Genomic DNA, 71,739 nt, shown 5'->3' with positions numbered 1-71,739 from the left:
CCTCCTCTCGGGATATTGATGCTTTGTATGTGTTTATCTTTTTTTAACATGGTGGCTAGTGGTTCTGCTGTAATGCTATACAATAGTGCTGATAAAGGGCAACCCTGCCTCACCGATCTCTCTATACTAAAACTATCTGTCACTACTCCGTTGCACTTTACCCTGCTCTTTGCACTACTATACAATAATCTAATCCATTTCACTAACCTCTCCCCAAAACCAAACCTCTCCAACGCCCTGAACATAAACTCATGTTCTACCCTATCAAAGGCCTTGTTGAAATCTACACTCAGTACTATACCCCCCTCCTCCTTCATATGCCTCACTACATCCCTGACTGACCCTATCGTATCTGCTATATCTCTCCCCGGAATACTGTACGCTTGCGTTGATGAAATGATGGATCCTACTACTGACTTAATTCTATTTGCTAATACTTTCGCTAATATTTTATAATCTGTATTTAGTAAACTTATCCCCCTATAATTCCCTAACTGCAATTTACTGCCCTTGTTCTTATATATTGTTGTGATTAACCCTGTTGACATTGTTTCACTGACCTCCCTTATCTTTTCCATTTCCTTATAGACCTTCAACAAGATTGGACTCAACAAACCACTAAAGCATCTGTAAAACTCACTCGTCAGGCCATCTGAGCCGGGGCTTTTGTCATTCGGTAGACTCCTTATGGCCGCATTTACTTCAAACTCTGACAAATCACAGTCACACACTTCCCTATCAGTATCTGATAACCTAGCTTCGACTGTCCCTAGCACCTCTTCTACACTATCTTTATCTACACTGCCTTTCTTAAATAGATTGCTATAAAACCCCTGCACCGTTTCTAAAACCCCCACGTAGTCCTTTACTACATCCCCTTTCTCATTCTCTATTTCTTCTATATAAGTTCTACCCTGCTTCTGCTTTTCCAGCCCCAAAAAAAATGATGTACATTTTTCCCCTTCTACCGCATACTGTGCCCTACTCCTACATATTGCCCCTTTACATTTTTCTTTTTCATATGCTTCTAGTTCTCCTTTGATTTCCATGTATTCTGCTATGTTTCTATTTGGGTTTTTTTCTATTTGTTTTAGCTCCTCAGCCATTCTCTCTCTTAACACACATTCTTTTCTCCTTCTCGCTTGATTCCTATTTTTACAGTACTTCATACTTAATCTTTTCACCTGTGTTTTCATACATTCCCACCATTCACACACATCCTCCTCATACATCTCACATTTAATTTGTTCACTAATACACCCTTTCACCAGTTCCTTATACTTATCCTCTGCCAACACACTTGCATTCAGACACCATACCCCTCCCCCTTTTCCTTTTTGTCTGTCTCCCAAACGAAATGTGATTGCTGCATGGTCACTGTAGCCAGTAAATTTGTACTGTATATTGCTTATCTCTCTTGTGATATTTTGAAGTGCTAAACATAGATCAATCCTACTTTGTTTTAAAACCCCGTTCACTATCTGCCTCCTTGAAAATTCCCTCTTATTTGCATTACCCACCCTCCATGCATCAATCAAATTATTATCTTCCATCATTTTTAACAAACCCCGCCGTGCTGAATCGTGCCTAAACTTATCCGCCCTATACACATCTAATTTGGTACAAACCACATTGAAATCCCCTACCAAAATACAGTTCTCTGTACAGTGCAATCCCAGTGAAACAAAAAACTCCCTCTTTTCTATTTCCCTATTAGGTGCATACACATTAATTAATCTAAGTGCTACATTATTTATCTCAAACTCTATCACTATCACTCTCCCCTTCTCATCATTAAACACCTCTTTTACATTCTTCACCTTATTTTCCTTTACAAGTATAGCTACCCCACATGATTTTTCAGTTCCACAGTTAACAAATAACATCCCCTTCCACATCTTCCTGATTTCTGGTATTTTAGCTTGTGTCCAGTGTGTTTCTTGAATTACTAAGATGTCTGGTGAAAAATAGACCAACACTTCCTCTAGTTTTGTGATGTTATTGAGACCATTGATGTTTATTGAAGTGAGCGTGACCATTGGAACCAAGTGGGATAGAGTGTATATCGCTATTAGAGTAGTTCCTTCATTTTCCCTTACTTCCTATTTTTTTGCTTTTATAAAGAGCCCGTCGTTTCTCCTGGAGCGCCCTCTTCCTCACACCTGCTACCGACCAACCTTCTTCCTCAGATTCATTACTTTCCATCTCCTTCCCCTTTCCTATCCTCTTCTTTACAGACATGCGGGGCAGGGCAGCAGGTAATTCCCTCTGCTCGCTCGACGCTCTGTCCACAGTTGCACCTGCCTGCTCCTGAGACACCATGGCTGTACTTCTCGCAGCTCCGTGGCGCACAGCTCTCGGAGGCAGGGGCTCCTGCTGAGAGCCCCCCCCTCCGGTCGCCCCAACGCCTTCTTCACCACACCCCGTTGCCAGGTCTGTTCGTGCAAGCATTACTTTGTCCAGACTAGAGCCCATGCCCCCCCCACTTGTCTGTTCAGTCACCAGCATTGCAGTTTCTAGCCCCGACATTATTTGGCCTGTTCTTATTCGTGGCTCTTCTTCATCATCTATGCTTTCCTCCTCAATCTCCCTTCCCTCTCCCTCGTCCTCTTCGCTCCCCCCCTCCTCCGACCCTCTTCCCTCATCCATAATGTGCAAGAGGACGCTTCCTTCCTCCTTCCCCTCCTTGCAACCACAATTTGTGCCCATATTCCCACACTCTTTACACCTGGGTCCATCGTTCACGCACTCTCTTGCATAATGCCCCTGCTCCCCACACTTCCTACATAAAAAATCTGGACACTCACGGACAATGTGTCCTGGCTGTATACACAACCTACACACCTTGACCTGTCGGTCATGTATTACACGAAAATACTCTGTCCCCTTGTCAGTTTCAAAACGTGTCGAATACGGCAGTGATTTGATGGTTTCAGTGAATTTTACCTTGACAAATCTTGTGCCTTCCACGATATTTGTCCCCGGCCACATCCTCCTCTTAATTGGTGAAATTGCCTTCACCCCCCAGTCCCAAAGTTTTTTCAAAATCTCCCCGTCTGTGATATAGACTGGCAGTCCCAAGAATGAAACCACCATCTCATCGCCCGTCAAGTCCTTTGCCATTACCCTTGTGTTCTTTATCTTGAAGCCATCCAGCAATCTCCTCTTCCCGTTGGGGTGATTCATTGTAAGTTCGTATTTATTTGTCCCAATGAGGCGACATCCGACCACCAGTCCACATATGTCTTTAGTTACTTTTAACAGCTCCATCATAGTTATTTTGTCCTCTCCCACTAATTCCACCGACACCGTCAACTCCTTGCTGTAGCTTGGCCCATCAGCTGCCTTCTCCTTCTCATTCTCTTTATTGTTTTCCTCCGAATTCTCTGGTTTCTCCGTTTGCTTCTTCTCTTTACTTATTTTCTCCTTATCTGTCCTTATTTTCTCGACTTTGTCTGGGATCTCCAGCCTCTCGCCCTCTTTTGGCATGCCTATTTCCATTGTTTGTTCCACGTCAGCCATTTCCTTGTTCACCACCATGTGGTCCATCCAAGGAGAGAAAAAAAGAAAAAAGGAAAAAAGGGCAAAAAGAAACTCCCCCAAACAGCAAAAGCTGCCAGGGGAAGTGAGCCAAAAACAACAAACACTCACTTAACAAAAACCAAAAGAAAAGGTAGAAATATGCACATGAATTATATTTATCTGGAGTAGTCAACCTGCTTCCTCACACTACCGTGTTCAGGGTGGTATGGCCGTAAGCTAAAGAAGCACGCGGAGAAAAGCCCTTTATAGATGTCGATCGTCACCACCATTAAAGCCTGGGGGCACTTATCGCCAGGAAACTTGATCTTTTCTCACATGTGAAAAGTACAGTGCTGAAGAACATAACTTTTCAGTATATTCATCCGATGTCGCTGTGGGGGAGCGGCAGCGCCTTCTGCTGTTCGTCGAGATAAATGAAAAAGCTTACAGCACCTGGTATTCCCAGGCGGTCTCCCATCCAAGTACTGACCAGGCCCTACCCTGCTTAGCTTCCGAGATCAGACGAGATCGGGCGTGTTCAGGGTGGTATGGCCGTAAGCGAAAGAAGCACGCGGAGAAAAGCCCTTTATAGATGTCGATCGTCACCACCATTAACGCCTGGGCTGCACCTATCGTCTGGAAATTTGAGTAACTTCAGAGAAGTCCGTTTTGAGCATTTTGTCGTACTGTACATCAAGGACTTTAAATGTCCCCATTCTTCTTCTCAGCCACACAGCTCTTGATAATATACTTGATATACAAACTTGATCTTTTCTCACATGTGAAAAGTACAGTGCTGAAGAACATAACTTTTCAGTATATTCATCCGATGTCGCTGTGGGGGAGCGGCAGCGCCTTCTGCTGTTCGTCGAGATAAATGAAAAAGCTTACAGCACCTGGTATTCCCAGGCGGTCTCCCATCCAAGTACTGACCAGGCCCTACCCTGCTTAGCTTCCGAGATCAGACGAGATCGGGCGTGTTCAGGGTGGTATGGCCGTAAGCTAAAGAAGCACGCGGAGAAAAGCCCTTTATAGATGTCGATCGTCACCACCATTAACGCCTGGGCTGCACCTATCGTCTGGAAATTTGAGTAACTTCAGAGAAGTCCGTTTTGAGCATTTTGTCGTACTGTACATCAAGGACTTTGAATGTCCCCATTCTTCTTCTCAGCCACACAGCTCTTGATAATATACTTGATATACAAACACAGATGTCGACAACATCAATTAAAGCAATATTATCTATTTCACCTTTATTTTCATTTTTGACAAGTAGAGGGGGTGCACCGCTCCTGGAGGTACTGCAATACCAGGTTGATGCGTGGAGTGGACGGAGCAAGCCCCTATTCCATCTCCCTATTCCGAAAATCAATTTAATATATGGTCCCCGGATAGGGGACGTATTAGATATTAAACTGATAAGAACAGGTACTACACTTGATCTTAGCCAAAAGGCCGAGAAGCGATGCCCCCAATTGGTCCGCGGTAACTCTATGATCCACGGCACAGTTACTCTCACTCACGGTGCAAACAAACAAACACTCATTTCTACAAGCGAAAAAACCTTCAAAAATATATGCTGACGAATTCAAAACGCTGAGTTTGGCATGACATGACTATACGATACCAAAAATAAATATAACATCGCACTCTTTTGTGGAAGAACGTTATGCGAGTGAATGCGACTTCTGGTCACGTGATGTGCTTCCGCCCAATAAGCTACAGTTACGAAAGGAGTAGCGTTTCCTTCAAATCCTATCCATGGTTTCAATGGATTCGTTGTTCAGGGTGGTATGGCCGTAAGCTAAAGAAGCACGCGGAGAAAAGCCCTTTATAGATGTCGATCGACACCACCATTAAAGCCTGGGGGCACTTATCGCCAGGAAACTTGATCTTTTCTCACATGTGAAAAGTACAGTGCTGAAGAACATAACTTTTCAGTGTATTCATCCGATGTCGCTGTGGGGGAGCGGCAGCGCCTTCTGCTGTTTGTCGAGATAAATGAAAAAGCTTACAGCACCTGGTATTCCCAGGCGGTCTCCCATCCAAGTACTGACCAGGCCCTACCCTGCTTAGCTTCCGAGATCGGGCGTGTTTTTTTTTTTTATCTTTTATTATGAAAATATACTTTACAATTTGAAAACACTATTCATTTAAAACCACAAACAACACAGAACAGACCGTACAAAAATGAAATCAAACTGTAAATCAAACACAAATGCAAATAAAGTCAACTGAAAAACGAAACCATGTAACACATAATGAAACAACAGACAGAAAATACTCTAGACAGACATGAATGGAACTGAAAATACGACAAGGAACAAATGAAAAGAACTGAAAAAACAAATACATAACATCCATACTCACTCAAAAGAAAAACACAAATCACCCAACTCATCTACAAAACAAAGAGAACTGCCCGCCACCAGTGCGTCCAGTTGTTTTGCGTGGTGCAGTGTCCTGAAATGTGCCTGTATAAGTGTCCTCCAGATGCGTGTAACAGATGTGTGCCTGTGCTCGTGAAGTGCGATATTGCGACGTGTCCAAGTGGCCTGCCGTGCCAGTGCCAGTGCTGTGTTGATGAGGGAGTGTTTGTGAGCCAGTCCAAATAGCAGAGTCCAGGGGGTGAGTGTCGTGTGTGTGTAATTGCAATGAGTGCGCAGAACAGACAATAAAAAGACATGAAAACCCACCAACTCAGGGCAGTGCACAAACAAATGAACATCGTCTTCGTCCCCTTACTCACAAACAGCACAGGTCCTGGAGAAGAGCTCCCTGTGGACCTGGTGCAGGACGACCCCGGTGAAGACCCTCCTGTGCCTGACCCGGAAGTCCAGGTCGAACGCCGCATGCGATATATGTGGGACGCTGCAGTTTTTCCAGATCTCCCTCACGTCCGAGCCGGGGAAGAGCCTCCCCCACGCTGCCTCGGAGGAAGGCCGCCTCCCCAGCTCGGACGCAAGGAGCCTGTACAGCGTCCCGGTGTTACACTCAACAAGGGGTACGACCTGGCTCGGGGCCAGGCACAGGAGGAACGCCAACCGAGGGTCCCGCACCGGTCCGGTGGTGCAGAGAGCCCTCCTCCAGGACTCTGGCATGGCCCTATCTACTCTAGCACCGGTGCTTCTAACGTGCCCCGGCATAAAGCTAATCCCTCCCCTGATCAGTGAAGTTTTGGCCCTTTTTTTTTTGCCCAGTTACTGCGTGAGGCCCTATCCCCACCTATGCCCACATATATACCTAATACTTTTACTTGCTGTTGAATGTTAAAACCCCACCTGTCTAAACCCCCCCCCGTTCGCTGCCAACAGGCAGGTTTTGGCTCTGTTCAGCCTTGCCCCCGAGGCTGCCTCGAAGGCCGCGATGTGCTCAAGCACATAGTCAATTTCCTCTGGCGCCGAGGCCAGGATGGTCACGTCGTCCGCAAAGGGGACGACGGTGACCCTCCTGAGCCCCGGCGCCACGGCCAGCCCCGGCATGCGGCCGTCCGCTTCGACGGCGGCCGCCAAGGACTCCATCATAATGGAGAAGAGCAACGGCGATAGCGGGCAGCCCTGCCTCACCGACCTACCCACATTGAACGCCCTGCTCAACCTCCCATTAATTTTTAGTTTGGACTGGGCTCCCGTATACAGGAGTCCCACCAGCCCCCTTAGCCCTGGGCCGAAGCCCATGGCGGTCAAGGAGCCAAAAAGGAAATCGTGGTCCACTCGGTCGAATGCCTTTTCTAGGTCCAGGTTCAGGAGGAGCCCCTTATTGGACTCCTCCATCCCCCGGACCGCTCCTTGCACCGCCATGATGGAATCTGCTATGTCCCTGCCGGGGACGCCGTAGGCCTGTAAGCTGGTCACGACGTCCCCGGCCACCTCCTTCACCCTGTTGGCTACAATTTTAGCCAGGATTTTATAATCCACGTTTAGTAGGCTAATCGGCCTGTAGTTCTTAATCTCCCTCCTATCCCCTTTCTTGAATAGGAGGGAGATTACTCCCGCCGAAAAGCCTTCAGGCACCCCGTTCTTTTCCCTCATCTCATTATAGAGCTGTGTGAGGAGCGGTACAAAATACTCCTCACACAGCACATAGAGCTCGGCGGTGAGGCCGTCCTCTCCAGGGCTTTTGGCCCTGGATAGGCCAGCTACGGCCCTGGCCACCTCATCCACCGTGATTCTGCCCTCCAATGCCACCCGATCCAGCTCACTTAACCTCCCTGCTATTCTGCTAAGCAGCTGTTCCCCCCTCCCCATATCCACTTCCTCCCTGCGAAACAGCTGTTCATAAAACGCGACGGCTACCTCCTCTACCCCATCCCGTCCCGTAGCTAAGTTCCCCGCCTCGTCCTGGAGCTGCTCTATCATTTGCCTCTGTTGTTTACATTTCTCCAGGCCGAGAAAGTACGCAGAGTACTTCTCGCCCTGGAGAAGGTCGACGGCTCTGGCGCGCAGAGCTGCAGCAGCACACTTGGCTCTGTGCAGCTCAGCCAGCCTCGCCTTTGCGGCTTCCATGCTGGCCAGCTGCGCTCCAGTCGCCGTGTCAATGTCTGTAATGACATTTTTAATGATGTTCCCCAAACTCTGCTCCTCCCTCCTTTCCAGCCAATTTTTTTGTTTAGCGTGATTGATTGCTAGTTTTTTAATTCTCTGTTTGAATTCAAACACCGAAAAAACACACCGCACACACGCACTCACACGACGAACAAACAATTCGGACAGACAAACAATTGCTCTCTGCACACTCACTCACTCTCACTCTGCTGCTGCAATCTCCGCTCTCACACCGACTCGCCAACTCACACACACCAACTGCGCTCCTAGGGGTTCAGGGTGGTATGGCCGTAAGCGAAAGAAGCACGCGGAGAAAAGCCCTTTATAGATGTCGATCGTCACCACCATTAACGCCTGGGCTGCACCTATCGTCTGGAAATTTGAGTAACTTCAGAGAAGTCCGTTTTGAGCATTTTGTCGTACTGTACATCAAGGACTTTAAATGTCCCCATTCTTCTTCTCAGCCACACAGCTCTTGATAATATACTTGATATACAAACACAGATGGCTACAACATCAATTAAAGCAATATTATCTATGTCACCTTTATTTTCATTTTTGACAAGTAGAGGGGGTGCACCGCTCCTGGAGGTACTGCAATACCAGGTCGATGCGTGGAGTGGACGGAGCAAGCCCCTATTTCATCTCCCTACTCCAAAAATCAATTTAATATATGGTCCCCGGGTAGGGGACGTATCAGATATTAAACTGATAAGAACAGATACTACACTTGATCTTACCCAAAAGGTCGAGAAGCGATGCCCCCAATTGGTCCGCGGTAACTCTATGATCCACGGCACAGTTACTCTCACTCACGGTGCAAACAAACAAACACTCATTTCTACAAGCGAAAAAACCTTCAAAAATATATGCTGACGAATTCAAAACGCTGAGTTTGGCATGACATGACTATACGATACCAAAAATAAATATAACATCGCACTCTTTTGTGGAAGAACGTTATGCGAGTGAATGCGACTTCTGGTCACGTGATGTGCTTCCGCCCAATAAGCTACAGTTACGAAAGGAGTAGCGTTTCCATCAAATCCTATCCATGGTTTCAATGGATTCGTTGTTCAGGGTGGTATGGCCGTAAGCCAAAGAAAGATGCGGAGAAAAGCCCTTTATAGATGTCGATCGTCACCACCATTAAAGCCTGGGGGCATTTATCGCCAGGAAACTTGATCTTTTCTCACATGTGAAAAGTACAGTGCTGAAGAACATAACTTTTCAGTATATTCATCCGATGTCGCTGTGGGGGAGCGGCAGCGCCTTCTGCTGTTCGTCGAGATAAATGAAAAAGCTTACAGCACCTGGTATTCCCAGGCGGTCTCCCATCCAAGTACTGACCAGGCCCTACCCTGCTTAGCTTCCGAGATCAGACGAGATCGGGCGTGTTCAGGGTGGTATGGCTGTAAGCGAAAGAAGCACGCGGAGAAAAGCCCTTTATAGATGTCGATCGTCACCACCATTAACGCCTGGGCTGCACCTATCGTCTGGAAATTTGAGTAACTTCAGAGAAGTCCGTTTTGAGCATTTTGTCGTACTGTACATCAAGGACTTTAAATGTCCCCATTCTTCTTCTCAGCCACACAGCTCTTGATAATATACTTGATATACAAACACAGATGTCGACAACATCAATTAAAGCAATATTATCTATGTCACCTTTATTTTCATTTTTGACAAGTAGAGGGGGTGCACCGCTCCTGGAGGTACTGCAATACCAGGTCGATGCGTGAAGTGGACGGAGCAAGCCCCTATTTCATCTCCCTACTCCAAAAATCAATTTAATATATGGTCCCCGGGTAGGGGACGTATCAGATATTAAACTGATGAGAACAGATACTACACTTGATCTTAGCCAAAAGGCCGAGAAGCGATGCCCCCAATTGGTCCGCGGTAACTCTATGATCCACGGCACAGTTACTCTCACTCACGGTGCAAACAAACAAACACTCATTTCTACAAGCGAAAAAACCTTCAAAAATATATGCTGACGAATTCAAAACGCTGAGTTTGGCATGACATGACTATACGATACCAAAAATAAATATAACATCGCACTCTTTTGTGGAAGAACGTTATGCGAGTGAATGCGACTTCTGGTCACGTGATGTGCTTCCGCCCAATAAGCTACAGTTACGAAAGGAGTAACGTCAAATCCTATCCATGGTTTCAATGGATTCGTTGTTCAGGGTGGTATGGCCGTAAGCCAAAGAAAGATGCGGAGAAAAGCCCTTTATAGACCTCTTCAGGGTAACTGCATACTCACATTAATATCACATATTTTGCTAATTTGTGATACAGCGGTTCTAAAAAGGCACTGACATTGATCATCTCGTACAGGAGAACCTGGGAAAGCTAGTGACAAATCTCAAGAGCACCCATCCTCACTTTGTGAGATGTCTGATTCCAAATGAAAGTAAAACTCCAGATATTTCAGTGGATGATACAAACACTTTAATCAGAGTATTAAAATAGTAGCTCAATTCTAATGGTACTGGTTGACTTTTAGGGATTATGCAACACCATTTGGTCATCCATCAGCTGCGATGTAACGGAGTGCTGGAAGGAATCAGGATCTGCAGGAAGGGCTACCCTAGTAGGATCCAGTATGGGGATTTCAAGCAAAGGTAAGGGGCACAAGACTAGATTTATGTGAAATATATCTTTTTAAATCTGCATTTTTATATGGAATACCATTCTTGTAGGTACAAAATACTGAATGCCAGTGTTATACCTGAGGGACAATTCATTGACAACAAAAAAGCTGGGGAGAAGCTGTTGGGGTTTATCGATGTGGATCACACACAGTACAAGTTTGGGCACACCAAAGTAATCCAGTTGTTTTTGGACTTCCAGACAGCTCGAAAGGTAGGGAACGCTGTGTTTGCTTTTGATGTGTCTCCGTGATCCTAAAACGGCTTGCTTTGTTCGATTCATGAGATTCTCAGCTTTCAAATGATGAATAATATGACGCAGACGCATTGAAAATAATATGCGATTAAACGGAATGAATGCAAAACTAGTGCAAAACGGCCCGCGGACGGCCCGTGGCCATGCAACAGGTTCTAATTATCTATAAAGCACACGACAGCTCTGGATGCTAATAATCTCCAAAATTATTGATATTGGAATAAGTTTGATCACACAATAGCTTAACGTGAACATCTGCTGACAAAAATTGGAGCCCTTGACAACAAACACTCTCCCTCTCGGTTGAGACGCAGTTGCCGGATATACACCACCGGTTTTGTCCCACTCTCGCCTCATCCAGTCTTTCTTGCTCTTCATTTTGATGCTCGTGTTGTGAAATATTGTCAGTGCTGTCCTCCTCATTAATGTTTCGCTCGGGTTCAAATTGAAAAGGCTGAACCCAATGTTTATGTCACTGAACAGCCACAAAAGGGTCCCGAAGCCGGCTAGTGCAACAATTTGATGTCACTACCCAGAGTGCATTGCGACGTAAACAACAATGGCGACCTACGAGTTTAACTATTTTTACAAATTTTATAAAAACGAAGACATCAAGAAGGTTTTTTATATCACATTATTATCACCGATACTAACATTTATCTTTTAAGAACTACATGTCTTCATAGCCGGGGTTCCTTTTAAGTGTCTCAGAGTTTTTAACCGACAATTCCACTTCCAGAGGTCGGCATCTCTTTTCTCCGTTTTTTTTCCCGCCCTCAGTTTTGACGTCAAACTATTTTTTATTTTCCTTCATCGGTCGTAGCCCTTCTCCCGATACAACATCCACTGAAGAAGTAACAGCATCCCATGCATCTTGTTGGAGTGTTTTATATCTAGATACCAGGAGACTTTGAAGCGGGAGAAGTTTGACAAAACGGCCTGAGGCGAGTGTTTCATGGGGCTGTGGGGAGGCAGCTTCTCCCCGAGTTGCACCAACACGGAGGGGGTAACACAGCTTTCACACGGGAAGGGCATCGGCAAAACTTTCTGGAGGACAAGAATGCCGGCACTGCTAGTGTAACCCAGAGGTAACTACAGTTACTTGCTGCATGTAATCGCTTCAGGTCTGTTTTTGGGTGCGTTGCCCTTTAAGCACCGCGTTACGGCAGTTTTTACGACAGCCACCTGGTTTCCGCCCCATGTGGGAATTGCGGGCTCAGAGGGATGTAGTGAAGCTGCAGCCGAACACGTTGCTTCTCCGATATAGACTCTTATTACTGTAGTGTTTCCATTAGCGACGGTCGTCACCCCCTTGACCATTCTTCAGGCAAACACATATTAAACATTCATACATCAACATAAATAAAAAGAGAGCTCTCTATTTTTTTTTTGCTGGCCAGCCATTTATTTTTATTTTGAAAGGACAATTGAAAGACTCTTTTATAAAACACCTGATTGGTGATTATTTTTATTTTATTTTATATATTTATGGGGTAAATACTCCCTGAACCGAAGGACTATTAACTCAGACAGAGCATTCAAGTGTTTTTTCCTTTTCTATCAAAGGGAATATTTTAACTTAATTTATTTTTATATATAAAGTGAATGTTCTTATAACTGCCACGTCGCTTCTTCTTCTTCTTCTTCTTCTTCTTCTTCTTCTTCTTCTTATGCTGCGCCCGGCCGCGCTCCGTGGCAAGACGGCCACCAGGCACTCGCTGACGGGCCCTCCCTCTGGGCCTGGCTCCAGACGGGAGCTCCGGGCTTCCTCCAGGCCGGGTCACTCCTCTTCTTCCTAGGTTATTCATGGGAGTCTTTTGAACCATTCTTAGTCTGGCCCCTCACCTGAGACCAATTTGCCATGGGAAACCCCACCAGGAGCACAAAGCTCCAGACAACACAGGCCTCAGGGTCATAGGGACACGCAAACCTCTCCACCGCGTTAAGGTGATGGTTCCCGGAAAGGTTTTTTTTTTTGGTTGTGGGAAACCGGAGCACCCGGAGTAAAACCCACAGGGGAGGGGATAATATGGGAGGGGTTGAGGAGATATTTAATTTGGCCGCCTTTTTTTTTATAATTATATATAGCTGTATTTTTTTTACAGCATATATTATTTTCTGAATTATAAATTTAGGGCCAAATTAGGACACAGCACCAGTTCAACGTCTTTTGCGCAGACCGATGCTGTGTCGGAACCTCTTGAAGAGAGATTTATTCTTCTTGGGGGGCTGCACCTCCTCTGGCAGCTCCACCCAAGGAAGACTCTGCTCGAGGCTTTCGACCTGGAGCTCAGTCACCAGTTGGTCGGGTGAGGTCTGGTGCAGCTCCTCAGCTCCCTGAAGAGCACCACCATTCACAACCTCGATGTCTTCTGGTTCCTTCGCCAGCTCCTGGTCCAGGGTCCTCTGCTGGAGTTCTGCCTTTAGCTGAGATAATTCAGCTCGGAGGTCCTTGTTGTCCTCCTCGGCAGTCTGGAGGTCATCTGAGAGCTGCTGGTTGGTGGAGACCTGTTTTCTCAGGGCCTCCATCGCCTGCTCCACGTTTGAGCTCCTCAGTGAGGTTCACCCTAATGCTGTTCTCTTCAGCATTGATTCGCTGCTGCTCAAGCAGCAAAGGTTTTTTTTTTTGGTTGTGGGAAACCGGAGCACCCACAGGGGAGGGGGTAATATGGGAGGGGATGAGGAGATATTTAATTTGGGGCCAAATTGTTTTTTTTCTAGTGGGGGGAAACCGGCGCTCCCGGAGAAAACCCACACGACACAGTACAATTCACTGTGCCGCCCTTTTTTTTACAATAATATATAGCTGTATTTTTTTACAGCATATATTATTTTCCGAATTATAAATTTAGGGCCAAATTAGGACACAGCACCAGTTCAACGCCTTTTGCGCAGACCGATGCTGTGTCGGAACCTCTTGAAAAGAGATTTCTTCTTCTTGGGGGGCTGCACCTCCTCTGGCAGCTCCACACAAGGAAGACTCTACCAGGTGCTGTAAGCTTTTTCATTTATCTCGACGAACAGCAGAAGGCGCTGCCGCTCCCCCACAGCGACATCGGATGAATATACTGAAAAGTTATGTTCTTCAGCACTGTACTTTTCACATGTGAGAAAAGATCAAGTTTCCTGGCGATAAGTGCCCCCAGGCTTTAATGGTGGTGACGATCGACATCTATAAAGGGCTTTTCTCCGCGTGCTTCTTTGGCTTACGGCCATACCACCCTGAACAACGAATCCATTGAAACCATGGATAGGATTTCATGGAAACGTTACTCCTTTCGTAACTGTAGCTTATTGGGCGGAAGCACATCACGTGACCAGAAGTCGCATTCACTCGCATAACGTTCTTCCACAAAAGAGTGCGATGTTATATTTATTTTTGGTATCGTATAGTCATGTCATGCCAAACTCAGCGTTTTGAATTCGTCAGCATATATTTTTGAAGGTTTTTTCGCTTGTAGAAATGAGTGTTTGTTTGTTTGCACCGTGAGTGAGAGTAACTGTGCCGTGGATCATAGAGTTACCGCGGACCAATTGGGGGCATCGCTTCTCGGCCTTTTGGCTAAGGTCAAGTGTAGTATCTGTTCTTATCAGTTTAATATCTGATAAGTCCCCTACCCGGGGACCATATATTAAATTGATTTTTAGAATAGGGAGATGGAATAGGGGCTTGCTCCGTCCACTCCACGCATCGACCTGGTATTGCAGTACCTCCAGGAGCGGTGCACCCCCTCTACTTGTCAAAAATGAAAATAAAGGTGACATAGATAATACTGCTTTAATTGATGTTGTCGACATCTGTGTTTGTATATCAAGTATATTATCAAGAGCTGTGTGGCTGAGAAGAAGAATGGGGACATTTAAAGTCCTTGATGTACAGTAAGACAAAATGCTCAAAACGGACTTCTCTGAAGTTACTCAAATTTCCAGACGATAGGTGCAGCCCAGGCGTTAATGGTGGTGACGATCGACATCTATAAAGGGCTTTTCTCCGCCTGCTTCTTTCGCTTACGGCCATACCACCCTGAACACGCCCGATCTCGTCTGATCTCGGAAGCTAAGCAGGGTAGGGCCTGGTCAGTACTTGGATGGGAGACCGCCTGGGAATGGCTCATGACCCCCCCCAAGTCCCTATCCCTCAACCCTGGGATCGATTAAAAATGATCGAAACGGATGGCGCCATCTGGTGGTGATTCTCCTGAAATGTTATTTACAGAAATGGTCATGTACAAGGCCTAGTTTATTGAAATCCACTGCTGAATGTTGTTTGTATTATTTGCATAGTTTGAGTTGATATAGATTGATGAGATTTATATATTAAGTTAGAAAAGTGTACAATTATTACATTTTTGTCCTGAACTATAAAGGGGAAACTGATCATACAAACAACAATATTTCTAAATGCTTGCACCTCCTGTTATGATGTGTGACATGAGATCTGCCCCATCCAGCACAGTGGGGGTGTATTCATACCTCTGGTAGCAGAGGAGAAGACGCAAGGACTTCTAATTGCTTTGGTGTGTTTTTTCTAATCCACTATCCCACCCCTGGGGAAACCCAAGAACACAGAGACTCCAAAATACTTTTACAACTTTTATTTTTCACCCAGAATGTGTTTCATTTAAAAGGCAATGCATATAAAACACAAGTAAACAAGATCTGTTTAGTTTAAAGCTTGCTCACCACGACAAGGTACAGATCTACGAGCGAGAACACGAGACAAGACGAGAGACAAACATTTACTACCATTTGCAAACATTAAGTTAAACATGGAGCTGACAGACAGACATACACACATCACAAGGACAGGCACATATAAATAACACAATAATAATAAATACAAAACAAACAAAAGAACTTTAACACTGTAAAGTGCATTTTTTTGAACTATACAAATAAACAGATTGTGTCTGTTTTAAAGTGCTTCAGCAAGCACAAAGAAAGAGACAAACACACACAAACAAGCCTCTTTCTCTCTCCTACAGATGGCACAGGAACAGTGGCATCACAGAGGTAAGTTATTCACACACACACACACACACACACACACACACACACACACACACACACACACACACATATTTATATTTACAGGTATTTACACAGTCCTCCTTTCCAACTCTGCATCCACGACACTCTTAAAGTGTTCAAAGTTGTCATACACCACATTGTCGAAGCCAGAGGTGGTGGACTTCCTAGTGGATGGACAGTAGGTAAATATTTTCTGCATGCTTCCAGCCACTTTGTCCTTGGAAGGGGTGTACCTCTTCCGCTGCAGGAGGGACAAAGCTCTGGCTGCAGGATGGCCCACGAAAGAGGACGGAGGGGGCCTGTGGCTGTGCGGGGAGGACCAGCAGTATGGGTGCTGTCTTCACAGGGGGTGGACGCAGCAGGGGGCCTCGGCTGGAGGTGGGTAGGCTCAAGAGGCCTCGGCAGAATGGGGGTGAGCGCAGCAGGCTTCCGCTGGGTGGAAGACGACAACGCAGAGGGCTGAACGGGCCGGTTCGCGGGAGTCACAGGCTCTGACTCATCAACAAATAATCTGGAAATATAAAATACACATGTGATCAGTATTGATATGACGTGTGTGCTCTTTGCTTTCCACAGCCAACAGGTGAAACAAAGTGCTCATGACAACTTACCTCCGCTTCTCACCATGTCTCTTTCCAGCCTTGTGATGGATGTGCTGGCAGGCGACTGTCCTCGGTCACCTGTGCCACCTGAGCATACCTCATCCAGCCAAACTTTGTCTTCTGGGCTGCTCTGGTCTCAGGAGAGTCCGCCCCAAGACACCAACCGAACAAGGTGTAGCCCCACCTTGACTCTTGTCATCATTGTTTAAGTGTCTGCTTTAACTACTGTACCTTTCTGCACGTAGTAGTCCCTGGCAGTGAAGCTGGTGGACTGGCACATGGCGTACTCCACACCAAGGAGCTCCTCCTCGTCGGGGTGCTCGTACGCTTCGGGTATGGCATCGGTGCAGCAAAGTTGGGCTCCAGGACGTGCTTCTTGCCGAAGAGAACCACGGCCTGCTGGTTAATGCGCTGGAGTGCCGCGGGTCCAAGCAAGATGTCTGCTGGCCTTGACCACCAGCGACACGGAGCGATGCCATGCGGTGGTTCCACTGCACGGCAAAAGACACCAAGTATACCTGAAACACACATTTCCATTTGACTGTTATTGTGTAATGCTTACAAGTGATGACTGAAGCTGTGAAATAAAATGTATCATTGAAGCGATTATTGACACTTTTCTTTTTAAATTATACCATAACATGTGTCTGCAATAAAGCTTTATATATATATTTTATATATATATATTTATATAATTATTATTATTTCAACGACCCTTGGGTGAATATAGTCATGCCATACACCGTTGGAAAGCTTAGATTGCCATGATTAAAACGAGACCACGAGTAATATGGTTGCTCACAGACAAAACAGCGTTAGGTTGACTAAAGTCCTCTCCTCTCCTCTCCTATTGTTGATCGTTACACAACACAAATTAATCAGCTTATTATTTCAACGATATATATATATATATATATAGTCATGCCATACACCGTTGGAAAGCTTAGATTGCCACGATTAAAACGAGACCACGAGTAATATGGTTGCTCACAGACAAAACGGCGTTAGGTTGACTAAAGTCTACACAGCAGCTAAAAACATACCTTCAACGTCTTCCCTTTATACACAACGACCTACAAACTCGATACAGCTTAATACATACATTAAAAATGTCTAATTATTAACTAGCAAAGGCAAAGGATGAAGAGGATAACATTTACCTGAGTGAATCCTCCGTTGAAAGTAGCGCTTCACCGATCCCTGATCGTCAATAGGCTATTTATGAGTCGTGAATAAACTAGCGGATGTATTCCGATCCTCGCTCAATAATTGGTCTGTTGAGCGCTGAACTCTGCTCAACCATTGGCTGATCGCTGCTCAACTCTGCTCAACATAGCTCAACCATTGGCTGATCGCTGCTCAACTCTGCTCAACATAGCTCAACCATTGGCTGATCGCTCTCAACTCTGCTCAACATAGCTCAACCATAGGCTGATCGCTGCTCAACTCTGCTCAACCATTGGTCGGCTGACGGGACCTTAGGGACTTGGCTGAGAAAGTGCCTGGTCATGGCTACCAGGTGCTGTAAGCTTTTTCATTTATCTCGATGAACAGCAGAAGGCGCTGCTGCTCCCCCACTATGGAGGACTAAACATGACTTTTTTAAAGGAAAACACCACCGCATTTCCATACTGAACTATGTTCTGCTCTGATGTTAGACGAGGTGATACATACCTCCCTCTCCTCTGTGCGTGCACTCAATGGCTCTTGCGCGCACTCCGCGCAGCGCTAATTTGCTAGCATGTAGCTTGTCCTTAGGATCCAAAGGGGGGTGAAGTTAGAAGCGACCAAGCACTTCCACGTTGTCCCTATTTAAATACGGTTACGTGAGTAGTTACACGACCCAAGTTTGGTTACACAAAATGGAACATGCCAATTTTTCTAAGCGGATAACAAGGATAACTATATAGTATGGCGGAATAACAACTGGAAGCACATCGACGTCGGCGCAGTAATATCATCACTCAAAACATGACGGGACTATATACCTTCTGCTTGTTTTCACAACCCTGTACGATGCACGTTATAACCATGATGTTTGATTGTTCACAAACTATCTTACTACAACCTGATGCTTCCTCAACTGTGCACAAACTACTACAGCTGGTGCAGGCGGCGGCGTGCAGGTCACGTAGGTTCTATTGACGGAAGTAAGAGGGGGAGCGGAGTGATGATATTACTGCGCCGACGTCGAAGTGCTTCCAGTTGTTATTCCGCCATACTATATAGTTATCCTTGTTATCCGCTTAGAAAAATTGGCATGTTTCATTTTGTGTAACCAAACTTGGGTCGTGTAACTACTCACGTAACCGTATTTAAATAGGGACAACGTGGAAGTGCTTGGTCACTTCTAACTTCACCCCCCTTTGGATCCTAAGGAATATACCGGGACAAGCTACATGCTAGCAAATTAGCACTGCGCGGAGTGCGCGCAAGAGCCATTGAGTGCACGCACAGAGGAGAGGGAGGTATGTATCACCTCGTCTAAGATCAGAGCAGAACATAGTTCAGTATGGAAATGCGGTGGTGTTTTCCTTTAAGAAAATATTAAGTAAAGGGGGGGGGGGGGGCATTTTAAGGCTAATAAAAGACGACGGGTGCACAGCAAATACAACACAAGAATTAATAGAGACTGTTGAACATTTTTATGAAAATCTATATCAGGAGAAAGTAGAGACAAACAAGTGCTTGAAAAGTTTTAAGGTGCGGAAGTCCCCAGTGGAAGATGGGCTTCCCTTGGAATTTTATCGGCCCTTTTGGGATATTTTAGCACCTGACTTGCTCACTGTTTTTATGGACTTTGAAAAACTTGACCGACTACCTGATAGTTTTAGAGTAGGGATAGTGACACTGCTTCACAAGGACAAAGACAAGACCGACTTGAAGAACTGGAGACCCATCACACTTTTAAATTTTGACTGTAAACTTTTCAGTAAAATTTTAGCATCACGAATGACTTTGTTTTTAGAAGGGCTGATTCACCCGGACCAAGCCTGTGCCATCCCGGGGAGGAAGATCACCGACAGCCTCGTACTGATCCGGGACACCATCTGTTATGCGAGAGACAGAAATATCCGGCTAATAGTCTTAAATTTAGATTTTGAGAAAGCATTTGATCGGGTCTCGCACCAGTACCTTTTCCAGGTACTGCAAAAAATGGGATTCCCGAGTAGGTTCATAGACTGGGTGGGATTGCTGTACCGGGGCATTACCAGCAAATTCACTGTTAATGCGCATCTAACAAAAGCAGTCAATATAAACTGCAGTGTCCGTCAGGGTTGTCCGTTATCCGCCCTCCTCCACATCGCCTGCATAGAACCACTGGCACAGATCTTGAGAAGGGACAAACGAATCAATGGGGTGGGAGTGCCAGGGAGTGGGGGGCTTGCAACAAAATGCATTTTATACATGGACGACATTAACATTTTATGCACGGACGTTTTATCTGTCAACAGGACGCTGGACTTGACTGACTGGTTTGGGCGGGCCTCTGGGTCAAAACTAAATAGAAATAAGACCCAAGCCCAATTTTATGGACCATGGACACTGAAAAGACAGGACTTCCCCTGACTGTGACTCAGACTGACCACAAGATACTCGGGGTCAAATTCGATAGGGAGGGGGAAGGGACAACAAATTGGCCAGACTTGGTAGGGAAAGTTAGACAGAGACTAGGGTACTGGACACTTAGAGGACTGACTTTAGAAGGAAAGGTTTTAATCATCAAAGCAGTGATTTTACTCATCAGTTCTGTTTTTATGCCACCTAGGAAAGTGATTTTAGACCTGGTACGAGCCATTTTTTATTTCCTGTGGAGGTCCAAATGGGAGAGACTTACAAGAAACGTAATGAAGAAGACAAAGGACAAAGGAGGAAAAGGAGTCCCAGACCTCCACCTGTTTTTAGGAAGTAGATATACGGCGCTCCAGGTCACAGCCGCAACCACCCCATCCAGAAACCCAAACACTGCAGCAATTACACGGTTCTGGATGGGGTCATACCTCAGAAGACTAAAGATTTTACCCTGGGATCTTAGAGTACCTGTGTCTTTTAACCTACCTCCAGCATATGCTTTTATTCAGACCTTTTTAAAACGTTTTAACCTGGAGCAAGAGGAGTTGCATGTTTTAACCAACCACCGTTCTCTGATTTCTCTTGTGCAGGAGCGGGAACCATGGTTCACTGCAGTGAGTCCAGTGCGCGGGCTCGCACTCGGCGAGCCTCAAACAGTTTGGCGAAACATCAGCAACCCTGCTCTCCCAAACAGACTCCGGGACCTGTCATGGATGGTGGCTCATGAGATCCTCCCGGTCAGGTCCGTAATGCACTCCCGGGGCATGTCAGCGATTTCATCTTGCCCCCGACCAGGTTGTGGCGCGCCTGAGACGGTGAGGCATCTGCTCTGGGAGTGCAGCGCTGCCGTAGACCAGTGGTGGGCAACGGCCAACTCCTTGCAATTCCCGTACTTACCAGCAAGAGGGGTCCTCACAGCACAGTTGGTGCTGTATGGGGTGAGCCAGAACAGTCAAGTACCACCATGTGACTGTGCGAAACAACTGCTCACCCTCGCCGCCATCAAAGACGCCATATGGACCTCCAGGAACTTGCTGGTAAGAAAGCACATGCAGATCCCCCCCGTGGCTGTGATCCGGATGGCCGCAGCAACGGCCCAAATGGCCGGAGCTGCAGGCGGCAGGCCAAGGACACAGCCACAGAGAAGAATCGCCTCTGTGCCCATTCGGACGAAGGAGTTGGAGCCACACGAGTAAAGGTCAAAGCAGCGGCGGCCTGACTCTCCGGGTGAGGCAGGTGGGAAGGAGCAAAGGGGAGAGATCTCCTCTGAGCATCACGACAGGATCCCGAGAGACCAATTCTGTCTGGGGGTGCAGGTTTAGTCCCCTTGTTTATAGACTCACTGCGCTCCTGCACAAGAAGGGACTTTGGAAAAAAGAGTTTGTTTTCTCTTTTACCAATGCACTCCTTTTTAACTTTTAACATGAACACTCAACATGTATGCCACACAAATATATCTTATGTACACCTTTTAACAGATGACAAATTTTATCTGTATTGCCTCTTTTAAATAATTGTTTTATTGTTTGGATATGGTTTTACAGATGTCTTTGTTGTATTTTAAAAGGTTACTTGTGTTCATGTATGCTTGACGTTTCAATAAACATTTTCGAAAGAAAAAATCTGTTCTTATCAGTTTAATATCTGATACGTCCCCTACCCGTGGACCATATATTAAATTGATTTTTGGAATAGGGAGATGGAATAGGGGCTTGCTCCGTCCACTCCACGCATCGACCTGTTATTGCAGTATCTCCAGGAACGGTGCACCCCCTACCGGTGTTCAATATAAAGTTATCTCAACTATATGTCCAGCACATTGTATTGCCCATTTCCTGTTGAAATTTGAGCCAATGAACGTTGTTTTTTTCTACGTTAACTTCGAATTGCATTTCCTGTATTAACATGGATATTGGTGCTATTCTACTTAGTTGGTTTATTAATCATGAATGAAGTTCCCTAGCCGTACTAAGGCTGGGCTCGACTTTCAGTTTTAAAATGCTGACAACTCTGAAAGTGGGAGAGAAAGAAGCATTTACTGATCAGCGTATATTCTGTGAAGTTTTGGATTGATAACCAATCAATCTGCTTCCTGTTGCTGCTGCATTATAAAACTATCAGTCTTTACCCCACATACAGTAATCAGACCTCATCCTACTCACCAGTAATATGTATTTCTAAAACAACAGACAATCCTACAAGTGAACTAGTAAACGGCCATCACCTCTCAACCACCAGCATGACCAGCATCAGTTTCAAAAATCAACGTGTTAAGAAATTATACACCGCTATGAAAAAATGGCATAAAAGTTCTTAAACATACAATAATGTAAGGAGGACATCTTTCCACAGTGTGACGATATGTTACTATACATATATACCGGTAGTGCAAGAGGCTCTAAATGCTAGATTTAAACACAGACAATCAAGTGATGCATGAGATGATTTTTACCTGAGATTCCCAAACAGGCATGTTTGAGTCCAGGTTGAGACATCCAAACATTGGAAAAAAAGACAGTCTAGGAAAAATTGTTCATACTAAAGCCCCCAAACTCCCAGTGATGTGCTATTACAGACATTTTGGAAAAATATGTTAAACCTTGAGCAATGAGCGTGTACCATTTTTGTTGGAAAAATACATAAATGTAGCATTAAAACAACTTATATGGATAATTAAAAGACAGAGAACTGTTCTTAAATAAACTGTACCAGAGAGCTTAACACCCAAGACCGTGCTGGGACATATTGAGTGGTATTCCCCTTTGTCTTGAAATGTAATTGGAAATCTCAGAAAAAGTACATTCTCCCATGAAGACAGTGCAAAATAAACACCTCCTTTTCGTTTTGAAGAGAACATGACTCCAATTTCAACAATGTCATACTGTAACTTGGATTTAAAGTTGAAATTGTCATTTAGTGTCCGTTTTAGGCCACTTTCTCCCCTTTTTATTTTGACAGTTAGACAAAAAAAAATCTGCTTCTCGGACCATAAAAAAAAACATACACACTATTCAAAGTAAGGGACTAAAACATTTGTTTGGTGAACGCCTAGAAGCTGAGATGGATTGTCGATGATGATCGTGCTTTAATCTCCATTCCCATATTTCCATCTCTCCATCGGGACAGGAAGGTCATGAATTTGTGGATGCACCACGAGATGGCGATAGCCACGGAAACCCCTTTTAGCTCTCCATTGCCGTGGCAGCAGCCGATCACACCGCTCGCTGTCGGAGAGTCTCCCCCGCACTGCTTTTGCTGCCCGTGACGTCGCTGTATCAATAATCCCAAAGTAACATTGGGAAACATCTGACTAAACAGTGAAGCTGGATCTGAATAAGAAGTAAAAGAAAAATTGGAAAGGGTCATTTTTTTAGCACCCAACAGATTTCTGCTTCTAAAACAGAAGTTGATGGTTGGATTATCTGCCACTGTTTGCTGCCTGCTTGCTTCAGAATTTGGGTGGAGAGATTGACCGATAAAATCAGAAAGTCTTTTGTGGATGATCCTGCCTGTATCCTTCTCACGACTGAACATTTCAAAACACGTTTAGAAGTTTCCACAAACCAGCCATATGAACCTCATTCTGCAGCAAGCTGATCTATAAGTGACCACTCCACATTAGCTGCCTAGTTAACTCACAAATCTTCTATTGTTGTTTCCATGTGCAGCCTTTCCTAATACCACATGTTTTGTTTAAAACTGCAGTTAATGATATGCAACAATGTGCAGCTATAATGAGCCTCAGCCTATAAATCCAAAAAGTACACATAAGCAAATGTTTTTCTTGAGCCCTTCTTTAAATTTTGTAGGATTTAATGAGAGAAACCAGGATAGTCACATGGAGAAGATGAGACAAACTTTAAACCCTGTTATTGACATAATTTTCTCTTTCTATTTGATCACCAATATAATGGAAAAAGATAAACTGTCATTCTACTGACATGTGACTTTTGTCTGTCAGGAAATCTGCCAGGAAATCTTACAGTTTTTCTCAATTGTTTACACACAAATACTGGTACTTGAGACACAATGACCACAACATGTAACTCATGCACCAACACCCTGAACTAACTCTGCTAAACTGCAAGCACAATTCCTGCTTTAAACTCTAATTGCAGTTTTAAAACACACTTTTTTCTAAACACTACACACAATTCTCTGCATTTGGCACAATTTTCATGAAGAAAATCTCTTGTTTTCACAAGGAACACACTGCCATTCAAAATTTTAAAGTTAATTTCCCCACCATGCACACTGACTCATCACATGGCCAAACACCTGCAACACAGTTTTACAATTTGCAATCAGAGCATTAGCATAAAAGGGCAACAGGTGAGCTCTTCTGTTTTGGAGCAATGGATGCCAACATTGGCAACAGAGGCAGAGCCAGAGGAGTGAGAGTACGAGGAGGAGCCTAGCATGGATTTGCCATGCTAGGCGATATTTCTCCCGCTGCTCGGCCATCGCTTGCATTGCCTGTGATGTGGATGAGGTGCTGTGGCCAGACCGAAACAGAAGAGAGGATGCGCGATAGTTGTTGTTGTTTTTTGTAACTGTATACAGTAAATTCTTCTGGTTTTGTATGTAGACCACTGTATATGCAACTTTGTGTTGGTTGGGATGAACACTGTGTACATTACAGTATTCTTGTGGGATAAATAAAATATATAAAAACAATATTCTAAAATATTTTACAACACATTTATGTATGTACTGTCTGTAGTGAGTGTAACACTGAACAAAAAAAGGCCTAAGTCATTATGGTAAATGGAGAAGAAGTGTTCATCGTGTTTTACATTGAGCACATCAGTGTTCAACTGGTTCTTATAAATGTCTATTCATATGATGGTTTGTGTGTCATTTGAAAACAAAATACCATTTTGAGAAGAAATAACATTGTTTTGAATGTAAAGTGTCATTTTGCAGGAGAATTGAGGGGTTTTGCCCATTGTGTGTGTTTTTTGATTTGTGTGTAGAGTTCTGAGAGTATGAGGCATGCTTTCAGAAAATGTGTGTAAACAACTGAGAAAAACTGTAATATGCAGAAAACAAAACTAAATCTTACTGGTTCATTGCATTTAAAACGGCTTGAGATGGGTCTAGTAAAAAGGTAAAGGCATTTATATTTCCCAACTCAATTACCCACTTATGCTTATGGTTAATGAACAACCTGCTCTCTCCTGAGCCACATTTTGGCAGTCTCTCAGTCTGAAAAGGTCAAAACTCCAGCAAAACCTGCAGAACACTAACTTTATTACAGTTTTTTCACGATTGTTTACACACTTAAAATAAAAATGTCCACACAATTTGCGAAATTCTACTCCAAGGAGCAAAACACCTCCACAGATTTGCACAACATTACACACAGGGATTTGTAAAGCGCTACACACATTTTCACACCTTAAGGATTGTGAGGTTACTTCCTTGTCATTACAAAGCCCTGGATTGCCAATGACCACACTAATGAACAAATTGGATAATCACATCCACCAAGTGTGGAAGCACACATGTGCTTATTTGAAAACGCAGCACTCAGGTGTGCTATAAAAGGCAGCCGGTGAGTTCACCTGTCTTCAACAAAAATGGAAGGAGCTAGAAGAAGAAGAAGAAGAAGAAGAAGAAGAAGAAGAAGAAGAAGAAGAAGAGTGAGAATGAGAGGGGGAGCTCAAAGAGGAGATGAAGGAGGTAGAGGAAGAGGAAAAGGAGGTAGGAGGAGGCCCAGGTAGAGGAAGAGGAGAAGAAGGAGATAGAGGAAGAGGCCTAGGTAGAGGAAGAGGTAGATAAAATAAATACTTACAATACAGCTTGTGACCTTTTGCAGGGTCATCATGAAACGCCTGTCATGTCTGGCACCACAATCCCCAGGATGACCTTATGGGGCCTTGAAGTCATTTTTCAAATAAACGGAAGGCCATTTAAGTGGGCCTGATGATAATTTCAAAGCTATGTTTTACATAGCTTTGAAATTATGCTACAGTGCTCTCTCCCTCTCGTTCATTGGTGCTATGAAACATGTAGAAACAGCGTAATAAACATGCTGATGGCCCACACAACGTGTGCGTTAATGTAATCGTTTGTCCATAAATGGATTCTGATTCATCTGGATCAATAACTTGCAGCGTATAAATAAGCCTCTGTCGCTCTGCAAGCATCGAGGATTAGTAAGGCTTTATATACTGTGCTTAATTACTGATTACTTGCTGAAGCCGCAGAAGTGTGTAACTTACAGCAGATGAATATTAGTCAGCTGCAAACGCAGAAAACGATCCGCCGCCAGTTATGCGGGTCTGGAGCAGACTGGGAGCTATTCTTGAACTGGCAGCAGACTGGTTCCCTCCAAACAACGCGAGACTCTCAGTCCAGATACGTCGTCGCAGAAACAAACCTCGGCGTCTTAAAAATGTTGTTTACTCCTTAAACTAGATGATGACGCAGCGCTATTCCTCCTGTAGTTAAAGGAGAACTCTTCTGCATCACACTCCCACCATCAGACTAGCGGGTCTGACTTCTTCTGGTCACTCAACTAACTCATTCCCCAAAAGTGGATATATTTTATTTTAAATATTCCATTCTGCATAATTTCTGACAAACTGTAAAGCCCACTTAGTCTGGTTTTCACCATACTAAGGTCAATCTTTTAAGATTGAACATTAGTCTGGGGAAGCTGCGCTTTGTTTCTACTGCTCAAGAGGCGGGATCAATGGGCATCGTTCAAATGACTCCGTACGCAATTGGATAGTCCTACAACCAATCAGAGCGTGCCAGGAGAGAATGGCCGTTTCTGATTGGAGCCAAAGATTCTGGCAATGTAACAGCGAAAGTAAGCCTGAGGGTGTCCAGCCTAAAGCCCACTGATACATGTTAAACAACCAGCGTTGTTCACATATCAGACCACTAGGTGGCAGTAGGCCAGATCCCCACTAGCAGGAAACAAAGAAACCGGAAGTGGTTGTAATGTGAGAAAACGTGTGATTTTAATATTTCCCCTGAATTTAAAATGCTGATCAAACAACTTAAGCTACAGTAGGATATATTGTTTAACTCAGTGATGAGCCGTGACTCATTTGCTGGAGTTAAATAGGTACAACTAGCGATCTGGGGTTGACTTTTGATATGGATCCACCGCATTGCATGACGGGAAATAAAACAGTTATTACTAAAGTTAAATGTTAATCGTCTTTTTCAGGCTCATTTTGAAAAATGTTGTTTTGTATGAAGGTGCTGTAGCTCCTCAGAGCCCTTCCAGTGTGTGGTTTTGGCGATGAGTCTATTGTCGGCACCGTCAGTCAGCGGGGTCTGTCGGTGAATCAGTCCGCGGTCTCGGACGTGTTCAACTCATACTTACCTGGCAGGGGAGATACCATGATCAAGAAGGTGGTTCACCCAGGGCGAGGCTTAGCCATTGCACTCCGGCTGAGCTGTAACTCTGCGAATTCCCCAAATGTGGGAATCTCGACTGCATAATTTCTGGTAGTGGGGGACTGCGTTCGCGCTCTCCCCTGATCAAATGTTGAATGATAATCGAATCACGCAGGCTTTTATAATTATAATACCTGCTTTTGACATGTCTGATTTTTCTTTTATTAAAACAAATATATTTGTGTTTTATACACTGCGTAGCTTTTAATGTGTTAAGCTTGATTTTATATCCTATTTTACATATGAAAATAAGTGAAGACATGTTTTAAAGACGTGAGAAATAATGTGTGAAAGAAAAATGTGTCAATAAATAAATCTCGAAAGAAAACTCAGTTCTTACTAGTTTAATATCTGACACGTCCCCTACCCGGGGATCATATATTGAATTGATTTTTGGAATAGGGAGATGGAATAGCTCGGTGCATCGACCTGGTATTGCAGTACCTCCAGGACCGGGGCGCCCCCTACTGGTGTTCAAAAATAACAAAGTAGTGTCCAAACGTGCTTCACGTTATTGTTCACAGTTACCAAATATAAGTTACGGAAGAGCATCACAGTCAACAAATGTCACACAGACATTTACATTTAGGGCATTTAGCAGACACTTTTATCCCAAGCAACTTACAATAAGTAAATGTGTTGGAAGAAAGTGCAACAGTAATATCTCTAGTACAACCATAATCAAGCTAATTGCTAAACTAACCTGTAGCTAGTAGGCCTATACGTGTTTTTCTGGACTTAAATGTGTCTTGGCTTCCGATTCGCCAGCCTCCGATTCGGCGACTGTTTGTCCACTGATTGACTGTTTTTTGTGACACTTCTTGATGTGAAAACTTTTAGACATTTAAGGTAAGACATCAGCTTTGCCTGACACCTACTATTGTATCAGTGAAACTTTTATTTTATTTGTGAAAATGCTAAAGGTGAGATTTCGCCGTTTTTGTTTTATACCAAGACCTCATTAGACCAGGTCCAGATCCAAAACCACTGTACCTAGACCTCTAAAAGAGGACTGGATTAATGTACAGACCCTGAAGATTCATAAAAACACAGTCTCTGATTTGTGAAACCGTTATTCTATTTGTGAAAATGCAATAAAGGCATATTATACTGTTTTTCCAGCATGTAGACCACATTAGACCAGGTCCAGATCAAAAACCCCTGTACCTAGACCTCTAAAACAGGACTGGATTAATGTACAGACCCTGAAGATTCATAAAAACACAGTCTCTGATTTGTGAAACCTTTATTGAAAATAAAAGGACAAAAATGGGACATTTCTATTTTTTGAACATCTTTCCTTGCATGTCAAACCCCATCTCTCCATCTCATTTTCAAATGGACATGAAAAAGTCTTCTTTCTCACTACATATACATATCACTTAAAGTGATATATATATATAATCAACAGCGTTGTTGACCTTCCAGACCACTAGGTGGCAGTGTGTCCTAAGCGTCAGCAGTACACAAAGAAACCGGAAGTTGTTGTAATATGAGAAAACCCAAGTTATTTTATATTTTTCCTCTGAAATTCAAATTTGGATCAAACTACTTTTGATTTAAGTGAATACTCTTCGTGTCGTTTGAACTTGGTGTCGGGTTTATTACAGACGTGTTAGTTCTGTGTTATACTCGTGTGTCTCCTCGGAGCCCCGGTGGTCCCGCGTATGGTCGATCTTGTAGCGTCTCTATTGTCGGCACCGTCAGTCAGCGGGGTCTGTCGGTGAATCAGTCCGCGGTCTCGGACGTACCGAGCAGGGGAGATACCATGATTAAGAAGGTGGTTCACCCAGGGCGAGGCTTAGCCATTGCACTCCGGCTGAGCTGTAACTCTGCGAATTCCCCAAATGTGGGAATCTCGACTGCATAATTTCTGGTAGTGGGGGACTGCGTTCGCGCTCTCCCCTGATATCTTGTTGAAAGATAACCAAATAAACATAATACGATAATAATTCTTTGATAATAGGAGTAGTTTTTTTTATCGATTGTAAGAAAACATAGGGAAATAGAAGAGCAACAACACGGCATGACGTGGAATAATATTATTATTATTATCATCATGATCATCAGGTGAAACTAAAAAAATTATATCGTGTAAAAGTTAATTTGTTTCAGTAATTCAACTTAAAAGGTCAAACTAATACATTATGTAGACTCATTACATGCAAAGTGAGATATTCCAGGCCTTTATTTGTTATCATTTTGAAGATTATGGTTTACAGTTTATGAAAACCCCAAATTCTAAATCTCAGAAAATTAGAATATGACATGAAATCAATAAAAAAAAAGGATTTTAAATGAAGAAATGTTGGCCCTATGAATTGTATAATCATGCATATGTACTCAGTACTTGGTTCGGGCCCCTTTTGCATGAATTACTGCCTTAATGCGGTGTGGCATGGATGCTATCAGCCTGTGGCACTGCTGAGGTGTTATGGATGACCAGGATGCTTCAATAGCGGCCTTCAACTCTTTGGCATTGTTCCGTCTCATGTCTCTCATCTTTCTCTTGGCAATGCCCCATAGGTTCTCTATGGGGTTCAGGTCAGGCAGGTTTGCTGGCCAATCAAGGACAGTAATCCCATGGTCATTGAACCAGGTTTTTGTAGTTTTGGCAGTGTGGGCAGGTGCCAAGTCCTGCTGGAAAATGAAGTCAGCATCCCCAAAAAGATTGTCCACTGAAGAAAGCATGAAGTGCTCTTAAATTTCCTGGTAGACGGCTGCGTTGACTCTGGTCTTAATAAAGCACAGTGGACCAACACCAGCAGATGACATAGCTCCCCAAATCCACACAGACTGTGGAAACTTCACACTGGACTTCAAGCATCTTGCATTCTGTGCCTCTCCATTCTTCCAAATGAGATGCAAAAGTTGCTCTCATCCAAAAAGAGGACTTTGGACCACCTGCTGCTTGTGCACCTTTTTCTTTCACATTTTGCCCTTCCACTTAACTTTTTATTAATGTGCTTTGCAAACATCCAACTTCTTTTGCAATTGCCTCCTGAGGCTTTCCCTCCTTGTGGAGGGTGTCAATGATGGTTTTCTGCACAACTGTCAAGTCAGCAGTCTTCCCCATGATTGTGTATTCTACTGAAGCAGACTGAGAGACCATTTAAAGGCTCAGGAAGTCTTTTCAGGTGTTTTGGATTAATTAGCTGATTAGAATGTGACACTTTGAACCTACAATATGGAACCTTTTCACAATTGTTCTAATTTTCTGAGATTTTGAATTTGGGGTTTTCATAAACTGTAAGCTTATAATCTTCAAAATTATAACAAATAAAGGCTTGGAATATCTCACTTTGCATGTAATGAGTCTACATAATGTATTAGTTTGACGTTTTAAGTTGAATTACTGAAATGAATGAACTTTTGCACAATATTCTAATTTTTCGAGTATCACCTGTATTATTATTACATTGCACTATATTGAATATCCTGTAGTAGGACAGTGTGACGTGTTAACATCATACATGTCTATGATGTGGCTGTAAGAACACAGACCACTAAGTAGCATCACATATATTATTCTGCTCTTCATTGGATGCTGATCTTCTTCTAATGAAGGTGAGATCCAAGCGGGTTTTCATTAAGAAGACGGAAGTAAACGATCAGTGAAGAAGACAAGAACAACTCTTTACTTTCAGTTTGCAGGATTTTCTCTACACGTGTGTTTTGTAATCTTCCTGAATATCTTATCCGGTCCGTAGTTTCCCGGATGAACGATCAGTTCAGGGTTGAATCCTGCAGGGGGCTGTTCTCCACTCGATACGACCGGAAGTCGTTGAGCTGCTGTGGAGCACGTGACCGGACCGTAAAAACACTTTCTTCTTCGTGGAAAATGTTCAACGTGTTCCGACATTTATTCTCGGTGTTTGTTTGCGGTGACTGTGTTATGACTCGGTTGTAAACGAGATCAGCACGACTCATTCTCACCAGCGACGATATTTACGTCGACCCGAGCGAGTCACGTGACCAATGACGCGCCCACGCGCCGCATTGCGAATCGCTCGTTTCTGATAAATCTACCTATTTGGTGCGTTTGTGAGGTCGGATTAATTCACGGGTAACACCCGTGAACATGTTCTCAGATTTACCGAGTGTCACGTAAACACATCATTTAGCACCAGAACCGTCAGTGAGAGGGACTGTGCGGCGGATCAGGTCTTTACCTCCGACCATTTGTGGGCATCGCTTCTCGGCCTTTTGGCTAAGATCAAGTGTAGTATCTGTTCTTATCAGTTTAATATCTGATACGTCCCCTACCCGGGGACCATATATTAAATTGATTTTTGGAATAGGGAGATGGAATAGGGGCTTGCTCCGTCCACTCCACGCATCGACCTGGTATTGCAGTATCTCCAGGAACGGTGCACCCCCTACCGGTGTTCAATATAAAATTAACTAGACAGTATGACCAATACGTTGTGAAGCCCACTTGCTTATCAATTTATATATAATGAACATAGTTATTTCTCTATGCTTACTTTGACTTGTTTTCCAGTATTAACATGGATATTGCTGCTGCTCCACTTTGCTACTTTGTTCATCATAAATTAAGTTCCTGAGCCGTACTAAGGCTGGGCTTATCTTTCAGTTTTAAAATGCTGACAACTCTGAAAGTGGGAGAGAAAGAAGCATTTACCGATCAGTGTATACTGTGTGAAGTTCAAGATTGATAACCAATCAATCTACTTCCTCTTGCTGCTGCATTATAACACCATCTGTCTTTACCCCACATACAGTAATCAGACCTCATCCTACTCACCAGTAATATGTATTTAAGATCGTTATATTATACACCGCTATGAAAAAATGGCATAAAAGTTCTTAAACATACAATAATGTAAGGAGGACATCTTTCCACAGTGTGACGATATGTTACAATACATATATACCGGTAGTGCAAGAGGCTCTAAATGCTAGATTTAAACACAGACAATCAAGTGATGCATGAGATGATTTTATCCCTGAGATTCCCAAACAGGCATGTTTGAGTCCAGGTTGAGACATCCAAACATTGGAAAAAAAGACAGTCCAGGAAAAATGGTTCAAACTAAAGCCCCCAAACTCCCAGTGATGTGCTATTACAGACATTTTGGAAAACATAAAAAAAACAAAGCAATGAGCGTGTACCATTCTTGTTGGAAAAATACATAAATGTTGCCTTAAAACACCTTATATGGATAATTAAAAGACAGAGAACTGTTCTTAAATAAACTGTACCAGAGAGCTTAACACCCAAGACCGTGCTGTGACATATTAAGTGGTATTCCCCTTTGTCTTGAAATGTAATTGGAAATCTCAGAAAAAGTACATTCTCCCATGAAGACAGTGCAAAATAAACACCTCCTTTTTCGTTTTGAAGAGAACATGACTCCAATTTCAACACTTTCATACTCTAACTTGGATTTAAAGTTGAAATTGTCATTTAGTGTCCGTTTTAGGTCACTTTCTAAATGGTGAAAATCTGAAAACCCTCCCTATTTAAAAGCCCTAAATACCCCACTGACAAACTTTTGTACTGCAACAACCTCAACTGTATCCATTGTTCCACTTTCACTTTAAAAAGTCAAAGAAAATATAACAGGATCATTAAATGGACACACACCCCTGATAACTGTATGAACATGTACATAATGTATCTCATTCATTTTTAAGAATCTTCTTCTTCACTGTAGATGCAAAGTCTGATGACATCACATCATTATTGATAGGGCAGAACTGTTGCATCTTTGTTTACATTTTAGTACTGTAGTGTTTTATCCTTTGCTCAAAAATACATTTGGATTAGTCCTTAATGGGTCGACAAATTTGACAACAATGTTTACATGCACAAAGTATGTGCATGTGAAACCTACATTTTTTTGCCCCGATTCCGAAAAAAGACAATCTTCCTATTGAGCCTTTTAAATGGCCAATGAAACATCATATAAACTTGTCATATTTGGAATAATAGTTGAATATAAGTGTGCATGTAAACGTAATCAATGAGTCCAGAAACCCGTACAAAGTGTCATCTTCCAGTGTCTCGCTTACAACGTCCTCCCCTCTTTAATTTGACAGTTAGACAAAAAAAATCTGCTTCTCACACCTTAAAAAAAAAAAAAAACATACACACTATTCAAAGTAAGGGACAAAAACATTTGTTTGCTGAACGCCTAGAAGCTGAGATGGATTGTCGATGATGATCGTGCTTTAATCTCCATTCCCATATTTCCATCTCTCCATCGGGTCAGGAAGGTCATGAATTTGTGGATGCACCACGAGATGGCGATAGGCACGGAAACCCCTTTTAGCTCTCCATCGCCGTGGCAGCAGCCGATCACACCGCTCGCTGTCGGAGAGTCTCCCCCGCACTGCTTATGCTGCCCGTTACGTCGCTGTTTCCTGGCACCAAGGGAGTGAGCTCTGAAAACAAATCAATAAGTTTGCATGTAACAGAAACATTATTTTGAGTTTAGGTGTCCATTTAAATGTATGTATGTCACCTTTTCCCAGAGTGCTTAACTTTAGTGCACGTCTAGCTATCGTCCAACTCGTAATTGCTTTTGAAAATGTCCACTTTAAAAAAGTCCTCTTGAAAAGAATGTTCTGCACTGAGACTGATGACCGGACTATGCTGAACAACAGTAATGAATCTCGCAATTTAAAATGTGATTTTCGATCCTTCGCAGAATACCAGCTTCACTCACCTTTCATCTCGGTTTCCATCTTGCTGTAATCCTCAGCAGCCGAGTTTGGACGGTTGCAGCTGTTCTTAGCTGACGCGGGGCTGCCGGCAGAGTCCGCCACGTTCGTCTTGACTGGATTCTGTTTCCCTGCAGCACCGGTCGAAACTTTCTTCCCATCCACACTGTCCATCTTCACCAGACAGAGAGTCTGCAGCAGACCCATGGCATCGAAATCTTCTTCGGAGCATTCCCCTCGTCTCCTCAGCAACTCCAACACCTACGGTCAGAAACCATACAGAATTGGACAGAAAAACAGGGAGGGATGAACATTATTCTATATGACCTTATATTCATTTCTTAGTTGCTAAAACTAATTATTTTACACACTGTTACAGTGTTTTTCATCACTTTTTGGGTTGTGCGAGTTTCACATTGAAAGATACCGTATGTAACCTTGCAATCAAAACTGATTGATGTAATTGCCGGGATCCAGAAAATAATGAGAAATATCTATGACCTGATCAGTGATGGGCTTCCCATCCACTACTCCCTATATCACAGACACTTGACAGCACTGTATGAAGCGTGAATGGCTCAGTTCGGAGAGTACACCATAGTGCACTATATAGTATTTACTATATAGTGAACTGAGGTGATTTGGGACCTGGACACAAACCCATAATACATGCAAGCATTACCTTGATGTATTTGTAGGACTTCAGTTCGCTGAGGTTCTCCTCCAGGAAGAGCAGATACAGCGACAGATCGTCCCATTTGCTACCGGGTTTGGGCAGGACGCTCACAGTGGGCAGGGACTGGTAGGTTTCCAGGAATCGGGCGTATCCGTGGCAGAAGAGAGGACGGACGCTGGCATAGATCACCACGGGAATCAGCGCAACGAACAGGACCAAGTTGACCATGCTGTAAAGGAGTGAAGAAACAGACTGCGGTTTGACATGCAGAGGGGCGGCATACCAAGACATTCATATAGAGATTCAAACTAAACCACAAAACTTAAGAGTGGATAACTAATATGAAGTCACATCACAAACAACAACCACATTATAACAAGGTGGACAAAACGACAGAAACACTGTATGTTATTATTGCCTGAAAAAGGACCTCAAATTCACACATTCTAACATAACCAAATAGCCGACTGCACAGACAAATACCTCAGCAAAGAGAAGACTCCCACAGCAATGAGCTTACACTGCACCTTTTCGGGGACGGTCGGGTCCGTTTTGAGCAGGCCGACACGCAGCATGCAGCCAAATTCGTCCGTGAAAGAGGCCAGGCGGAGGTAGTAGCCCAGGTAGACGCAGGCACACAGCAGCGTGACCAGAGTCATGCTGCGACACAGCAGATAGTAAAACAGCATCGACCGCGAGCAGCGTTTCGTCATCAGGAACTTCTCCACCAGCGGGTAATTGAAACAGCCCTCGGTGGAGTCGCTGGGTGTGTGAAGAATGATGAAGTGCTTTAATTCATTAGCTTAATAACCATGATCAAGTAAAATGTTACATGTGCCATCCTTAAAACTGAAGCAGAAGTAAATAATTAGTTCTCCTCAATGAAGAAATCCCAGTTTCTGCAAATCTTTAACAAAATGTGCCAAATTTTAATTCTAGTTCACTCTCACTCAGATTTTATATCTGCTTCTCCTCTGCCTATTTGAAAGGGCGTCATTTATCTGCAAAGTCCAGAAAACACACACGAGCCCATATGCAAAATATGATTCCTTACTTATTCAGGGAAAACAATTTAAACATTTTAAACAGCCTTTATATCATAAATGGTGCAGATTGGAAAATTCACCAGTGTGTAAAGGTCTAATCCCGTCCCAGTGTCGTGTCACAAGATTTACATAATTAATGAAGCTATTCACATATTAAATACACAGGACTTCTGTCAGCAAGTTGATTTAAGGATCATTTCTGGTACTAAGTTGGTTTTAGGTAAAAGACAACCCCACCAAGGGACACACCAATCGTCATATGTTCCAGTTTTCTTTTGTGAAGATGAATCTGAGTTCACTTCAGGCGCCCTACTGTACCTTTCTGGGGTGAGAAGTCCTGAGGTGGCCATGAGTTTGGCCAGAGTGACAGCACGGTTGTAGCTGCGGTCCAGCTCTTCCATGATGAAGCCGAGGTCCGACTGCAGGAGGGGTGCCGCAGAAAATCTCCAGAACAACGCCGGGGTGTACATCAGCACCGCCACCAGCAACAGGATGTAGGGAAAGAACTGGAGAGAAGAGGCAGGACAGCGAAGTGTATAATCATATTGGCAATAACATTTGGTTGCTGTAAGAGCATAGAGAGCAACAGCTGGCCAAGTCTCCACTGATGCACACTGAATGTTCCATCGTGAGATGTGCACAATTTTTATTCCTGCAGTGACGAGGTTTTTACAACCTGATGCATGGTGAACTTGAAAGACAACGGACCATGATTTCATTTCCATATCGGTGTGAAGATGTTTTTTATACACGCCTGTTAGTGAGGAGGCTTTGTTTGGTTCACTGGTAATATTGTTCAAGAGTGTAGCAGTATTTCTGCAGAGGTGTAACTTTGTTCCGGTGTAGAAATATAGCCCATGCACCGCCGGTGTGGCTCGGGGCCACAGAGATCGCCACGGTTCATCCCGTCTGAACATCTCAATTACGTGTATAGACGTAACCTAACCTATAAAAGTGCCCATGTAAACTGTTGTCATCCCTAGTTTAGAGTCACAGGATTTTATTCAACTACCAGTCTGCAACCAGTCGATACCCGCTGTGTGTGTGGTTGAGAGACAGAGAGGGCGGGAGGCAACACTAAATGATCAGAAGGCATAGCTGTGAGTGAAGCAGTGCAGTGCACTTCACCCCCGACATATATATACCGTCATATGTATGCATGCATGCATGTAGCATTTTCAAACCAGTATTGTTTGTTTCAATGCAACTAGTATCACATCTGCTATGCCATAATCTGACTTCAACGATTGTTTGTTTGATTAAGTATTGCAGCTTTATAGCATGTCTTTTTTTCACCAGTGGTTTTTATCTTTGTGTAACTGCACTGAACTTCATGCGTGCCAAGTTACTTTTCAGTAGCATGAATAAAAGGATAGGAGGAGATCAAGCTGTAAATTATCTTTCACCTTACTGTGTGTGTCACTACAGAAAGATCAATTTTGGGAATGTAAAGACACACACATCCAATATTAACTCCATGCTTCACCTTTAGGCCGACAATAATAAAAATATGCCCAACCTTCTCTCACCATCAATACACCATACAAGGAAATGTCACAACCATCCAGAGAACAACTCATGTTTACTGATTTAACACACCGATGATGTAACTCACTGCTTTGTAAAAAATAAATAAATCCTGTAAAAGAAACGCTCAGATTAAAATAAGTGATCCCTGTCAAACACTAACGTTTGGGAACTCTTTAACCAACAGACCTATTATTTCCATGCAGAATGGACATTGTTTTCACCTATATTATTACTACACAGCATGATGATTATATTTCAGTAAGTGCGCTTGATCCAGCAGTCTAAACCTGCCTCAATATATTCAAACTCATGTCTAACAATTACACATTTAAAGAGTTTATGTAGCCCTGTTTGTGTGTGTGTGTGTGTGTGTGTGTGTGTGTGTGTGTGTGTGTGTGTACCTTGTGCAGCCACAGAGGTAGAGTGTGTGTGTGTACAGACGCCCAGCAGTACGAGTCCACATAAGCAGCCTGCCTCCAGGAGAAGTTAGCAGGAGCAAAGCAGCTGATCTGGGTACCTGAGACAAACAGAGATACATGAAACACAAGAGTAAGTAATTGAAGAATAGTGATGTTGAAATGAAGCAGTTGTTTTTATTATTATTAATGAAAGATTTTAAACTCGAAAGAAAAAAATTTATCAGGTTTTCATTCGTAGCAATATATAAGAATGATTCAACCTTTTTTGACAAGGTTCCAGGTTCATGTAGTGATGGATTTAGCTTCTTTTTTTTACAGATATCTTAGGTCTTAATAATATTTTACAGATATCTTAGGTCTTAATAATATTTTATATATAATAACCATTTTCATTATAAATCGGCCTGGACCATAACAAACTTGGCGGTCTTGACTTACGCCGACTCCCCACTCACCAACTGAGACTTCTTGTGCGAAAGCCAAGGAGATGAGGAGGAGAGGCAGCCCCACTGCCACACAGGTCACAATCTTGTCCAGAGCCAGTTCAGTTCGGACGCTGCGATATCGAGCCTGGTTGGGGTCCTTCAGCAGGAAATCACTGAACACGTACTCTGTAGCCACGTGGGCGATGGCCATCTCACCGCTCTGCTGTTACCTGTGGGACAGAAAGAAAGCATGTACACACACACACACACACACACACACACACACACACACACACACTATATTATATTATATTATCACTTGACATATCTTTCTACCACTCTCTTCTTTCCCTACAGTCAAGTGCAGAGCATGACACAACAAAAACTGGTTATACAGAAACAGGTGGGATAATTTGTCATTTGTTTTGCATTTAGAAAAATATTTTTTACGATGCATATTTCTTGAAAATCTGTTTCGATAACCCTAGTTGATTCATGGCTTGTCTTTCATCCTATACCTCTAAACCTGGAAGCTGCAGTGGTGTTTGGCCTCATGTGACCTCACTCAGCTCAAAATCACTAACTAGGATTTGAAGGCAGAATAGATTGATGGCTGTTTCTCTCCAACCTGAATAATCATTTCACCCGCCATTTTGACCACCACTGTTAGATGCAGCTTGGTTTTTCTCGTCGGTATTCATGTGGTTAAAAGTGTTGAAACATGTGTCCTGATTTATAAAAACCGAGGAGGAAAACAACAACTCGTGACTGTCTTCCCACAGCATCAACAGGCTCCTTTGTCCAGCTGGAAATATTTTTTGCAGAAGCATTTTATAGTTAAAATGATCATATATTATATTTTTCAGCAACAAAACAACCCCCAACACTTAATGTTGATGCTAGGTTGGCTTTAACGTTGACTTCACGTTGTGTCATTTAAGTAGCTATGAGCGTGACTGATCAATAAGCGCGTGCACAATAGATAACGTCTGATATTTGCGATCGCTTGTCGGTAACCTTGACTACACTTAAAAGCTTCTCAGTAACGTAACACACACTGGTTGCTTTCAGGCATGCCAGGAAAATACCCGCGAATTAATTTAGCTCACAGTGAAGTATTGTAAAACGGGATAACTAACTTACCTTCCAACCTGCCTCCGCTAACTTTAACGTCACTATCAATAAAGCGTCATAGCTGCATCAGCAACCCTAAACTGATCGATCTGCTGTCTGATTGCAGTTAACTGATGAAGCAGGCGAAACATTCAATAAACATCCCTCGAGATGAGCTTCTTCCTGTAAGAAAAAAGTTCTTCCGTCCCTCTTAAAAAACAGATGCCTTCACGTGCAAATCCACAGCTCCGATTTCCCAGTTGCGATGCGGAGTCGAGCACAGACGACAACTGTTATGTGTTTTTAGGTAGGAGTATGAATCTGTTACTTAAATGAGAGTAAAAAATACTATAGTGTAAAAAAGAGCATAAAAATGATATTCATATATTCCTGAAATATAATGATGCATTAATGTGTCCATCGCTAGTATGATGGAGCTGGTTTTAATTACTCTATACTACATAGTAACTAGCAAAAGCTACAACATAAATATAGTGGAGCAAATTCAGAAAATCAGGAAATCACTATTTAGAAACCTCTTTTTTTGACATTCGCAATAAAAAAATAAATTAAAAAAACTCTTCAAGTTTCTCAAATTCAACCTCACAACTTCCATTTGACTCCAGTATATTGTACTGAAATTGCCGGAATATATTTTTAAAAAATGCATGGAAAGTTGGGATTACAAACCATCCTTTGGGCTTGGGGTTTGTGTATTTGTAATATTAGCAGGTATGAAAATCTACACAAAGGTTTTTATCACATTATCTGTGTCAAAATCATGATGTGAAGATGTTGATTACTCTTAACCCTAGTTTGAATTTGTTAATCTCGCAGCTGGCATGTAAACATGTTTAAGAAAAAAAAAAAGAGAATTTCTTCGTCTGAAATATTTCCGACGGTCCGTAAAGGCAGCACCCTCCCGGGCATCGTGACTATCTACGCAGCATGCAGTGGTACTGGGGTATTATACACAAGACGGATTGATCTTTTATGTGTTTTTTTTTTTTAATATATAAAACAAATCACGAGAACAAAGACTGCAGCGTTAGTTCGGACCCACTACCTCTCTAATGTTTGCGGAGGATTGATGAAGGGTGATTACATACTGGGCTATTTAGTTAATTCTGGAAACGTCGGAGGTATAAAAACCAAAACCATTTTGAAATGTTTTTGCCCTATCGCGTTGAATTCTGGGCATTTCTCGCTCTGCCCTCCCCTGCTGGTCCTCCCAACTTCTCGCGTGCTGCGTCAATTCTTAAAAATGTACAATTTTACCGGAAAAGCGTGGGTTGTATGCCGAAAATAAAGGCGCCACATGTATCTAAGGGGAACATAGAAGACAATAATTCACCCTTGACTATTGAAGCACAATGAAATGGGTTTTGATATAGTCCGCGGGGCTATAAAGGCCCGTCTACATTATTTGCTCTATTTTCTTAACGCATACAAACGCACATCTCAAGTAGTTTTATTTTGAAAATCCCACCGGACTCCGCGCGGTCCCGTGCTGTCCAGCTTGACACCGGTAGATGCTTCATTCCCTCCATTCATTTCATTCGCAGAGTCGCATCCTAGCAGCGAGCCCTCCCCTCCTGTTTCTCTCCGCCTGGAAAGATGGCTGCTCCGGTGGTGGTGAGAAACCCCGGCCCGGCGCTCTGCCCGAGCTTCGCGGAGGTCTGCTCGTTCATGGAGCGATTCGGAGCCGTGCTGGATCTGCCCGAGATGACTTTCCCGCAAATGGAGAGGTATTTGCGGGACACGACGACAGGTGAGAGATCGCTGATAGCGGCGTCGGCGGCGGTGGTGGTGGGGCGAAGAAGTGGTAGAAAGCTGCGACACTTGAAACCGAAGGAGAAGGGTCCACCACCATCACCATCGCTATCGTGATGGTGATGAGAATGACGAGAAATGTGGAGTGTGTGGCCCGGCGGAGCAGCGCTAGATCGGGACTCCAGTCAGCGAGCTCATACGCTTTCTTACCGGCTGTGACACGTTTTGGCCCGGGTCGGACTCATCTTTTTTTGAAAGAGAAACATTTTTTTGGTCCTAAGTTTCTGAGGAAATATTCGGAGAGAGACAAAACCTGGTCTCCCAACACAACGCGAGCCCACTCCAAACCCCACACACTCGAGGCTGTGTTATGCTAAAGTTGGGGGACGCGGATGCGGGCGGGAGTAAAAAAAAATGTGGCTAGTTGCTCAGAGACGTTTTGGTTGGAGTCAAGTGACAGATCGTCGATAATGTTGTCACGGCTGGTATTGCTCTGTTAACGCTAAACTTGGTGGGAGCCATGATGCAGCACTGCCTAGTGACCACACACACACACAGCCAACCAGCTAGCTCTGGAGGGTCGTCAGGTGTAATTTTTTACCGGCCTTGCCTCACAGGCAGTCGGACTGGAAGGACAGAAGTGATGTTTTCTCCCCCTCGATCTGCATTTTCAGACTGCTGTCAGAACCGAGCGACGGATGTTAGCTAGAAACGGGATGTTATTTTGGGGGGGCATTGGAAGAGTGGCTGTCAAATATGCACAGGCGCAGTAGGTGGCTCTGGATGCTAGCTAACGAGTTAGCACCAATGATCTGGTCAACCTTTAGTGAAAGTACATCACGGAGGCTACAGCTGATTCGTCGCCTCGTTGTTGATTAGAAAGCGATGTTTCACATTCGTATCTGTAGCTTTACAAACCGTGTAAACAGGCCTGGCTTGCTAACTAGCCAATTAAGGCTACCCTACTTCTGTTGCTTCTATTAGCCTCTAGTAAACGTTATATTGACCAATTTGGAGAGGACGTCACGTTTACGTCTCTGCAGTTGCGCGCGCATTGTGGTGGCAGAAAAACAACAGCGGAAACAAGTTATTTTCGGAAATCCACATGTGTCGTATTGACTTATGATGTCAGAATAGCAATGCAGAACAGAGCATCTTCAATCTGATAGCCTACTATGTGGCTATTGGAAACTTAGCACTAATTTCATGTCGGGTTTCTCCACCTTTTATCACAAGCGGTGGCGAAATCAATGATGTGGTTAATCGACAAATACATTATAAATAAGAAACAGCAGTAGTACCACTCCAGAACTGTCACTTTCTGCCACTGTTAGACTCTGACACAAACTATGTCATCAATGTTTCCAAACACAACAAAGCTCTGCAGAAGGAAGTTAGACATAACAGCTAATATGTATAAACTGGAATTTCTTGTAAATTCATTGCCTCCATAATGGTTTCACATCAGACCACATAGAAGAGCATTTTCTAATGTTTATTTGAGTAAAGTTATTTCCAATCTTGTATTGTTTAGTTATTAGCATAGTTACACATGCTAATGATTTTTTATTTTATTAAAGACAGAAAAGACAATATATGCCATTCAGAGCATCAGTATAGCCTCAAACAACTTTTTGCTGTGTAAATATATAGTGGAGACAGGATGAAGTTGCTTTCCCCTCAGAATGTGTTGTTATCAGAGTTTCTCCAAACTTTGTTGACATAGCCGGCCGGCTGCACATGCTTTTAGTGCATGTTTGTGTATGTGAGCATACCCACTGGCTAACTCAGTACTGCTGTTTTGCACTGCTCTCATATGGCGGTCACAGCTGATAACTCCTTCCTGACCAACAGCGTCCTAGTGGAAGTATAGCACCCACCCTCGGGCTCCCCCTCAGGTAAACGTTATTAGCTCTCTCCACACGTTTGTCTTAGTTTGTGCTGTATGCCATATTGAGAGCCAATAAAAATGCTCCCAATCTCATGATGTGGAAATTTAATAAAAATAGGACATAATACAGAATAGAGACAATACATTATAAAGGAAAAATTAAAAGAGAACAAGCTGGGATCTAAAAAGTGGGAGGGTGGCAAGAGGTGTGTTTTGATGCAGTCTAGAATTAATCGCAATGAAATTTAACCAAGTTACAATCTCATTCTGCTTGCAGAATTTTTAGCAGAGGTGAAGGACATGCCAACCTGATAGAAATACCCTCAGAGTAGGATTTTCTTGAGGCATCTCATCTTATTAATGAAGAATTTTTCAAAAGTGATTTGTAATTCATAACAGAGTTGCTGAACAATGGTTTGGCCAACCAGAGTTTTACAAAACATTTACATCAGATATAGAAGTTGTCATTAGATAAGAAAATATTTTAACTCTTACGGCACAAAAACACACTCATTATTGATAACTGGCGACTAGTATAATAAGCAATAACATAAAGCTGGCATTTGATATTACAGACTTTAATGAACCCCTTGAAGATAATTTGCTATTTTATTTCGTGACTGTGGCATTTTTGTGCCACTCTGTCACAAACTGTATCGTCGGCACACAAGCTAATTTAGTTTGTGCCATGGCTCTGTTTACATTTACACAACTATCTTCACTGTACACGAGAGATAGGAGGGAACATTGGATCTGAGGTTTTCCAACGTGAGACTTGGAAAAAAGTAGTAAAATATTTTCCTTAAAATTAAACACTTGCTTAGATCCCGGACACCCAGGAAGTTGCTGGCACTCAGTTTTGAGAACTACCGATGTAGTAAACATATGTTAACCCTGCACTAGGTGAGCAACATAAAATATGTTCCGTATATAACATATAAAATATAATATTTTTCTTTAAAAATGACATGTACACATGTGCATGTGTACACTGAGCAGTGTTCATAAAACACAAGTATCTCTTTTATTGCTTATCTCAAGGAATTGAAGATGTACTGATAAAGTGGCTGATAAGCCCCCGGAGATTACAGTACTACATAAGCTGTTTGAGTCTGAATGAACACATTTTACATTCGCAGCTGGAATCATGAATGTTGTTTTCCTTTTGATTCACCAGTGATTGGCGGTTTTCCAACAGTTGCTGGTCTTTATGCTGGAAAGTGTCAAGTTGTTTTTCTGTTTTTACACACCTGTTTTTCATTGTAAAACGGCCCTTAAGCAACACTTCTGTTATTGTTTATACATTCAGTATTATGTTGAATCTTGAACCCAGTTTAAGATGTAATCACATTGTTGAGATTCTACCTTTTTCTCTATTGTCATTTTTTTTTTAAATCACCCAAAGAACAATCCTAAAACACTTTAAATTAAATTATCAATGCTATGTTTTCCAATCATCTTCCTGTTTTTTTCAGTTCCTCAACCCCTTGTGGAGCTCCATGTGAAGCTGCTCAGAAAACTGGGGAGGTCTGTGACTACTGACCGCTGGGAAAAATACCTGGCTAAGGTGAGGGCTCATGTGTGCGTGTTTGTCATACGTTTGGCTTCCGATTCCACTTAATCTGCACTTGACATGATTAAACATGCCTTAGTGAAGATGTCCAGCTGTGTCTGGAAGGAGTTAAGAGATACCTCGCAGGTTTGTGCTAAAGGTTTCTCCCCCCTTAAGTAAAATGAATTGTGAAGGAAGGGAGAAGTGTTTGATAGTGGGGATTGGTCGCAGTTGCATGCCCCCTGTCTGCCATTCACTATATTCACTATAGGATGAGAATAAAGGTGTCATTGCACAGAAAACTCACCTTATGGAGCTTTAATTAGTGGGAAATTCCCACACTAAGGGTTGAGCCTTACCACTGCCGTGGTCAACAGATGGAGGAGATGTATGAAAGAATATTAAATCAGACATGTCAGCCTTGAGTCAGAGAACTTGTATACAGTAACTATATCCAATCATTGTTTCCTGTAGGTTTGCCAGGAGTTGAACAGTACCTGGGCATGGGAGCTGGAACAGAAGGGCTACCAGGAGATGTCCATGGAGTGCAAGTCATGCATCCTCAAAGTATGGCATGCCTTTTTACTCCTTGTAATAAGTGTATCTAAAAGACTTTTGTGATATCTTTTCCGGCTTCAACTCCCTCCATTTTCATCTTGTTTACCTTACAGTATCTCTGCGAGTGTCAGTTCGATGACAACGTGAAGTTCAAGACAGCGATTAATGAGGAGGACCCAGAGAAGATGCGTATGCAGCCTATCGGTCGGGACCAGCAGGGCCTGATGTACTGGCTTCAGTTGGACCAGGAACAGAATATCCGGCTGTACACTGAGGAGCAGGACGATCTGGACGGATCCACCTGGAAGTGCATCGTCAGGTATTACTGTTGTGGTGGAAGTTATTCCTCTCGTTGTGTGTCGACAGATGGCGCCAGTGTCTCAGAGAAAGCAATAACAATGGATGTGATTGTAGCCATGCAAATAAGCATGTCAACCTTGTCTTAAAGGGATAGTGGGGTTTTTTTTGAGTGTGGGGTGTATGCCGTGCTTATCTATAGTCAGTATTACCCACAGTAGTTGGTGGATGACACATCTCCAGTTTGGAGAGACAGACAGGAGTACCAGCACGCGGGTAAAGCAACGTATGGCTGGGCCGGTAGCAAAACATATTTTAGAAAATCAATATCACTTTAAGTGTAATCTATATTTAGAATATTTTCACAGCTTTGACATGAAATTTGAGCTTTTATCGAGGCTCTCTTCATTTGTTTAAAAAAGACAAAAAGACGTGTGTTTTTACGTCACAGAAACTCTCAGACCAGCAAAGCCAATATTAGGCAAGGTTAAATTATTGTTTTTGTCAATGGAGTCTTTTAAGAGAGCATAGCTGGAGATAACAGCTTCAGATCCCAGTTGGGCTGTCTGAGGGACAAGTGAATCTACTGCATCTACTGTCATTAATACACTGTAGGTGTAGGTAATACTACAGTAGGTGTAGGTAATACTACTGTAGGTGTAGGTAATACTACTGTAGGTGTAGGTAATACTACTCTAGGTGTAGGTAATACTACTGTAGGTGTAGGTAATACTACTGTAGGTAAAACACTGACTATGGATAAGTACCGCATACAACCCCACTTCACAAAGATCTGAAATATCCCTTTAATCTTAAAGTTGTCAGTTCAGCACTGAGTCTATTCAGATTCTCTTCCCCTGTTGTTTTGTACCTTGTTTAAGCCACTTATCCAAACCGTCTTCCTAGGAATCGTACTGACCTGGCTGAGGCTCTGGAGCTGCTGAAGGCCCAGGTTGAACCAAAACCGAATCCAGACTTGGACCAGAACCAGAACCAGGATGGATCCAGGAGCGCCAGCCCTACAGAGAAAGATGCAGGTATGCTCGGCCAATGAGTAGCCCAACTGATCTCCTTCAAGTCCAAACAATATGAAAGAAATACCTCGAGTGGTCGTTTGCTTTCTTAATCTACATTGTGCAGATTTTTGTGAAGGACTGAATTTAGTTATAGGGGTGAACAAAATTCACACCAACACTTGTTTTGTGTGTGTTTTTTGAAGACTTAGGAGATGAGGCCATTGGTAGCACCAAGCCCATACCCTCCACAGAGGAACTCGTTGATGGTGAGACGGTTGACCTTGAAAAGGAAGAACAACACCCAACACAAGGTACCTGGATTAAAGAAACTGCTGGTTATCACACTTTTACAGTTTGGTTTCAGGAGAAAGGCACCCTTGAATTAAGTAAATCTGTTGAATGCACAATATGTAATTTTCTGCCACTATAGGGTCTCTCAATCATAACATTTAAAAAAATACAGAGTTTGGTGATATCGGGAAATAGCACGGGATCATGGGGTTTGTTTTTATTTACCACCGTTGTCGTCATTGTAGTCAGCTTCTCTCAGTGAGGATTCTTTCAGTCTTCTTCTTTTTCTGATCCGCAGAGGTCTTCTCTTCTCCAAAACAAATGGACCCAGTGATCAAAACTGTTAAAAATAAAACAAAATGAAGCATTTTCACGTTAAATCAGTGTTTCTCAGACACTGTTTGCTGGACACAGGATGACCCAGAGGGGCTGCGAGCCGAGCTGCTGTTCATGTTTTCTCTGATATCTTAAGATCCAAACATCTGATGACTAAATTCTTCAACTGGTTCAAATATATAGTTTAAAACTATCAAGATCTAAGTGGTATATTGTCAAAGTGTGGCTTAAACAGCTTATTTATGACATGCAGACAACCAAAACGCTGAGGCAAAGGGGATGATGCCATTTACAGGCAACCAAATGAAAGGAATCGTTAACAGAATTTTTTTCGGGCATTTTTATTTTATTGCTTTATTGGAAAGTGTACAGTAGAGAGATGATTGGAGGAGGGGAGAGTGGGAATGTCATGCAGCATAGATTCCTAGACTACGGATGTTGTTCTTCTCTACTTATGGTTGGTGTCCCAAACCCCTGCAGCACCAGGACCGTCTTCAATTTTGTGTCTATCACTGAAAAATAAGGATGGGGAAACTGCATCAGTATCCACTACAACCAGCTACTACCGCCAGCATTTTAATTATCCTTCTGTATCTGATCTGCTTCTTGCAGTCTGTCCCTCTCTTGTTTTCTATGAGTGTAACTGTGTTGTCTTTGTTTAGCAGTGGTGAAGCTGGAGGAGACGCAGCCTACCAAGCAGGAAAACACTGAGGCTGAGGTGAAAGAAGAGAAGATGGACCAGAAATCGCCGCCTGTCTTTGACAACCGCGTGAGCACGATCACCACCATCATCAAATCAGAACCCAGGGACGCTGACACTCCGAAAAATGCCGTGTCAGTCGTCATGACACCAGGTGCGACTGTGACAAAACCGGAAATGAATAAGGAAGAACAAGCAGAGCGGGCGGTCGTCAGGAGCAACCAGCAGGCCAAGATACCACTGAAGAAGAGGGAGCTTAAGATTGCAGAGAGCTATCATAGCAACCACCTGAGCAACAGTAACAGCAGCAGTATTATTGTTTGTAACCCTTCCGTCATCCAGACCAAGGACAGTCATGGAAAAGAGGGGAAGTTGCCGAGCTCATTAGTGCCCCCTGGTGGTCCAGCTGCCTCTCAACCACAGCAGCAACCGGTTGTCACTTCATCGAGGCAAGAACTGAGCAACGGGAGAGCGTGTCTCCCTTTGCCACACAAAGAGGGACAAAATGGAGTCATAGGGGTCATAGGTCAAGTTGGCATTGTAGGTCATGTAGGGGTCATCCGCAGCCCGTCCGAGCGTCACCGAGCCCCAAGTGCTGAGCAGCACGAACAAAATGGGCCCAATTTAGACCACCGGGGCTCCAGATCTGGGGAGGAAGAGAGGGAGGTGAGCCGGCAGTCAGTGCTGGTAAAGAAGGGACCTTTTGAAGGGGAGAACACAGCAGCAGCCACCCCTCTTCCTCCTCCGCCCGTGTTAGTGGAGGCCCAAACAGCCAGAGAACTACCGCCAACTTTAATATCTGACCCACTCCCTGAAGCTGTGAAGAGAAAAATGGATTCTGTTAGCCTTTCCTCCCCATCTCAGTCCACAGAGGACACCAAAAGACAGACTTCAGAAGACTTGGGTAAAATCACCACAGAGGAGCAGTTAGACATGGGAACCAAAAGTGGCAAACAGAAGGATGGCAACCTGGAGGAGAGGGAGGAGGGGAAAGGAGAGGTGTCTGGAAGCCCTATGGCAGAAGAAGGAGGTAAAGTTGTTGGAATGTTGGAGGCAGAACCCGGGCGTACCACTCCACTTCCACAAGTAGATCAGCAGGATAAAATGGACCCCCAAGGAGATGGGGTCAATGGTGTGCTGGCTGCCCAGGTCAAAGTGAAGGACACTGGGCTTGGTTCAAGGGAGAGGCAGGGTCCCCTGGAGGAAGCCTCCTCTGAGCTCCAGAAAGAAGGAATCAGGTTGAAGATCAAGATTCCTCCCCACCGGAGAAACAAGTTAAGGGGGAAAGGGGGTAAGGAGGAGGAGAAAGCCAGGGAGCAGGAGGTGCAAGAGGAAGGGACGCCACTGAGGAGATCTGCAAGGATTTGCAGGTACGTGTATATTCAAATTCATGAAAACTGTGGATTAGAAAATAAACTTATGTATTTAGTTGTCCATTGTATTCCGACAATAAATTCAGTCCCATCTATACCTTTTTTCTTGAAGATCATCTGCTTTGCCAACCTGCAGGCCGAGTTCGAAGGTGGCTGAGACCCAGAGAAAGAAACCGCAAAAAAAACATGCAACGTCTACCAATGCAAGGGAAGAAGAAGAGGATGAGGAAGGAGAAGAGGAAGAAGATGAAGAGGAGCGGAACTCAACTGCAAAGAAAGATGGAAAAACAGAACCTGTTGGGCAAATTAGAAAACAGAGGGTAATCCATTTCTAAATGAGTGTCCAGTGAGCGTGAACATACAAACTGGTTAAATGTGTTTTCAATTTGTGTCGGTCTGCTTACTGTCTACTACGTACGTCTCATTTTCAGGGTAAACGAAGGCATCGGCGCCCCCGATGGTCCAACATCCGTGCTAAAAGACGCAAACTGAATGAGGGGGAGGTGGAGGAGGAGGAAATGGACAGAGGGAGGAAACACGGAGAGGGGGAGAGCGACGCTGGAAGCGACTCAGACGAATCGCAAAAATCCGAGGAGATTCCCAGTGAGGATGCCTGCAGTCACTGTGGCCTGCCCAACCACCCTGAACTGGTGAGAGAGGAGAGTGTGTGGTTGTGCTAGGGCTGTTTTCACTACTTTATTATACACAAACAAACATTTTTGGATACCCCCTGTCTACGAACATTTGGGTCATTTTGGTCTGGGGTTTTTTTTTATGACTCGTTTGTGGCACTGTGGTTTGAATTAAAGGAAGACCTGATGCCACAGCAGGCAGCGATGCGGTCTGTTTCCAGTCTGTTACTGAAGCTATCATCTATTCATCTGTGGTGATTGATGAAGATGCACGCACAGAGAAAATGTTGAGGCCATTTAAAGGCTTGGGGTGTTGCCACTGTGAGAGTGTTATGACTGTATATGTGTGTCTGTGTCCTCAGATCCTGCTTTGTGACTCTTGTGATAGTGGATACCACACCGCCTGTCTGCGGCCGCCGCTCATGTTGATTCCAGATGGAGAGTGGTTCTGTCCTCTCTGCCAACATGTAAGCTATGTGTGTGTGTGTGTTTGACACAGAGACGGACGGATACTTAGGCACCTAAAAAAATAATCTCTTATCAAACTGAAAACCTTTCAATTATTCTGTACAGTAATGTCTTGAATTAGTGGATAGTTTGAATACAATTATTACAGTTATTGTAAGTTTTGCTTTAATATTGAAAGTCAGGCTTGGTATCGTTTTCCATGCTAGCAACACAATAGCCCAACGCTGACTTCTAAAGGTGGTGCCGTGCTGGCAACCAGGCGTCAGCTTTTGGTTTGGTTGCCCATAATGAAATTATGGGTGCCATTTTTTTAGTCAACTTATATTTTGCGTAATTTGGTTACAATGCAGATACATGACACATATTTTCATTATTAAGCTGTCGTATGTTTGTTACATGTTTGGTACATGTTTTGCAGAATAATCAGCTCAAATTTGACTTCACAAAGACTTAATTGGCTTCCCCATTGCCACTGAAACGGATGCCTGTGCACACATGCAGCAGACTCACAGGCAGCGTTGTCTGGTTCTCACTGGAACAGCAATATTTAAATATCACTAACGTAACAATTCTTAAAACGAATTTATTGTGGGGTTCTCCGTTTTGCTAATTCTTATCTTTTACATAGCAACCAAAGTCCAAGAATTGGCCTATTTCTCTATTAATAAGACTATTTTAATTAAATAAAAGATACAGACGTTCTCAGATGTTTCATGTTGCCCAAAGGCAAGCCTCTGAACAAGAACTTGCTCAAGAATTTGATATTAAATCAGAAACGATTTGATCAAAGAATAAGCAAATAGGATTAATAATAAGACATTCAGTGCCAGCTTTCAGTCCTTGAGAGTAATCAATACTCGGTGCTTTGGACACATTTCAGCGGTTCTAGCAGACTGCTGAGGTTTGCTGATGAACAAGAATGAAGAGTTTTTGTTTTGCTCTTTTCAGAAGCTGCTGTGTGAGAAACTAGAGGAGCAGCTGCTGAACCTGGACAGTGCTCTGAAGAAAAGAGAGAGAGCCGAGAGGAGGTACGCACACATCAACATGATCAACTTTGTAATCAAAATGTCAAATATGACGTGGGTTTTTTAAACCTTCTCTCTCCGCGTTTACTCAGGAGGGAGCGACTGGTGTACGTGGGAATCAGTGTTGAGAACATCATCCCTGTGAGTACAAGAGCTTAATATATATATATATATATATATATATATATATATAATATATATATATATATATATATATATATATATAATATATATATATATATATATATATATATATATATATATATATATAATATATATATATATATATATATATATATATATATATATATATATATATATATATATATATATATATATATATATATATATATATATATATATATATATATATATATTATATATATATATATATATATATATATATATATATATATATATATATATATATATATATATATATATATATAATATATATATATATATATATATATATATATAAAAAACACTGATGTTGGAATAGCCAACGATCAGCAATTTCCATCTTTTTAACTTTGAAAAACTGCCCTTTTGAATGAATCTTGTGAATCACAATATTACATTGTCCCGACTATTTTAGGAGAAAGATGAGGAGGGAGAGGAGAAGACGACGGCGAAGAAGAAAGATCCCAAAAAGAGCAAAAATTTGGGGAGAAGATCAACCAGAACCAGGAAGAACATCAGCTACAGGTGGGTGTGGCCAGACAGGGGTTAATATAATCATACTGTGTGTATCTTTGAGGTGTCCCTCAATCCCTCACTCCCTCCGCTCTCTCCTCAACTGTTATCTCCTCGCTCCCATCCTCGGAACAGTTCTCCTTAATGCCTACTGAGGAAGCCTCCTCTATCCTGATGTCCTCACTCGCCTCTTCTTTGGACACTCTCTGTCCCCCAATCGCACGACCGGCGCGATCGTCTCCCCCCCCTCCCTGGCTGTCTGAACCTCTGCGAACCAACAGATCATTGTTGCGAGCGTCAGAGAGAAAATGGAAGAAATCGGGACAGCACGAGGACCTTGCTCACTACCACCTCCTCCTCTCTGACTTCACCTCAACTGTTTCGGCAGCTAAATCTGCCTTCTACCTGGCAAAGATCAACTCTTCTGCCTCCAACCCCAGGAAACTCTTCTCCATGTTCTCTTCCCTCCTCACCCCTCCTACCCCTCCGCCCCCTTCCTTCCTTACTGCCGATGACTTTGCAACTTACTTTACCAAGAAAGTAAATGACATCAGCTCATCATTCACGCCTATTCCCTCCCAGAAGACATCTCCCCCAACTCTCAACTCGGATGGTCTTACCAGCTTTAGCCCCCTCACCTCTGAAGACGTTCACGCACTTGTTACATCTAACCGTGCCACCACCTGCTCCCTTGACCCGATTCCCTCCTCTCTTCTCCAGGACATCTCACACGACATCTTGCCATTCCTCACCACCCTGATCAACTCCTCCCTCACCTCAGGTGTCATTCCAGCGGATTTTAAGACCGCTATCGTGAAGCCTCTCCTGAAAAAACCCACCCTTGACGCTACTGACATCCAAAGCTACAGACCTGTATCTCTTCTTTCATTCCTCTCTAAAACCTTGGAACGTGCTGCCTACAACCAACTGTCATCCTATCTCTTGCGGAAGAACCTCCTAGACCCTAACCAATCAGGATTCAGGACTGCCCACTCCACTGAGACGGCCCTCCTCACTGTGACCGAGTCCCTGCGAGACGCCAAAACATCATCCAACTCCTCCGTTCTCATTCTCCTTGACCTATCTGCTGCATTCGACACAGTCAACCACCAAATTCTCCTCTCCACTCTGGCTGAACTTGGCATAACCGACTCTGCTCTCACCTGGTTTACATCATACCTGACAAACCGCACCTTTCAGGTCACATGGAATGGCTCTATGTCCAAACCCTGCTCTCTGGACACGGGTGTCCCTCAAGGCTCAGTATTAGGACCGCTTCTGTTCTCACTATACACCAGATCACTAGGTTCTGTTATCACATCGCATGGATTCTCCTACCATTGCTACGCTGATGACACCCAGCTGTTCCTCTCTTTTCCCCCGTCCTCTGACGCTCACATTGCAACTCGCATCTCGGACTGTCTGGCTGACATCTCTGTCTGGACAACTGCACATCACCTCAAGCTTAACCTGAATAAAACCGAACTCCTCTTCATCCCAGGGAAAGACTGCCCTCACATGGACCTGTCGGTCACTGTTGAGGGCATCACAGTATTTCCTTCCTCAACTGCGAGGAACCTGGGTGTAATCCTCGATGACCAACTATCCTGCACCCCCAACATCACTGCTGTGGCCCGATCCTGCAGATTTGCCCTCTACAATATCCGCAGGATTCGGACCTTCCTCACAAAGGATGCAACGCAGCTCTTGGTCCAAGCACTGGTCATCTCCCGCCTTGACTACTGCAACTCTCTCCTGGCCGGACTCCCGGCCTATGCGATTAAACCATTGCAGCGTATCCAGAACGCTGCAGCACGCCTTATCTTCAACCTACCCAAATTCTCCCACGTGACCCCCCTCCTCCGTGACCTCCACTGGCTCCCTGTTGCAGCACGCATCCAATTCAAGACGATGACACTGGCCTTCAGGGCCATCAATGGAACGGCACCTGCCTACCTTCAAACACTGGTCAAACCTCATGCCCCGAAGCGAGCACTCCGCTCCTCTACTTCAGCTGGCCGGCTGGTACCACCATCGCTGAAATCAAACAAATGTCGCTCAGCAAAGTCCAGACTCTTCTCTGTTCTGGCGCCTCAGTGGTGGAACGAACTCCCGACCAATATCAGGACAGCAGAGTCATTTGCCATCTTCCGAAAAAGGCTCAAGACTCACCTGTTCAGACTTCACCTCGACTCTACATAGCATGACCCACTAACACCCTCCCTCGACCCCCCCCCCGCAAAAAAAAAAAAAAAAAAAAAACTCGGATCGTAGCACTGTTACTCTTGAAGCACTACTTTACTCAGATGAGGACCTAACACTTGTTCTATTTTTAGCTCTTACTGCATCGGCAATGATACGTCGTGGTTTCTTTGTTTCCTTCTTTTGACAAATGTACTTATTGTAAGTCGCTTTGGACAAAAGCGTCTGCTAAATGACCTAAATGTAAATGTAAATGTAACTAAAGTATATAAAACATATTATATAGCACAATGCTGATTTCCATATTTGTCCTGTGTATAAAATGCAAATATTATAATATAAAATTAATAAATACACCTGTAGGACATATATCAGACTATGACAATATAAAAACATTAAATCCACATTATTAAATACAGCTATAGGACAGCCGTTATGAAAACATGACACGTGTCTTTCAACCATTTTTAACATTAGTTTTAAACTGAATAAAAATAATATATTCTCTTATACATCCCACTGTTTTGTTGCTGTAACTGAGAAAGCCCTTTGAGCAAATTTAGTTGAACAATGTTTTTAACTGTGAGGGGAAAGTATTTAAATGCTGCTGTGTCATATTCACAAGCAGATTTTAATTTTCACAAAAAGTCGTAAAAACAAAAAATCCCAGGCGGAACATTTCACTTCTGATTTGTTTTTGTGTTGCAGGTTTGATGACTTTGACGATGCCATCGATGAGGCTATAGAGGAGGACATCAGGGATATTTGTGAAGGTGAGTGGACGATGTGAAGGTTAAAGAAATGGAACGGATTTCAAGCTGTTGATGAGGTGATGAACGCGGATAAATTGCAGCATTATAGAAACAGACATTTATACTAGAATTTCTTCCCATATTCACACAGCAGTTATTCAGAATATGTTTGCAGCCCTGTATTGGGTTTGATGAAAACTACATATTTACACACATTCTGATCATGAGCAAAAACACGATTTCAGAGAGATCCCTTCCTTAGAAGACCTGGGCATGTGGCAGGAAAAGACAACAAGTATTGCTTAGTTTGAATGAGTTATTCCAGTAAACCTCCATAATACAGGATAATGTGTGTGGCAGTGTCACAGTAAGAGTACCCAGTTTCTGCCCAGGTTGTGATGGAGCATATTGATGAGTTTCTCCCCACTGAGGAATGTATTGCTTCAGTCGAGTATATTTACCATCAACACTCGCATCCACATAGAAGGGGTTGAATTTTCCCTTTTTTTAATGTTTCATTCAACCGACTGTCCTAACTTGGGATTGTTGTGATGTAGAAGCAGGACGCGGCAGAGACATCACCGCTATCCTGTCAGAGGAGGGAGGGAAGGAGAGCCAGCGGCCAATCAGAAGCAAGGTTCACGCTGCCACAAACAGGAAGAAGCGGAGACTGAACGACCTGGAGAGTGACAGCACAGCAGCGGAGAGTGAAGAAGAGTTCATGCTTAGCAACAGGTAACACACACACACACACACACACACACACACACACACACACACACACACACTCTTTAAAAAGTGTTTGCTTCCATCTGACTGACTGTTTTCTTCCTCTTCGCCCTCAAAGCTCAGAGGATGAAGATTTCCGTGCATCAGGAGCTGACGATGACGAGGAGGAAGATGAAGAAGCTGGCAGCGACGTGGGCAGTGTGGACAGTGGGACGCGCCCCAGACGGGCCTTGAAAGGGGTGCCGAAGCACCGACCCAACAAAGCCCAACGCAGGGGCAGGAAACGGCTGAGGCGGCGGCGGAGGCGCTCCTCTGAGGAAGAGGAGGAAGACACTGATGAAGAAATTGGTGAGTGCACAGCAAGGGGAACCATCATGCTGGTCAGCTTACAGTTGATCGGGATAAATAATCACATGCTGTTGTTACAGCTGATGTAAGATGATACAAAAACTGTTTCGGCATTAAAACGAAATGTAATTCAGCTTTTAGATGTTTGGATTTTCTGGTTCCAGCTTCTCAATTGAGAGGATTTGTTGCGTTTCTTTGTCATATGTTGTTGTAAATTGAATGTCTTTGAGTTTTTGGCATCTGAAGACCTTACGCCACGGGAGTCGGGGAAAGCAATGGATATTTTCACAGTTTCTGAGACTTACTGATGGATTTCCAGAACCAGACTGATCCTGACCAATTCTGCAATTAATCAATTCTCTGAATTCTCTGAATCTTCTAAATTGTCACCATCTCCGTCCTCTCCAGACTCAGATCAGTACAGCGACATGACCGACAGCGAAGCGGAGAAAAAAAGGCGGGGTCTGAGGCGTGGCCAGCGCCAGCAGGTCAACTACCGCGAGACGTCCGAGTCGTCGGACAACTCCCGGGTCTCTGCCAAGAAGGTCAAGGTTAGACCTCGTGGCCGACCACGCAAGGAGCATTTCTCAAGTGACTACAGTGATGGTCAGTTAATCCTCTCAAATCACTCTCTGACCAGGTTCACTGGGTGTCCGTTCAAGTGTTATTACTGTGCAGAATGAATTTGATTAAATCCGAGCTGAGCAGTGAACATGGGAACTGTAATGGCGACTCGCATAGTTTAACAAATTCCTTCTTTCATATGAACATTTTCTTGTCTTCTTTCAGCAGGAAGATCATTTAAGTTCGCCTCAGCAGTCTTAATAAACAGCAGAGATTTATATCATTCATCTTTCTTTTTCTCTTAGCGTCGCCTTCCTCCAGAGACTCGGAGGAGGAGGAGGATTATGAAGATGAAGAGGACGATGACCAAAGAAGAAAAGTGAACAAGAGGAGAAGAGAAGAGGAAGACCTCCGGAGAAGAGAAAAGCACAGGCAATATGGACGCAACGAGGAGGACGACCGAGTGAGAGGCAGGCAGCTGAAAAGGAGACTAGTGGAGACGGAGAAGACGGACAAAGACAAGCGGAGGAGGTTAAAGAGGACAGAGAGAGAAGAGGACGACCTGGAGAAGATGGGCAGGGGGAAGAGGAGAGAGATCCTGTCAGAGCAGCGGCGCAAACGGCTCGCTCAGATGCTGAAAAAAAGGCGGCCTTCGACGGACGAGGACGATGAGGAAGACTCGGAGGAATCAGAGTCGTCATCAGAAGAGGATCGCCCAATCCGCAAAAGACTCAACCGCATCGACTCTGATGATGATGAAGAAGAGGAGGATGAGGAGGAGGAGGAGGAGGGGAGACAGAAGGTAACGGAGAAGAAGTGTTCAGAGGTGGAGCGGAGGGCCGACAGCGACACTCAGGAAAAGGGGAGAGGCCGTAGCCTGTCTCCATCAAACAGACATCAGACCTCCAGAGGCTTGGCTGGGAGCCCCACTGGGCCCAGGGACCATGCAGGGTCAGACAGGCAGGGCAAACTCAATGGCCCTTTACATCCAGAGGAGGAAGATGAGGAGGAAGAGGAAGATGAGGAGGGCCAGACAGACTCATTAAACTCTGCCCAGAACAGTCCACAGTCATGATGGCTGTGTTTGTGTGAATAATGATCCCTTTTTTTTTTTAACTGTCAGGCCTTTTCACCCACAAACCACCTTTTGAAACTGGATCACTCTTCGTTTCCACCTCTTACCCATCTTACTCTCCTGTCTTGCTCTTCCTCCTCGCTGTTGTATTGTGTCAGAGTGCTCTCCACCATCACATACTGTATACTTCATAACGCGAAACTCTTGCATTTACACTCATTGTCACCTCAGGCAGAACGTAACCGCCAACCAGCCAGACCAAAAAAAGAGCATCCTCACACCAGGACTGGCAGCACTTCATGTCCCAGAGAGGACGCAATCGCACACAGCCGGAGGTTATCGGGACCCCAGAACTCTTGAGGGACAGACGTCTCTCTGGTGGGTCCGAGTGTCCGAGGGTGATGGTGGATTCGTCCCATTTGGGGTTGAACTGGTCACAGGAGTCTGTCTGTAGTGTACCTCATCCTAAGCACTTCATCGCCCTCATAGCACTTAATAACCCACTGCCAAGGAGAGTGTCAGTGTCAAACCGAACACTGTGGATCATGTGACCTGATGATTAGAGACGCCAGACCTGATCCCAGTAGTATCTACCCATGCAGACAGTCTTGGTTTTATTTCAGGTTTTGATATATCAGAGGTTTCTGCTTTACTGAACTGGCCTTATTGGCCGTACATTTGTTGCATGTCATACTCAAAGTCTCCTGCCTGTGCCTCTCTCTCTACACTGAAAAAAGACCAGAAGGGATCTAGTTAACAGTAAATCTCTTGAGGTTTTAAATGCCCCTTTTTTTTTTCAGCGAGCATCACAAACTAAAGCATTCACCTCCATTGTTCCAAGGTGGTGAAAAATAAATACTAAACCCAAACAATCTGCATGGTTAGAGCCTATTGGAGATTAAGTAAAAACTCTTTAAAACGCCAAAGTCACAAAATAAGACAAACTAATTAACGATCGAGGCAGTGGTCGCCCAGAAACTCTGCCTTGTGTTCATGGGGTAAAATTACTGTTTTTGTCAAAGGAGTCTTGTGCCTTTGAAAGGCTTCCCCCATCCTAAAGGTCTGTTTGAGGTAAAACGGTGAACATATTCTAAATCTAATGTACACTGAAACACATTTTGCTGCTTCCCCTGTGACGGCCCTCTCATGGTACACCTGTCTGCTGTAGGTAATGCACTGACTATGGATAAGCACCTATATACCCCCACTTCAAAGCATCACAACCATCCCTGTAAAGACACACACATTTGGATCCGACTGACGGGAAGTTCTTTCCGACAGCCAAAGTGTTCGGTTTGAGACGGTCACTCATTTGTCCCTCGTGTGCACACAACCTTGGCTCGGTGGAACCATGTTTGCTGTACATACTTTGCCTGTATGCTGTTCCTTGTAAGATAATAGATGTTCTGTTCTCTTAGTCCTCTTGTAAAATATAGTGTTATATTTTCTATATGAAGGAGAGGAGAGATGCTGCTGTGAGTGATGTGTAGACGGATAAGGTTTCAACTGCGAGTTCGTCGATGGTTTTTGCTTGTTTCGTTTCTGATTCTATGAAATCAGACCAATGTGGAGCCCGTTCACCAGGACAATGTTGAGCAGAATGGAAGAATTCCTTAACTTCACCTTTTAGTTTTTATATTAGTTTTACTCCAGACACCATGTTCCTTCCCCCAATCTTTGAATTTCCAATGATTCCCCCTTTTTAAATGCAGAAAGTCAGACAAAATGCACTGATGATCTTTATTTCTTTGTCAGTAAAACATTTCTTTTCTGCAGCAGCTGAAATGGATGTTGTTCAAACTCCTGAGCCTTTATTTGTCAAAGATTTACTCTTCAAACGCGACTTATTCCTACTTACAGCAAAGTGTAAGAGCAAGTGCTCTCATCATTTATCACGTTTTACTACGTCTGACATGTTCATTTTTTAAAAAGAAATCCTCACATTTTACTTGATATATATATATATATTTTTTTTTTATATGTCTCCACTATCTCCTCCAGCAAGTAACATGTATAATCCAACAATATATAAATATATAGATAGGGATTAATCATTGGAAATTGAAACAAAAGAAAACTAAACTGTAGCAGGAAAGACATTTTGCTTCTGGCTTATCGGAGAAAATGTATATTAAGTAGAATTAATACAACAGGAACGAGTTCAGGAAATAGGAAAAAATGCACGGAAAGTGACTGCAAACGAAATCACCATGAGATTTATTCTTCTTGTCTTGAACCCCTGATAATCCCATGTAGCATCCTGTTGAAGCAAATGCAAGTCAGGGGCTCAAAGTACCCGATTCTGAATTATGTTGTATCTACAATGACTAAAAACATGTGACAGATGATGCATTTTTAGGTCCTAAGAGATGGGACAATACTTTTTGTCTTCAAGGCTGTGAGTAGGAGTAAAAGTGAAGGATTTTTTGCCTTCATCTTAAATCCCAAAGGTGACTTTCATCAGTTTGATAAGTGCGAGCTCAGATCAGTCTGCAGCTCTGGTTGTGCTCCGAAGAGATGAGAGATCCTCCAGAGTCCCATCGTCTTTGGGTTCATATCCCACATTTGGATTTGAAATCTGTTTTTAAACCAACTTGAGCCTCACACAGCATGAGAGATATTACAGAGAGTCCTGTTTCCAAACGCAGAACAGGAGCAGCGGTTGTCACCTTAAGCATTTCAATTTTCCTTCATCCAAGTTACAGAGTTTAGAATCTCTGAAGAAAATTCAGTTATCAATGTAGCAATGCTCCTTAAACCAGCAAGGATTCAAACAGTCAAAGAAGCATTTGCTTTCTTTAATATGGCAACAAAAAAAAAAGAATTCTTCTGAAAACATTTACTTTTTTTTATAGTAAAGAGTAGAGGATGGGTTTTAAGAAGTGTTTTATGCTCACATGTCAGATAGAAAAACAGACTGATCAAGTAAAATGTATTTTGTAACGTTTATGGGGAAATCCTTCTGTCGCTCGTCAAAGAACATAAAACATTAAAATAATATTTTTCAAGGTGGCCATGGCTCCAAGGATGCACATCAAGACAAACCATCAGATAAGAAGGAACTTTATTTTTCTACTTTTGTTCCAACTTTTTAGTGAGTCAGATTTTTGATTACTGTTGGCTGTAGTAACCGATCTCGTCCTAATGAGCGCTGATGTGCCATCTGTACAACGTCAACAACTCATAAAGATGTTCAACAGTGATCGTGGTCTGAAACTTAAATCACGACAAATGTTGTGTCCTTGATGATATCTTTGAATAACATACTGTAATGATAACAAGTAATCAAGTCTGTACCTTACATTATGTTAGTGGTTTACATTTACCTCTGGAGACATTGAGGGAAAACATCTGGACATTATCAGTTGATCTTTGCATAAATGTCAGTTTGAGAAACGTATTTTTGGGTTACGAACGTAGAATATGTGCAGCCGAAATTTCAGTTTGCAAAAAAGCATCGGATGCGATGTAATTGTTGAATTGATAACTGGGATTACTGGTTCATACTGGCTCCGATTTCTCACACTCACATAAACTAGGAGATTACCGGCAGTTAATCACTAAATGCTCTTTCAGGTTGTTCAGGTGTTTTTGGGACTCCATTATGAAAAACAAAACACACCAGTTGGGTGAGAATTAGATCGATTGGGTTTCACAGCTGGTTCATCTCCGAATAATGTGCTCTCCTGTTTCAAATACAACACGTGTCTTGATTTTAAACAGGCTGTTTTGGAATATCCCTTTAATGCAGCAGCGCAGCAGCATCTGGATCATCACAGTGGTTTGATATCATTTATGAGCTCAGCCGGACTCAGTACTTTTAAAAGGGAGCAGCCCCTCTGAGCTTTACACTGAGGCAGGACCAATACCAATACTGTTCGAGTCCTCCGTCGGTTCCTCCAGTGTTGGTTCCTCTCATGATCTGATGACACAACATTCGGATATCAAGGTTAAACCCTGTCAGAACCCTTTAAGGCTACATGAAGCGCCCTACCTGCTAGCAGTAAAGGGAGATTAAACCTAACCGGCCCCAAATCATTCCACTGAGCCTGGTGAGCGTCTGTGTTCAGCACTGTGGCAGAATCTGTTGGTTTTCAAATGTTCAGTCCAACTGATCTGCATTCAGATAGGCACCACTGGATGTGGCTCCTCCCATTTCTCTGTTGTACCGTTACTGTAGTATTGCTGTAACATAAATGTTTTCTAAGTTATTAAAACCAACATCCAAGGCATCTCCTCAAAAACACACCTGGTCTGTGCCTTGTTTTTAATCCAATTAGGAATTATAGAGAAGACTTAATACTTAGAATTATTAGTTGATAGAAAAATGATTTGAGGTTTGAGAAGTTTTTGTATGGGTTTTCAGACTTTTAAATCCCAGTTGACCACAACCTCTGCCAAATTTCAAACATGCAAGGCTTCTATATTTTTATAATAATGTGCATCTCAATAAAATAAACTTTACATTTAACTTCATCTTCATTTTCACATATAAGTGTGAATAAATGAAATGTCTGTATAAATAATTAAGGTTAAATGTATATCTATAGTATTTTTTATAATTCACTTATATGTTTATTATCTGTACGTATCATTTCCTAATTTTTTGTCTGTTTGTCTTTTTTTGCATTTTAATTTTCCCAAAAAGTATTGTTTCACATTTAATATTGAATCACTGGACGGCTTAGTATGACCGACTGTGTGTGTCCTTATAACTGGTCCAGCCAAAGATGCTGGATAACAAAGATGACGCATCACAAGCTCCGATTGAGATCATGGTAAACACTTCCTGTCTCCTCAGCGTTAGCTGTGGAAATTAATTAGCTACTTTCTAATTCCTGATTTATTTGTCAGTAAGTTAGTAGACATTTGACTAAATACATACATTTATTTAGGCATTTGCATAATCTAAGCGTGTTCATTTCTATCAAAATTATTTATTTTGCCAAAAAAAAAAAAAAATTATAATCAACTGATTTCCACACGCTGAATTTGAGTTTTACAATCAAATAAACCCACATTTTTGTACTACCTGCTCCTTTAGTCTCTCAGCTCTTGAGGAACAAAGCTGCCCCCAAAAGCTAATGGTGTTTCCTTTCAACAGGACATCCTGTTATCACAGTACGGTGTACTAGATGTATTTTTTTAATTTCAAATGTTCAGCGTGCTGCTGGGGGCTGCACGGTGGTGTAGTGGGTAGCACTCTCGCCTCACAGCAAGAGGGTCCTGGATTCGATTCCCGGGTTGGCTCGGGAATGTCTCTGTCTCTACATGTCGGCCCTGTGATAGACTGGTTACCTGTCTGTCTCTACATGTCGGCCCTGTGATAGACTGGTTACCTGTCTGTCTCTACATGTCGGCCCTGTGATAGACTGGATACCTGTCTGTCTCTACATGTCGGCCCTGTGATAGACTGGTTACCTGTCTGTCTCTACATGTCGGCCCTGTGATAGACTGGATACCTGTCTGTCTCTACATGTCGGCCCTGTGATAGACTGGATACCTGTCTGTCTCTACATGTCTCCCTGTGATAGACTGGATACCTGTCTGTCTCTACATGTTGGCCCTGTGATAGACTGGATACCTGTCTGTCTCTACATGTCTCCCTGTGATAGACTGGATACCTGTCCAGGTGAACCCTGCCTTCACCCAATGACAGCTGGGATCGGCTCCAGCCCCCCTGTGACCCTAAATACAGGATAAGTGGTAGATAATGGATGGATGGACAGTGTGCTGCTGTACCCTGCTGGCATTGGCCACAAGCATCCTCACCGACTTATTGTGGAAAAGATTGGCCTGGCTAACACTGCCACCTAGTGGCCACATCCAGGGAGCTCCCTATCATATGAAAATGTCAGCATAGGATTTTTACAGTGCATCTCTGAAATATGTAGAAACTTGTCAATCAGTAAATAACTGGTAGACATGAGTATAATTCACATCACCGAACTCTGGTGCTAAATCCAATCATCTGTCATCATTTAAGCCAACAGTCTGACAACCAGTGTTTGTGCAGAAGTCTATGAATTTTGATTTTGTGAGATGATAAATGACCTGCTCGGAGCTCCATGTTCTGCCCAAAACTATGTTTTGAAGAAAATCGTTTTAAGGCTAAAAGATGGAAAAACCTTCTTAGATCCCAACTACAAGCAGGAAGTCATGTTTGGTGTGAGGACAGACTATGTTGATTCATTTAGATAGAAAACGGGTAATAAAAATAGAATTTTAACTGGTTGATCATGTATCAACTTTATTTAAATACTTTAACAACCTCACCTACAGTGTACAGTTAGAAAACTCCACTCCTCCAAAGACAGGATACTGGTCAGATTTACATAGCAAGAAAAAACAAACTTACAAAACAACAAAGCCATAAAGGAAAATCATCGATAACTTTCACGCGTGCCATAGCTGACCCTCGAACAGGCTTTTTCGTGGCCTGCCAGACGGGAGCAACAGTAAATCTGGTTAGTTTGAATCTTTACACACAAAACCAAATAAAAAAATACGTCTTTGTCCCCTCTCTTCACACTGTTACAGGCTGCCGACGTCCCACTGAGGTGAGCGGCAATCACATATTCCTGACATATAAAATGGTTCAGTTCAAAAATGTCAAGTGAGGAAGTATATTTACCCAAGTATAAAAAAATAAATTAAAATGATCAACATTTATACACAAGAGGGTCGATCCTGACACCTTCTGGAAGTCAGAGACTTCTAGAAGCTCCTTGACATGCCCATGTTTAGAGATTTTCAAACAGACCTGGCAATGAAATCAGGCAAAACGGGAACAACTGCTCATCCTCGCCCCGATCAGAGGCTGCACCTGACAACTGTTTACGGTTCGGGGGAGAAGCTACATGAAGGGAGAATCTGGAATAAGGATCTAAATCTGAACTGAGAATCCCAAATGAACATTTCCACCATGAAGTGTGCACTTCTTTACCTGCAAGGCTGACAGGGAAACGTTGAATATATATATATTTTTTAACACAGGTCGTGCTAAGATCTGACATTACAGTAGAGGGAGCATCTGTAAAAAAAAAAAAAAAATTAATAAATGCAAGATTAATGCATTAATTGAATTTTAGGTCCAAGTGTAGTTTATGATTGTCACACTGTCAGCAGCCACTCAAGCCAAAAAAAAAACTTAAAATCAATGCTGCAAATTATTATCACATCTTTAACCCTGTCCTGTAATTCCATTCTTAACAAAACGGTTAATAAAAACAAAACAAGTAAAAGCTAGAGGCTAGATGGTCGCTTCTGAATCAGCGGGTTAAAGAGTACGATTCTTAATAAGGTGGAAGAAAACATGAAGGGTTGACCAGCCGAGGATGAGGAGAAACAAATGGAACCTTTGAAATATTTTTTCCAGCAGAGAAGAAAACATTTTCAATGTTCCCTCCTGAAGCTGCGGTCGACATGGGTCTCGTCATTTTCGCAGAAAGACAAAATAAAAAGAAATTAAATCAACCGGACTGCTGAAGGGAAAACGACGTGAGTAAAAGGAAGAGCAGCAGCAGCAGCGTAGTGGTTAAAGAGGCCGTACTGAAAGATCACAAGTCACTTCCTGTACCAGCAAAGTTACCTGTTTTGGGTAAGAGCTAAACACCTGAAACAAAACAGTATATGAACAACTGGAGAACTACGGACATTAAAAACATAAACAGCCCTCAAACCAACAGTGCAAAGTAGTAGAAAAATAAATACTAAAAAAAAGCAGAATATAGATTTTAACGTTTTCGTTATTTGCAATTGCTTCTGCAGCAAATGTGACATGGTGAGTCATCATGAAGAATGTATGCTATTGTTTGACAAAACAATTTGTACAGGGGTTAAAGAGACGCAAAGGCTGTGACATATTGTTAAAGGAGTTTCCTCAGTGCCGTTCATTTATCACAAAAACACCACAAATAAGCAACATTGTGCTGAGAAAAAGATGAGATGTATCCCGTCTTTTCATCTGAGGCCGAGAGCATGTCACGCTTGACTGCCAAATATATAGACAGGCACATCAACCAGTTTAAAGGGGAGGAGGAAAGCAAGCAACTGAAACGAAGAGGATTGATGCAAAAGGATGCAAAGCTAAAACGTTCCATATAAACGTGGTTTTGCTGCTGTCTGAATAACTGTTTTCATTAAGCATTGAGAACAAGAGAATACATTTATTTATACATCAATAAGTTTGTTTAAAATAGAGCTTTAGAGATTTAACTTGAAACCCTTCCCATAACTCAAGAGTCTTTTATAGAATCTGAATCTGCAACGCAGTGTGTGTGTGTGTGTGTGTGTGTGTGTGTGTGTGTGTGTGTGCTTGTGTATATGAGTTTGTCTTCTTAACCTTCTTACAGGAAGTTGCCTCAGTGCGCTTTTTTCCCTCCTTTTCACTGATCTGTTCAGCGTCCAAAAATATTAAAACAAGCCAACCGCCGACCCCATGATGGGCTTTAGGGTTCAATGGTCGGGGGGGTCACTGGCAGAAGGGCGAGGCTGTGGGGTCAAAGCCTTTGAAAACGTCCTTCAGTGAGGCGTTGTCCTGCTCTGTGGTCGTCTGGTCCGACTGCACTGGGCTGTTGCCTCCAAAGGGGCTGCCCGTCCCGCCGGGCTTGGCCGCCTGCTTCACCGCACCAAATAAAGTGGACACCGGTAGGTTGTGGACACCCGCGGGCCCCTGATCCCCACCAGCTCCAGGAGCACCCTGACCTCCGGCGGCGCCGGCAGCTGCGGCGGGGCCCCCCTGGGCCGTGGTGTTGGGCGAGGGTGCAGGCTTGGGCCGAGGCCTGTTATAGCTGTTGTATCGATCGGTTCCGTGCTCTCCACTTTTTTCTGGCTCTGGTTGATCCAAGGCAGACTTCCGAACAAACAGGGGTTCCTTGGACTTAGGTTTACTCACCGCCGGGGGGTCGGCGGGTTTGGATTCTGTGCTGACTGGGTTGGGGGAGTTATTGGAGCCACTGCTGACACCAGGGCTGCCCGGTTTGTTAGTCAGAGGGTCATACAGACTGATGCTGCTCAGCACACTGGCTCCCCCTGGTGCACCGGCTCCCACACTGCCTGCCCCGCCTGAGGAGAGCAGCCTTGGGTCATAGGGGGCGATGGAAGGGGAGGAGCTAGATGTGGTTGCTGGAGAGGTAGAGGAGACAGGAGGAGGCACGGGGTCTGATGGTTGCTTCAGCGCTGACTTCTGAGGCTGCAGACGGGGGTCAGTGGGGCCTTTACGGGAAACACGGGGGTCAACGGGCTTTTCTACGGGTGGGGGAGGCATGGGGGGAGGTGGACCCAGCAGCGACATAGGGCCAATATGGGTGGGTAAGAGAGGAGGAGAGGGAGTCTGGGACGGGCTGGAATTGACAGTCTTCAGGATACGAGACAGGAGTTCAAAGTCTGGGAGCGAGGAGGTGGAGGAAGCGGGCACAGGGGGGTCCAAGGAGGAGGGCGGATGCTGAATGGGAGGAGGCTGTGAGTGAGGGAGCGCTGTTTGAAGTGGCTGCTGAGTGCGGGACATGCGTGGTTCTACAGAGGAGACAGGAGGGATGCCCGGTGGGAGTGGAAGGAGGTCTTGCTTGGGGAGGGGGAGAGGAAGGAGATCCTCCGGAGACCAGGTGATGGTTTTGGAAAAGGCCGGCATGTGGAGGACGATATCCTTCTTGATGTGGCTGAACTTCTGCAGCTGTGAGCGTGGGTCCCTCAGAGCCATGCCCATGAGCGGGTCCAGAGGAATCGGCACAGGCTTGTCCCGTATAACCCGCTCCGTCTCCTCCTCCTCGGCTGCCGGGGTCGTAAGCGGTGGTGGCTTGTAGACCAGAGGAGGCTCTGGTTTAAGAGTAGGAGGGGAGTGGGTGGTGGATCCGGCGGAAACAGCAGCAGATAGCCGGGCTAATCTGGGGTCGGCAGGCGGTCCAGAGGAAGACAGAGTGGGCATTGAGTGGGCGGAGTCCGAAACATCTGCAGCACGTGCCAGGCGTGGGTCCCGAGCCAAGCGGGGGTCTGCTGGCCGAGCCGGAGCGTTGGCAGTCGGGGCCTTCTGAAGGCGAGGGTTGCTCGGGGGACCGTCAGATTTTTGAGGAGCCTGGGTCTGCTGACGGAGGGTCTTCAAGATGGAGGTCACACTGCCACCGCCGTCCTCATCCTCACTGGAGTACCAGTTCCCTGAGTCACCTGAGAGAGAAGAACACACAGATAGTTGCATATGAAAATGAATTGCCCTCCAGCCAGCACGAATTTAGCACCTTTAAGAACGAATATGTGAACGTCATTTCTAGACAATTTTGACAGACCTAACATCTAATATGAAAGGCTCCCTCTAAGTATAGTGTGTTGTAGGAGGAAATAGATATGAAAAGGCCAAGGAAAAGGTGCTTTCCCTCTACCTTCAGTGTCTCTAGTCTTCTCTGCTCCTCCCTCGGCCATCCGCCGAGCTCTTTCCTCTTCCTCCTGCTGCTTCTGTTGGATCCTCATGAACAGGACGCGCTGTGCTGGAGGCAGGAAGTCCGGCACAGAGATCCCTCCCTGATTGGCCGACGCTCCATTAGCAGAGCCTTCTTGTCCACCTGACTGGTTTCCAACATTCCCCGCTCCTCCTCTCTCGTCCATACCAGCGAAACCCTGGTAGTTGTCACCTGAGAGGGAACGGCATGTCAGTACAGAAACAGTAAGAACACATTTTTTTTTAAATACTCATGACTACTGTGGAGTCATTTGTCCTGGGAAGAATACCCACTGTAACCTTTCCCCATAAAGACAACAGTCAGATGTTTTAGGGGTATTTTTTTAGCTGATGGTCACAAAGTTAACCCCCACCATGAATCAATCAACTGCTTGTTCTAAAACAAACCTGGTACGTATTCTTTCAGTCTTGAATCATTCAGTTTGATTATTGGAATTGACTCTCACCTTCTTGCACCACTCCCTCCATCTGCATACCGTCCTGCTGATTGAAGAAGTTATTAAAGAAGTTTCCGCCACCCGGAGGAGGACCTGGAGGCATAGCACCTCCGTGTGGAGGGCCGTCACCGGGTGGAAATCCTCCCATCATGGGTGGTCCGCCAGGGCCCATGTTAGGGGGGGGCATGTTCTGCATGTCAGGAGGCATCATGCCTGGAGGAGGGAAGCAGGGGGGAGGGGCACCAGGGGGCACTTGGGGCCCAGGTGCTGCAGGCTGGTTGCCGGTGGGAGTTTGGCCCCTGACACAGGAGGAAGAGGAGGCGTTAGGATTCAAAAAGTGGCTTTCAAAGAGACTTTGCAGGGAGAAATTTAGAGGGACATAACACTAAATCCACTTTTTCTGTGATTACACTCTTTTTTTCTTTATTTGTCTTTAGTTATTTGGTAGTGCTTTGGATGTGACCTCGATGGTTCGAATGCTTTTTGGGAGTAGTTGGTGACAGTCTTCGATGTGTAACTAATAATTGTTCAGAGACATCTTTCAAGCCTACAGGAGGTCGATATTCCAAAGATCCCATTAATGAGCTACACGTTAGAACTAATAACCAGCTGTTATTTTCTACAGATGTGAAAGTGAAAAGATTCTCTTTTATTCCCAACGGTTGTTTACAGATTTCTTACCTGACGGCCAGTTTGTGAGCCAGCTGTCCCGTCGGCTGAACCTTGATCTCAAACAATGAGGGAATCTTCTTCCCCCCGCAACCTCCCCCTGGGCCACAAGGAGGAGGGGGGCCCATGTGGGGAGGAGGGACATTGGGATTTGGGGGCCCACCTTGGAAGGGATTTCCGTCAGGGCCATGGATAGGGGGGCCAACACAGGGGTTAGGCCCAGGAACAGGCCCTGGTCCGGGGGGACATTTGTTGGCAATGGGGATCTGGTTAGGACCAGAAAGACCCCCAAAATCTCCTGGAGAAGGGCCGCCGAAATCCCCAGGGCCTATGTTGGCGTCTACAGGAACCGGTCGAGGAGGGGTGGGGAGGAGGCCAACTCCAGGAGGTGGTTTGGGGAGAGGGTTGATCCCCTGCTTCTTCAGCTCCTCCACCTCCTTCTCATCCTCAGCTCCGGCCTCTGCATCCTCCGCCAGCATCTAGAAAACAGAGACCCTCCAACAATTAGTGAATCTGAAAGATTTTCTCACGGCATTCAGAAAATGAACTTCAACAATTTCACCTCGCAAATTGGAGCAAGAAGAACCTGAATGCAAATATGATACTGATAAAATATCTTTCAGACCTGATAAAGATCTAAAGAGTTCAGAGAAATTATCCGAGAGAATGGGAAACCGTGTGAGAGGACCGTACCTTGTTGAGCAGGTCCTGCGTGTCGTCATTGAGGGCGTCGTGGGAGAACATGCACTCGTCACCATTCACACAGTTCCCGGTAGTGTGGAACAGCTTACAGGGAAATTCACGTAATATGAGAGTCAAGGAGGAACGCTGGACCGAAAACTGAACCCTTCATTAAATTCTGAGATGAATGCAAACATACAAACACACAGCCATAATTCCCTTGTAGTAATAAATAGTCTACCCGTGGGTGAAAGGATATCATGCATGTAAGGACAGTGGTCTGCTCGGGCACAAAATCCAGTGATGTAGAACTTGCACAGCTCCTTCTTCTTGGGCAGCTCGATGTCGTGGCTGAAGTTGCAGTGGTCGCCCTGGTCATGGAAAAAGGCCAGAATGAGGACTGAGCACTCATGACCGACATGATTGCGAGAGCTGCCTATAGATCACTGAAAGACCACTAACCCTCTGACAATCATTTCAGTTTAACCATATATTAGACCATTAGCAGCTTTTTTTTAATTTACTAACTAAAACTGAGCTGCAAACAACTTCAAATTCATACACTTTATTGCATTTAAGGAATCAAAAACATTTAAAATTGACACTGAGCATAATTTGAATGAAGAAATGCAAAAGCAGCCAACGAACATGAAAAAAAAAATCACAAAACTTCTGGTCAGAAAGTTCAAATTGTGACCTTACCCAGGTGCATCTTCCTTCGATGTAGTACTTGCAGATGGCCTTTCCTTTCTTATCCTGGTGCTTCTCATTCATATTCCTCCTCCCCGGTCCTGGTCCATCGCCTCCTCCACCTCCGTCCTAAAATACACACACACACACAGAGGAAGAAAGCAGAGTGTCAAACAAAGTCATTTTATTACTCATGTCTAATTACTATGAAGGGATTTCTAGACTGCCTACTTTGAATTAGCTTTGTTTCAATGACAGTAATGAGAGAATTATACCAGCATTACCCCGTTGTCCATGTCCCCGTTGTTGTCGTCATCGTGGCACATGTCGCCTCTTCCTCTCCCGCGGTTCCGACCCCGTCCTCCTCTCATCATACCCCGTCCTCCTTTACCTCTCCCTCGCCCGCGGCCACCTTTCATCCCTGGTGCAGGAATCGAAGACAGGTTGAATTATGGGCGCCATAACCACACAGTCGGACGCGGACTGGAAGCCTGCATGAAGTGAACGGGCCTCATCGAGGTCACGCTGATCCAAACTCACCTCTGCCCCTGTCTTTGCACTTCTTGTACTGATTTAGTTCCTTTGAGTAGTCATCATAGTCATCATCGCCCATGTTGTCGTAGTCATCCTCTCCATACTGACAACAGATTTCACATCATGATAGTTTACGAAGTGTGGACACACTTTGGCGTTTTAGAGACTGAGCTCGGATTCACCAAAGTCACACAATAACACACTCAAACCGATAAACTCTGTGTTCTGTGAGGTAAAATTAGCAGACAATCGGTTTGATCCTGAATGCCAAAACTCACCTCCATCTCTTCTCCATAGCCATCTCCATCATCGTGTTCTCCTCCCATCTTTCCTCCTCCTCCTCCTCCTCCTCCTCCTCCTCCTCCTCCTCCTCCTCCTCCTCCACCTCCACCACCACCACCACCACCACCACCTCCTCCTCCTCCTCCCCCTCCTCCTCCACCCCCTCGACCTCCTCTTCCTCTGCTCCCTCCTCTTCCCCTCCTCCCTCC

General features: G+C 43.9%; 3 protein-coding genes across 5 annotated transcripts in view; 1 reads left to right on the top strand and 2 right to left on the bottom strand.

Moving 5' to 3' along the window:
• Window positions 1-32,557: 32,557 nt before the first annotated feature.
• On the bottom strand, window positions 32,558-39,692 carry LOC311019852 (pannexin-1-like). The gene is made up of 8 exons (XM_084019464.1): window positions 39,540-39,692; window positions 38,427-38,626; window positions 37,954-38,069; window positions 36,341-36,528; window positions 35,460-35,738; window positions 34,983-35,205; window positions 34,306-34,561; window positions 32,558-34,021 (listed from the first exon to the last, which is right to left on the bottom strand). Exons 2-8 carry the CDS (start codon window positions 38,605-38,607, stop codon window positions 33,936-33,938), a joined length of 1,329 nt encoding a protein of 442 aa, XP_083875590.1. The 5' UTR covers window positions 38,608-38,626; window positions 39,540-39,692; the 3' UTR covers window positions 32,558-33,935.
• A 1,384-nt stretch (window positions 39,693-41,076) lies between these two features.
• Window positions 41,077-58,466, top strand: rsf1a (remodeling and spacing factor 1a). Of its 3 annotated transcripts, none has more exons than XM_084020084.1 (18): window positions 41,077-41,280; window positions 44,649-44,740; window positions 45,200-45,292; window positions 45,397-45,602; window positions 46,487-46,617; window positions 46,800-46,907; window positions 47,889-49,293; window positions 49,409-49,616; window positions 49,728-49,946; window positions 50,291-50,395; window positions 51,345-51,424; window positions 51,514-51,562; window positions 52,020-52,129; window positions 55,028-55,092; window positions 55,629-55,806; window positions 55,919-56,148; window positions 56,557-56,754; window positions 57,018-58,466. In XM_084020084.1, exons 1-18 carry the CDS (start codon window positions 41,127-41,129, stop codon window positions 57,785-57,787), a joined length of 4,401 nt encoding a protein of 1,466 aa, XP_083876210.1. In that variant the 5' UTR covers window positions 41,077-41,126; the 3' UTR covers window positions 57,788-58,466. The 3 variants fall into 3 exon arrangements, with proteins under 3 accessions (XP_083876210.1, XP_083876211.1, XP_083876209.1); XM_084020085.1 differs by having other exon boundaries at window positions 47,886-49,293; window positions 49,433-49,616; XM_084020083.1 differs by having other exon boundaries at window positions 47,886-49,293.
• Window positions 58,467-64,020: 5,554 nt separating this feature from the next.
• The window catches only part of zc3h4 (zinc finger CCCH-type containing 4), a 13,860-nt gene continuing 6,141 nt past the window's right edge, over window positions 64,021-71,739 (bottom strand). Inside the window, exons 5-15 of the mRNA XM_084018699.1 lie at window positions 71,691-71,739; window positions 71,527-71,621; window positions 71,255-71,351; window positions 70,999-71,135; window positions 70,727-70,843; window positions 70,284-70,395; window positions 70,037-70,146; window positions 69,356-69,822; window positions 68,684-68,973; window positions 68,161-68,409; window positions 64,021-67,948 (exon numbers count right to left, since the gene is read on the bottom strand). The exon at window positions 71,691-71,739 is cut by the window's right edge and continues 47 nt beyond it. Coding sequence (XP_083874825.1) covers window positions 66,261-67,948; window positions 68,161-68,409; window positions 68,684-68,973; window positions 69,356-69,822; window positions 70,037-70,146; window positions 70,284-70,395; window positions 70,727-70,843; window positions 70,999-71,135; window positions 71,255-71,351; window positions 71,527-71,621; window positions 71,691-71,739 — 3,411 coding nt within the window. The 3' untranslated portion in view covers window positions 64,021-66,260. The remainder of the gene's footprint in view (window positions 67,949-68,160; window positions 68,410-68,683; window positions 68,974-69,355; window positions 69,823-70,036; window positions 70,147-70,283; window positions 70,396-70,726; window positions 70,844-70,998; window positions 71,136-71,254; window positions 71,352-71,526; window positions 71,622-71,690) is intronic.

Source organism: Eutrigla gurnardus, assembly GCF_963514095.1.
Source record: "Eutrigla gurnardus genome assembly, chromosome: 10".
Lineage (NCBI taxonomy): Eukaryota > Metazoa > Chordata > Actinopteri > Perciformes > Triglidae > Eutrigla > Eutrigla gurnardus.
This window is presented reverse-complemented; position numbering and strand designations above follow the sequence as displayed.

Coding starts and splice junctions, on each gene's coding strand:
- LOC311019852 (XM_084019464.1), bottom strand. CDS start 38,607: ATGGCCATCGCCCACGTGGCTACAGAGTACGTGTTCAGTGATTTCCTG. Junction 38,070..38,426: donor CGCACAAGAAGTCTCAGTTG/GTGAGTGGGGAG, acceptor TGTTTGTCTCAG/GTACCCAGATCAGCTGCTTT. Junction 35,206..35,459: donor GGAGTCTTCTCTTTGCTGAG/GTATTTGTCTGT, acceptor ACTCCTTTACAG/CATGGTCAACTTGGTCCTGT.
- rsf1a (XM_084020083.1), top strand. CDS start 41,127: ATGGCTGCTCCGGTGGTGGTGAGAAACCCCGGCCCGGCGCTCTGCCCG. Junction 50,396..51,344: donor TCTGTCCTCTCTGCCAACAT/GTAAGCTATGTG, acceptor TGCTCTTTTCAG/AAGCTGCTGTGTGAGAAACT. Junction 55,093..55,628: donor CATCAGGGATATTTGTGAAG/GTGAGTGGACGA, acceptor GTTGTGATGTAG/AAGCAGGACGCGGCAGAGAC.